The following is a 72,089-nucleotide window of genomic DNA, read 5'->3' as shown; positions in this document are numbered from 1 at the left end:
CACACACATCCATGCCCGCAGCAGCGCTGTTCCGGACTGAAGTCCCTAGAACCGCTCGGTCACATCGGTCGACGAAACGGGATTAGCGCATACGACTGTGCTTCGCATCGTGAAGGAACGCCTGGGCATGCGCAAAATTGCACCAGCATGAGTTTCGCATGACTTGACGGAAATGCAGAAACGGACGCGTTACGACCCTGCTCAGAAGCACTTGGAGAGCTACGAGCGTGAAGGAGAGGCTTTCGTACGCCGTATCGTAACACTGGATGAGACATGGGCCACATCGTAAGAGCCGAAACTGAAACACCAATCCAACGAATTGCGTCATTACGGGTCGCCGCGAAAGTCGAAAGTGCGTCAGAGCCCCACTATGGTGAAAGTTATGGTGATTCTCGTGTTCGACTGTGATGGTGTTATCCTAACGCGCTACGTTCCTCCATGGCAGACAGTCAATGCACACTGTGACCGTTTTTGGAGCATCACCTGCGACCAGCTTTGCGAAAGAAGCGGCGACACTTTCTGCGCAACCCACCCATCATTTTGCACGTCAATGCCCGGGCGCATACAGCGCAAGCTGTGGCTGCTCTGTTCGATCGATGGTACTGGGAAGTTCTGTACCATCCACCATACTCCCCGGACATAATTCCTTGTGACTTTGATTTGCTTCCGAAGATGAAGGAACGGCTTCGTGGCATTCGCTTCAGAACTGTTCATAGATTCGACCATCAACAGAACAGGCTCTGCTAACGGTATACTAAGCCTTCCACATCGCTGGCAATGGGTTCTACACAATGCTGGTGACTGAAGAACAGTAACAGGTGCAAACACGTAGCCCTTTTGCATCGGTTGTGAATAAATAGTTGCCACTATTTTAAGTTCCAACCCTCGTATATTAGAAAACCACGGGATACCTGAACTTGGATGACCGGATTGCAGTGTGAACCCTGGTTTTTCGAATGCAAGTTCATTGGGTGAGCCACTATGTCATTTCACACAGTTCGAGAATTCAGATGGGGACACATGAATATCACAACATCCTGATTGCATAATTATTTCGTTCAAGTGACAAAATTTGTCATCTCTTGAAACTTCCTGGAAAATTGAAACTGTGTATCGGCTCGGGGCTCAAATCAGGAACCTGGCTGATGGTGTACACCCGGATATTCATCCGAGTTGATATTTTCATTTGACGACCAGCCTTCTCGTGTTCTTCAGATACTGCGAGACATGCTGTTATGTGTACTCTCTGCCTAGACTGCACCCAGTTCATCTGTCGGTTTTTCACAAAAGCTTTCCCACAGTTGATTGATACGGGGTGCTTTTCTTAATTATTGCCTGCTGAAACGTGCATTTTGACGTAATGACTGGCTGACATCGAAATAAGTGTCCAAGGAATAGAAAAGCAACTGGAATCACTCAACAGAGGAAAGTCCACTGGACCTGACGGGATACCAATTCGATTCTACACAGAGTACGCGAAAGAACTTGCCCCCCTTCTAACAGCCGTGTACCGCAAGTCTCTAGAGGAACGGAGGGTTCCAAATGATTGGAAAAGAGCACAGGTAGTCCCAGTCTTCAAGAAGGGTCGTCGAGCAGATGCGCAAAACTATAGACCTATGTCTCTGACGTCGATCTGTTGTAGAATTTTAGAACATGTTTTTTGCTCGAGTATCATGTCGTTTTTGGAAACCCAGAATCTACTATGTAGGAATCAACATGGATTCCGGAAACAGCGATCGTGTGAGACCCAACTCGCTTTATTTGTTCATGAGACCCAGAAAATATTAGATACAGGCTCCCAGATAGATGCTATTTTTCTTGACTTCCGGAAGGCGTTCGATACAGTTCCGCACTGTCGCCTCATAAAGTAAGAGCCTACGGAATATCAGACCAGCTGTGTGGCTGGATTGAAGAGTTTTTAGCAAACAGAACACAGCATGTTGTTATCAATGGAGAGACGTCTACAGACGTTAAGGTAACCTCTGGCGTGCCACAGGGGAGTGTTATGGGACCATTGCTTTTCACAATATACATAAATGACCTAGTAGATAGTGTCGGAAGTTCCATGCGGCTTTTCGCGGATGATGCTGTAGTATACAGAGAAGTTGCAGCATTAGAAAATTGTAGCGAAATGCAGGAAGATCTGCAGCGGATAGGCACTTGGAGCAGGGAGTGGCAACTGTCCTTTAACATAGACAAATGTAATGTCGTGCGAATACATAGAAAGAAGGATCCTTTATTGTATGATTATATGATAGCGGAACAAACACTGGTAGCAGTTACTTCTGTAAAATATCTGGGAGTATGCGTGCGGAACGATTTGAAGTGGAATGATCATATAAAATTAATTGTTGGTAAGGCGGGTACCAGGTTGAGATTCATTGGGAGAGTGCTTCGAAAATGAAGTCCATCAACAAAGGAGGTGGCTTACAAAACACTCGTTCGACCTATACTTGAGTATTGCTCATCAGTGTGGGATCCGTACCAGATCGGGTTGACGGAGGAGATAGAGAAGATCCAAAGAAGAGCGGCGCGTTTCGTCACAGGGTTATTTGGTAACCGTGATAGCGTTACGGAGATGTTTAATAAACTCAAGTGGCAGACTCTGCAAGAGAGGCGCTCTACATCGCAGTGTAGCTTGCTCGCCAGGTTTCGAGAGGGTGCGTTTCTGGATGAGGTATCGAATATATTGCTTCCCCCTACTTATACCTCCCGAGGAGATCACGAATGTAAAATTAGAGTGATTAGAGCGCGCACGGAGGCTTTCAGACAGTCGTTCTTCCCGCGAACCATACGCGACTGGAACAGGAAAGGGAGGTAATGACAGTGGCACGTAAAGTGCCCTCCGCCACACACCGTTGGGTGGCTTGCGGAGTATAAATGTAGATGTAGATGTATAGTGGATTAATGAAAAATCTACTCACAAATTTGAAGTAGTTGTTCTACTTTTCGTGTAAGGAGCTTATACTCTTCGGTTTTTGATTGTAATGTGGTGACGATGCAATAAACTATACATGGTGGTCGGGTGGTCCATGAGCAAGTTACAAACTTTCAGGGATGTTGGCGAAGAGTAAATGTATCAGTTTGAGGTAAGGGACTGGAAATCGTTCTGATACGCCTGAGACGGGACCTCTTCCACTGCAAGTTCTTTGCTTTCCATATTTTGGGACAAGGTAGGATGGACCAAATCAAGAAAAAAATTGTTCTGTAAATATCGACCCTGTGAGCACTTGTTCATGTTTGCTAGTGAGAAACACATCTCTTCTACTGAACACGTACTCCTAGCTCTTGAGGTACGCATTTCAGAGTCCATTTTTAGTAAACTTTTTTTTGTTACTTTGATCTATACAGCCACCTCTGAAAGTGATTACCCTGCAGTTTTTGCAACAACAGTACGGTACGAGTATTCCACTGTCAACGGTATCAAAATGATTTTTGCTTATAACTTTCGACCCGATAATTTTCCAATGAGGGTCCCTCACATCAAACTGATATATTCACCCTTCTCCATCGTCTGTGAAAGTTTGTAACATCATCATGGAATCACCCTGTATAGTGTTGTTTCGTGCATGTCAGATACCTTAAAATATAATGTGTACAAAATACTGAAAAATGGCAGGATTATTCTGCTTTGGAGAAGGTGTTCAGAATACAAATCCCCGTAGTCTACACTCATGCTCATAAATTAAGGATAACTGCAGAATGTGGTGCCATTTTAAAGAGGGCAGGCACCAAGCAGCGTCCTTGTCTTAGTCCTTTGCTAACATTAAGTTTCTGTGATAGTAACTTCCCAATTTTAACACGACATTAATAATATATGCAAGAAAATGCCTCTTCCTTCACTGAGTGCATGCATTCATATTCAGTGTAGATGGCCTACAACAAGTTTCATCACTATTACTCGGTATTCTACGAAATCCTCTGGAATAAAAACTTCAAAGGAACTACTCAGATCTGTAACAAACTGCATCTACCAATCACTTCGTGATTGCTTGTCTGATCCTCTGCCACTAATTTCATGCTTGTGTGCATCTTACAAGTGAAGTTACTAACCTCGCAGTACGGCATCAAACAAATTGTCACCAGACACCAGGTAACACTTAATTTGTTATTTATGTGAACATCTGCACGTAATGAAGTGTACCAATGCAGCACTAGCAGCGTTATAAAGTGAATTAATTTTGGTATGTATCATAAAAATCTTTTATAAAATGAATAATCCTTCTTCCAAATATTCGTGTGCTATCGATAAATTAACTCTTATCAATGTACTTGTCTCTACAAACATACGGTGAGAATTAAGAGGCTGAATCCGGCTCAGAAATGGAGAATTTTATAGACGACTGTTCTATATTTAGCAGTGAGGTGGCTGTGAAGCAAAACATAGCAGTACAGGAAAAGAACTGCCGTGACGAAAGGATGAGTCACATAATTCTTCTCAGCAGAGCAATTTTATAGCACAGCCACACGACACGACTGACCAGTTATCTTTTTGCCGCGAATGTATTTGACTATTGAAAACATGCCTCAGCATAGTTATTTCGTTTGCAAATATACGAGAGTCATTCAATAATTAAAGAGACAAATTGGTATGGAGAAAAAAGCGTTTATTTTTACAAAACAATAGTTTTTTTACTACTTCTGCCCGGGGTGGCCGAGCGGTTCTAGGCGTTACAGTCTGGAACCGCGCGACCGCTACGGTCGCAGTTTCGAATCCTGCCTCGGGCATGGATGTATGTGATGTCCTTAGGTTAGTTAGGTTTAAGTAGTTCCAAGGGACTGTTGACCTCAGAAGTTAAGTCCCATAGTGCTCAAAGCCATTTGAACCATTCTTACTACTTTTCAACATAATCCCCTCGAACATTTATGCACTTATTCCAAGGAGCTACAAGCTTTTTTACTTCGGCTGCAAAGAACTCTTAATCTTGATGTTTTAACCAATTTCCCACAAACTTTTTCACGTCCTCGTTGTTCAGGAACCTCTTTCCACGTAATGCCTCCTTCAGTGCACCAGACAAACGGAAATCACTAGGTGCTAAATCAGGACTGTAAGGGTGATGAGACAGTACTTCCCAGCCCATTTTCTCGATGGTTTCATGGGTTAGGTGAGAAATATGAGGACGTGCGTTGTCTTGCTGGAGAATCGCACCTCTCCTCTGAGATCCACGACGTCTCTCGCCTTGTTTAAAAGTAAATCCCGATAGTATTGGCTGTTCATTGCACTTTGCTCATTGAGATAATCACAAAAGACTGGAGCTTTAGCATCCCGAAACACTGTTAACATGACTTTTCCTGCTGATGCTTGGGTTTTGAATTTTTTCTTGACAGGTGAGTTGGTGTGGTTCCACTCCAATCTTTTTGATTCTGGCTCAAGTTAAAATCTTGTCGAGGAAGTGCTCACCTTCTCTTTCATAACGTTCCTTTACCTCTGTGCACACTCTCAACCTTGTTTCCTTGTGAAGCCGCGTCAACTTCTTTGGAACCCATCTTGCACATGTTTTGCGGTACCTCAACTTGTTACAGATACTGTTATGAACTGTACCAGTACTAACTTGAACCTTATCAACTATCATTTCCACAGTAACACGGCGGTCGGCACGAATAATGTCATCAATTCGACTTTCAAGTGAGGGAGTTGAAATTGCAACCGGTCGGCTAGAACGGTGTTTGTCACTCACTGAGTAGCGACCATTTTTGAACTGCTCTACCCACTTGTAAAAATGTTCACGATTGATACAACATTCACCATAGACTTTAGACATTCTACAGTATATATTCACTGGTTTCTCGCCTTCGACAGAACGTTGTTCAACTAATGTGAACGTTTCAAGCGGACTCGCCATCTTGAAATGTATTTTTGAGATTATAAACAAAGCAATGTTGATACATCAGCTGATCAGGGGCACATCTCAGTGATGTCAACTTATAGCCATAAAAGTACCAATCTTGCACTACTAACAGTTTTTTCACCAGACCTGGAAGACTGGACGTGTTCAACCTATTTTAGGTTTCTTTACAAGGGTAGTCACTGACTGCCAATTTAGCGTTTACTGCACTTCGGACATTCACCGCCACGTTATACCAAATGTCGGGGGAGAATCCGCAAGGTCTATTTGAGGAACAGGACGCTTCCGCGAGAAGTCCACATCTTACTGCAGAAAGTTTATTTGCGCTTGCTGAATTACTGCATCCTGCTTTCGCGGTATCCTCCTTTGCCTGGCTTCTTTCGAACATTCTGAAAACGGCCGTAAACTTCTCGTTCATCTTAGACTTTCTTAAAAACGCTTGTATCTCGAGAGATTTTTTGGAAAACTGAATTGTTATTCAGTGCCGAAGACTGACTATTAGAGATATTGTGGCCGGACGGACGTCACCGGTCCACATTTTCACAGCATGTTTTCAAACCAGGAATTCTACACGGAGCATCACATGTTATACTAATACTTGTAGTTTTATGGAATAAAGTAATCAGGAGTAGCAAAAATAGATTACCCATAAACCTACCATTAAAATTTTGGACAACGGAGTAGACGAAGTGAAGGAATTCTACTACTACCAACTCGTGACGGACGATGCAAGAAGGACTGAAAAAGCAGATTAGAACAGACAAAGAGGGTATTCGTACCAAAGAAGGCTACTAGTGTCAAACGCGGGCCTTAATTTGAGGGATAAATTTCTGAAAATGTACGTTTGGAGCACAGCATTAAAGGAAATGGATCATGACCTACGGAAAACCGGGAAAGAATCGTAATGTACGATGATGTGGTACTATAGAAGGATTTTGAAAACTTGGTGCACTGATGAGAAATGAGGGGATTCTCCGCAAAATCGATGAGAAGGTGTTCATGTGGAAAACATGGACAAGAAGAAGGACAGGATGATAGGACTGTGTTAGACAGCAAGAAATAACTTCCATGGTAGTTTTGGGAGCTGTAGAGAGTAAACACCGTAGCAAAGGGCAAGACACAGATTGGGATATATCCAACAAGTAGTAGAGTAGGGTGAGTGCTACTCAGAGATTAAACGGTAGCACACGAGTGGAGTTCGTGGCGGGCCGCATGAAACCAGTCACAAGACAGATGACTTATAATAAATAAATAAATAAATCTTCGGAAAATGATCGAGAAGGGATCGTGTACTTCTTTGTGAAAAACCTCACGATCTCATCCCTCGTTCAAAATGGTTCAAATGGCTCTGAGCACTATGGGACTTAGTATCTGCGGTCATCAGTTCCCTAGAACTTAGAACTGCTTAAATCCTAACTAACCTAAGGACATCACAGACATATATGCCCGAGGTAGGATTCGAAGCCGGGACTATAGCGGTCGCGCAGTTCCGGACTGAAGCGCCTAGATGCCGGCCGCTGTGGCTGAGCGGTTCTAGGCGCTCAGTCCGGAGCCGCGCGGCCGCTACGGCCGCAGGTTCGAATCCTGCCTCGGGCGTGGATATGTGTGATGTCCTTAGGTTAGTTAGGATTTAAGTAGTTCTAGGGAACTGATGACCGCAGATATTAAGTCCCATAGTGCTCAGAGCCATTTGAACCATTTTGAAGCGCCCAGAACCGCTCGGCCAAAACTGCAGGAACGCCCCCGTTGCCCCTGCAGTGTAGCCGGCCGGGGTGGCCGAGCGGTTGTAGGTGCTACAGTCTGAAACCGCGCGACCTCTACGGTCGCACGTTCGAATCCTGCCTCGGGCATGGATGTGTCCTTAGGTTAGTTAGGTTTAAGTAGTTCTAAGTTCTAGGGGACTGATGACCTCAGATGTTAAGTCCCATAGTGCTCAGACCCATATTTTTTTTAACTATGAGACTAATACAGGGTACTCGACGTACGGCGCATATACTGTATCCTGTGTTGCGTGGAAACTAGTACTTCAGTAGGCAGTTCTCTAGGACTGATGAAGATAGTTTTGATGGTATGGTGTCTTGCTTGCTTGACTGCTCTTTCAGTTCTGAATTTTCCAATAGCTACACGAACTACACTGAAGCGCCAGAGAAACAGGTATAAGCATGCGAATTCAGATACAGAGGTATGTAAACAGGCAGAATACGGCGCTGCTGTCGGCAACGCTATATAAGACAACAAGTGTCTGGTGCTGTTGTTAGATCAATTACTGCCGCTAAATGGCAGGTTATAAACATTTATGTGAGTTTGAACGTGATATTATAGTCGGCGCACGAGCTATGGGACACAGCATCTCCGAGGTAGCAATGAATGGTGGATTTTCACGTGCGACTATTTCACGAGTGTACCGTATATATGAGGAATCCGGAAAAACATGAAATCTCCGACATAGCTGCGGCCGGAAAAACATCCTTCAAGAACGGGACTAAAGACGGCTGAAGAGAATCGTTCAACGCGACAGAAGTGCAACCCTTCCGAAAACTGCTGCAGATTTCAGTGCTGGGCCACCAAAAAGTGTCAGCGTGCGAACCATTCAACGAAACATCATCGATATTGGCTTTCGGAACCGAATGTCCACTGGTGTGTGCTTGATGACTGCACGACACAAATCCTTGCGCATCGCCTAGCCCGTCAACACCGACATTGGACTGTTGATGACCGGAAACGTGTTGCCGCGCGGGATTAGCCGAGCGGTCTTGGGCGCTTAAGTCATGGGCTGTGCGACTGGTCCCGGCGGAGGTTCGAGTCCTCCCTCGGGCATGGGTGTGTGTGTGTTTCTCCTTAGGATAGTTTAGGTTAAGTAGTGTGTAAGGTTAGGGACTGATGATCTTAGCAGTTAAGTCCCGTAAGATTTCACACACATTTGAACATTTTTTGGAAACGTGTTGCCCGATCGGACGAGTCTCGTTTCAGATTTTATCGTGTGGATGCACGTTTACGGGTATGAAGACAACCTCACGAATCCACGAACCTTGCATGTCAGCTGGGGACTGTTTAAGCTGGTGGATGTTCCGTAATGATGTGGGGCGTGTGCAGTTGGAGTGATGCGGGACCCTGATATGTCTAGATACGACTCTAACTGGTGGCACGTGCGTAAGCATCCACACGTTTACAACTGGTACAGAGTGTCTCAGGGAACACTCTTCTGAGTTTAAACACTTCCGCTGGCCACCAAACTCCCCAGACATGAACATCATTGAGCATATCTGCGATCGATTACGAAGTGGTGTTCAGGAGAGATTTGCACCCCGTCGTAACCTTACTAATGTATTGACAGCCCTGCAGGATTCGTGGTGTCAGTTCCTTCCAGCTCTACTTCAGACATTAGTCGAGTCCATGTCATGTCGTGATGCGGCACTTCTGCGTGCTCGCGGAGGCCCTACACGCCATTAGGCAGGTGTACCAGTTTCTTTGGGTCTTCAGTGTAGTATGCACTGTGCCCCTTGATAACCCTCCATCACAGTCGAAGCAAGGCTATTAAAAAGAGTCGAAGGAAAATACAAACTAAACTTTTCACACTACAAACGTCAAATAGCTGTAGGGATGACAGCTCTCCAAGCGGTTGCATTTCGCATTGTATGAACAGGAGACGAACGACTGCCGGCCGAAGTGGCCGTGCGGTTAAAGGCGCTGCAGTCTGGAACCGCAAGACCGCTACGGTCGCAGGTTCGAATCCTGCCTCGGGCATGGATGTTTGTGATGTCCTTAGGTTAGTTAGGTTTAACTAGTTCTAAGTTCTAGGGGACTAATGACCTCAGCAGTTGAGTCCCATAGTGCTCAGAGCCATTTAAACCATTTTGAACGAACGACTTTTATGGTCAAATCTACATTGAGGGCCTAGATTTGATCACATTTCTTTGACTAAAGGCAAGATTTGACAAAGTTCCGAATTTTGTTCTTGTTGTGGTCTTCAGTCCTGAGACTGGTTTCATGCAGCTCACCATGCTACTCTATTCTGTGTAAGCTTCTTCATCCCCCATTACCTCCTCCAACCCGCATCCTTCCGAATCTGCTTAGTGTATTCATATCTTGGTCTCCCTCTACAATTTTTACCCTCCACGCTTCCCTCCAGTACTAAACTGGTGATCCCTTGATGTCTCAGAATATGCCCAACCAACCGATCCCTTCTTCTAGTCAAGTTGTGCCATAGATTTCTCTTCTCACCAATTCTACTCAATACCTCCTCGTTACTTATGTGATCTACCCATCTAATCTTCAGCATTCTTCGCAGGCACCACATTTCGAAAGCTTCTATTCTCTTCTTGTCTAAACTATTTATCGTCCACGTTTCACTTCCATACATGCCTACACTCCATACAAATACTTTCAGAAACGACTTCCTGACACCTAAATCTATACTCGATGTTAACAAATTTCTCTTCTTCAGAAACACTTTCCTTGCCATTGCCAGTCTACATTTTATATCCTCTCTACTTCGACCAGCATCAGTTATTTTGCTTCCCAAATAGCAATACTCATTTACTACTGTAAGCGTCTAATTTCCTAATCTAATTCCCGCAGCATCACCCCATTTAATTCGACTACATTCCATTATCCTTGTTTTGCTTTTGTTGATGTTCATCTTACATCCTCCTTTCAAGACACTGTCCATTCCGTTCAGCTGCTCGTCCAGGTCCTTTGCTGTCTCTGACAGAATTACAATGTCATCGGCGAACCTCAAAGTTTTTATTTCTGCTCCATGGATTTTAATTCCTACTCCGAATTTTTCTTTTGTTTCCTTTACTGCTTGCTCAATATACAGATTGAATAACATCTAGGATAGGCTACAAGCCTGTCTCACTCCCTTCCCAACCACTGCTTCCCTTTCATGTCCCTCGACTGTTATAACTGCCATCTGCTTTCTATACAAATTGTAAATAGCTTTTCGCTCCCTGTATTTTACCCCTGCCACCTTTAGAATTTGGAAAAGAGTATGCCAGTCAACATTGTCAAAAACTTTTTCTAAGTCTACAAATGCTAGAAACGTACGTTTGCCTTTCCTTAATATTTCTTCCAATGTGAGTCGTAGAGTCAGTATTACCTCACGTGTTTCAATATTTCTACGGAATTCAAACTGATCTTCCCCGAGGTCGGCGTCTGCCAGTTTTTCCATTCGTCCGTAAAGAATTCGCGTTGGTATTTTGCAGCTTTGACTTATTAAACTGATAGTTCGGTAATTTACACATCTGTCAACACCTGCTTTCTTTGGGATTGCAATTATTATATTCTTCTTGAAGTCTGAGGGTATTTCGCCTGTCCCATACATCTTGCTCACCAGATGGTAGAGTTTTGTCAGGACTGACTCTCCCAAGGCCGTCAGTAGTTCTAATGAAATGTTGTCTACTCCCGGGGCCTTGTTTCGACTTAGGTCCTTCAGTGCCCTATCAAACTCTTCACGCAGTGTCGTATCTCCCATTTCATCTTCATCTACATCCTCCTCCATTTCCATAATATTGTCCTCAAGTACATTGCTCTTTTATAGACCCTCTATATACTCTTTCACCTTTCTGCTTTCCCTTCTTTGCTTAGAACTGGGTTTACATCTGAGCTCTTGATATTCATACAAGTGGTTCTCTTTTCTCCAAAGGTCTTTAATTTCCCTGTAGGCAGTATCTATTTTACCCCTAGTGAGATAAGCCTCTACATCCTTACATTTGTCCTCTAGCCACGCCTGCTTAGCCATTTTGCACTTCCTGTCGATCTCATTTTTGAGACGTTTGTATTCCTTTTTGCCTGCTCCATTTACTGCATTTTTATATATTCTCCTTTCGTCAATTAAATTCAATATTTCTTCTGTTACCCAAGGATTTCTACTGGCCCTCGTCTTTTTACCTACTTGATCCTGTGCTGCCTTCCCTTTTTCATTCCTCAAAGCTACCCATTATTCTTCTACTGTATTTCTTTCCCCCATTCCTGTCAATTGTTACCTTACGCTCTCCCTGAAACTCCGTACAAATGGTTCAAATGGCTCTGAGCACTATGCGACTTAACTTCTGAGGTCATCAGTCGCCTAGAACTTAGAACTAATTAAACCTAACTAACCTAAGGACATCACACACATCCATGCCCGAGGCAGGATTCGAACCTACGACCGTAGCGGTCGCTCGGTTCCAGACTGTAGCGCCTAGAACCGCACGGCCACTCCGGCCGGCGAAACTCCGGACAACCTCTGGTTTAGTCAGTTTATCCAGGTCCCATCTCCTTAAATTTCCACCTTTTTGCAGTTTCTTCAGTTTTAATGTACAGTTCATAACCAATAGATTGTGGTCAGAGTCCAGATCTGCCCCTGGAAATGTCTTACAATTTAAAACCTGGTTCCTGAATCTCTGTCTTACCATTATATAATCTATCTGATACCTTCTAGTATCTCCAGGCTTCTTCCATGTATACGACCTTCTTTCATGATTCTTGAACCAAGTGTTATTTCCGTATTACACTATCAAATTTCTTTGACGTAAATAATTGACGTATCAACTTTGAGAAATTTATTTATTTATTTATTTATTGTTCCGTGGAACCAAATTAAGGAGAAGTCTCCATGGTCGTGGAACGAGTCAATACATGAAATTATAACACGATAGTAGAAACAGATGAAATGATATACAAGAAAGGTATTCAGGCGACAATTCGTAAGGTTAAACAAAGGAAATCAACAATGTAACACTGGAAATTGCTTAATTTTTCAGCTCTTCCAGGAGCTCCTCGACAGAATAGAAGGAGTGAGCCATGGGGAAACTCTTCAGTTTAGACTTGGAAGCGTTTTGAGTTCTTGTGGTAGCTTATTGAAAATGGATGCAGCAGAATAGTGCACTCCTTTCCGCACAAGAGTCAAGGGAGTGCATTCCACATGCAGATTTGATTTCTGCCTAGTATTAACTGAGTGACAGCTGCTAACTCTTGGGAATAAGCTAATATTGCTAACAACAAACGACATTAAAGAAAATATATACTGTGAGGGCAATTTCAGAATTCCCAGACTATTGAATAGGGGTCGACATGAGGTTCTCGAACTTACACCACACATAGCTCGAACAGCCCGTTTTTGAGCCAAAAATACCCTTTTTGAATCAGAAGAATTATCCCAAAAAATAATACCATGTGACATAAGCGTATGAAAATATGCGAAGTAGACTACTTTTTGTGTTGAACTGTCACTTATTTCAGATACTGTTCTAATGGCAAATAAAACAGCATTTCGTTTCTGGACAAGATCCTGGACATGGGCTTTCCACAACAGCTCACTATCTATCCGAACGCCTAGGAACTTGAACTGTTCCGTCTCGCTTATAATATGCCCATTCTGTCAAAATATCAGTTCTTGTTGAATTGTGAGTGATAAACTGTGAAACCTGAGTCTTACTGTGATTTAGCATGAAATTATTTTCCTCAAGCCACGAACTTATTTCATGAACTACATTATACAGTATATGATACTGTGATTATGAAGCTAGTCGTGACAGCGGCGCGACTACGGCAGCCAGCGCAGTCGCCGGAGAGCGCTGGATAGCGGGCTGGCTCACCTGGGCTTAAGTCCGCCTCACACGGAGCAAGATTCGCTGCAAGTTTCCTTGCTGGCTCGCGCGACGGCTACCTTGCGGGCTCCGTCGTCTGCTAACGGGCTACGTTGCTGGGAACCTTGTAAGATTTCCAGGATAGGTCCGGTGCTATTTTTCTTGTAAGGTTCCCTGCGTGCCACCTGCGTTGGCCAATCATGAGACGTTTCGTTTGTGACGTCAGTCGCGGAAAGCTTGGGCGGGAAGCCTTTGTTGATAGTCGCTTTTCTGCTGTTGTGAGGTGCGGTAGCAAGTTCGTATAATTATTAAATAATGGCACCGCAGTGGTCCAAGGATGCGATTGAAGCATTGATATGCACGAGGGCAGTTCAATAAGTAATGCAACACATTTTTTTTCTGAAACAGGGGTTGTTTTATTCAGCATTGAAATACACCAGGTTATTCCCCAATCTTTTAGCTACACAACACTATTTTTCAACGTAATCTCCATTCAATGCTACGGCCTTACGCCACCTTGAAATGAGGGCCTGTATGCCTGCACGGTACCATTCCACTGGTCGATGTCGGAGCCACCGTCGTACTGCATCAATAACTTCTTCTTCATCCGCGTAGTGCCTCCCAAGGATTGCGTCCTTCATTGGGCCAAACATATGGAAATCCGACGGTGCGAGATCGGGGCTGTAGGGTGCATGAGGAAGAACAGTCCACTGAAGTTTTGTGAGCTCCTCTCGGGTGCGAAGACTTGTGTGAGGTCTTGCGTTGTCATGAAGAAGGAGAAGTTCGTTCTGATTTTTGTGCCTACGAACACGCTGAAGTCGTTTCTTCAATTTCTGAAGAGTAGCACAATACACTTCAGAGTTGATCGTTTGACCTTGGGGAAGGACATCGAACAGAATAACCCCTTCAGCGTCCCAGAAGACTGTAACCATGACTTTACCGGCTGAGGGTATGGCTTTAAACTTTTTCTTGGTAGGGGAGTGGGTGTGGCGCCACTCCATTGATTGCCGTTTTGTTTCAGGTTCGAAGTGATGAACCCATGTTTCATCGCCTGTAACAATCTTTGACAAGAAATTGTCACCCTCAGCCACATGACGAGCAAGCAATTCCGCACAGATGATTCTCCTTTGCTCTTTATGGTGTTCGGTTAGACAACGAGGGACCCAGCGGGAACAAAGCTTTGAATATCCCAACTGGTGAACAATTGTGACAGCACTACCAACAGAGATGTCAAGTTGAGCACTGAGTTGTTTGATGGTGGTCCGTCGATCATCTCGAACGAGTGTGTTCGCACGCTCCGCCATTGCAGGAGTCACAGCTGTGCACGGCCGGCCCGCACGCGGGAGATCAGACAGTCTTGCTTGACCTTGCGGCGATGATGACACACGCTTTGCCCAACGACTCACCGTGCTTTTTTCCACTGCCAGATCACCGTAGACATTCTGCAAGCGCCTATGAATATCTGAGATGCCCTGGTTTTCCGCCAAAAGAAACTCGATCACTGCCCGTTGTTTGCAACGCACATCCGTTACAGACGCCATTTTAACAGCTCCGTACAGCGCTGCCACCTGTCGGAAGGCAATGAAACTATACGAGACGAAGTGGGAATGTTTGAAAATATTCCACAAGAAATTTCCGGTTTTTCAACCAAAATTGGCCGAGAAAAAAAATGTGTTGCATTACTTATTGAACTGCCCTCGTACTTTTAGGGAAGAGCAGTGTCCGTACGTCATGAAAACAACTTTTTATGAAGCATGGAGAGCACACCTTTTCCAGCGTTTCTCCACTTAATACAGTTTTTCGTCAATTCTTTCTTTCTTCTTCTCTCATTAGCATGCATTTCTGCATCGTTTAGCACCAAAACAGCTAATAACGGCAGTTTGCTCTGAACATCTGTGCCTGAAGCAGCCATCTTCGTTCGATACAACATGCAGCCGATCACAACACAACTAGCTGCCGATCTTGCACCGTGGGAGAGCTTCGACATGGAAGATAGCCGGCTCCCTTCCCTGCAAGCCGGCGAGCATGCACGCCATCTCGCAAACTTGCGGCGAACCTTGCTCCGTGTGAGACGGCTTTACGTAAGGCAGCAGCTGCAGAGCACAGCAGAACCCGAGCTGCCGGACCCGTCGCGCCCCAGGCTGCTCGGCGCTGGAGCCACGCAGTCTGGCCCCGGCTGCCTACAGCTCACACGACAGGCGAACAGCTGGCTGTGCTGCTACAGCTCCCACTCACTTCCGTCTTTTTTTTATTTATTTAAGAGAAAGGGGGTGTGTCAGACAGGATGGTGATATACTGCCCGTCTCCTCGCCTTCGCATAAATCGTCTGCTTACCAGTCAGTCTCCCCCAGTGGTCGCTCTCTACCACTACACCTACATTCCACGTTGCGATGAATGGCAGAGGGTACTTTGTTTACCACTGTCGCTTCCCCCATTTCGTGGTCCAGTGGCGAATAGTTCCCGCGAAGGACGACGCCTGAAGAATTCTCCGTGTGGGCTCAAATCACTCTTAATTGTACCATCGTGGTCTTTTCGTGATTATATTTGTTACCTGTTCTAGAAACGTAGGCTCTCGGAGGTTTAGAATACTGCATCACACAAGCCACTAGTAGTCAAATTGCGTCGTTATGGAATATTGTCTCAGTTATGTGACTGGATTCGTGATTTCCTGTCAGAGAGGTCACAGTTCGTAGCAAATGACGGAAAGTCATCGAGTTAAACAGAATTCGTTTCTGGCGTTCCCCAAGATAGTGTTATAGGCCCATTGCTGTTCCTTATTTACGTGTACTAACGATGTAGGAGACAATATGAGCAGCCGTCTTAGGTTCTTTGCAGGTGATTTTGTCGTTTCTCGTCTGGTAAAGTCATCAGAAGATCAAAACAAACTGCAAAAGATTTAGAAAAGATACCTTGTAATATTGTTACTTTAATTTTGCTATGAAGAAAGCGGTACTGATGGACAATGAAACCGGGTTGAAAGCCGTGAGCTGTCTGGGGAAGTTAATCTAAGTAACTAAGTTACTAAGTAACTGTTTCTGCTGGTAACTAGTCTAGGTTTACCACATTACCAATCAGACTAACATTGATTATAATCTTTTACAGTCATACAACAACCGGTAATATATCTATATATAAAAAAAGGAGAATTTAAATAAAAAGAAAGAAATCAGTTTATATTTGCAAATTTATTTTAAGATTGATCATTGAAATTTCAGCATATTATACGTGAGTTATACTGAACTGGTGCCTTATTTACGATTGTGAAAATGAGAGATTGGAATCTTACGGAACACATAAAATATGGAGCCAAGATTGGGAGACTGGATACAACACTGCATTCATAAAACAACACACAAAGAACATTGAAACACATGCAAGAGAAAGTTAACCACAACCAACAGATTCAAATTTTCAGTCAAAGAAATTACGTTCGTAGCACAATCCTGTCCGTCATGTAATTACCACACACTGGTATACTAAATTCATATTAACTCTTTGTGAAATCTTCCCAAGAAGAATAGCTGAGGGGTACTTTGATGATTCCACCACATGCTTCACGTGGTCAACTTGGTTTACAGAAAGCATATAACTCCACAGTAATTTTGATAATAAAATAAATTCGATCGAAAAGCAATTGACAAAAGAAAAACCTTGAACTGGTTACTAACGTCTTACTATTAACCTGACGGGTCAAACAGTTATATAAGCACGTGGTACTGGTCTCGCAAAGTACACCCCACGTGGGTTGAACATAAAGAAAAGCATAAAGAAAAATTGCTATATTGAAAAATATTCTCAAGACGAGACATTATAATAACACAAGCATTCGCATTTAAGATTGATCTTAGTTAGAGTTACTGACCAACACGTGGTTCCACTTTACTCATAAAGTAGTGACAAAGCAACTACCGGAAAATAATATGAACTTCACACGAGAATTACACTACGCTGCAATTTAAGATAACCTTAGATATTTTAGAGCTAACCCGAAATAAAGGTGATTAAATTTTCAGTTAGGCTGAAGTTAAGAAATCCATTGTCCTATGGACTTAGCAGACACGCGCTTAGCCGGAGATCTTACCACTACAGACGCTCGCCACCGCCAGACTGCAACTGCCTACTACTGGACTGCAACTGCCTACCACCCAGCGTGCTTCCTGAGAGTGGATCAGAAAGACAAACGGAAGGGGCCAGAGGGGCAGCTTCCTATACCAACATGACAAGGGACGGACCGGACCATACTAAGAATAGAAACCTCTCTGCTTTTAGGAACCGTAGCTACCTGTTCCGACGTTGGTCCTACTGTTCTCTAGCAGACAGCCTTGTCTGCTACCCTCAAGCATGCAACTACAAACACATTTGATCATTCATCCTCTCACACAGAAGGGAAGAGGGATGACAGTATCTTATCATATACAGTATATAAAAGAAAGCGGATGTATGTTCCGTATGAGACTGTGTGACATGAATTACATATAAACTGTGTTTTAAAGTGTAGTAGTGTGACAGATCGTTCTTGTTTACGTGTAAAAGTAACACGTTCCACTACTCAGTCTCCTCCCAGATAGTCAGAAACGCCACAGTAAATTTAGAAGAGGAATTTATTCCATAAGAGACAACAAATTTGAGAAATTAAACATGAAAGGAATCCAACAGAGACCTTTCAACCTGTATGGTGCGAAAATTGGCAGTTGACCCCAAATAACGAAAAGTGGAAGGTGATCCGCATGAGTGCCGAAAGGAATCCTTTAAATTTCGGTTACACAGCAAATTAGTCAAGTCTAAAGGCCGTAAATTCAATTAAATACCTAGGTATTATAGTTAGGAACAACGTTAACTGGAAAGAACACATGGAAAACGTTGTGGGGAAGGCAAACCAAAGACTGTATTCTATTGGTTGAATGCTTACAGTATGTAACAGATCTGCTAGAGAGTCTGCCTACCCTACGCTTGTCCGTCCTCTTTTGGATTACAACTGGCATCTTTTACAGATACGCTATGTCATCAAAAATATCCGGACACCCCCATAAACATACGTTTTCATTATAAGTTGGATTGTGCTGCCATCTGCTGCCAGGTACTCCATATCAGCGACCTCATTACACACCGTGAGAGAGCAGAATGGGTGCTCACGGACTTGGAACGTCGTCAGGTGATTGGGTGTCACTTCGGTCATACGTCGATACGCGAGATTTCTACACTCCTAAACATTCCTAGGTCCACTGTTTCCGATGTGATAGTGAAGTGGAAACGTAAAGGGACACGTACAGCACAAAAGCGTACAGGCCGACCTCGTCTGTTGACTGATAGAGACTGCCGATAGTTGGCTGGCTCTGAGCACTATGGGACTCAACTGCTGAGGTCATTAGTCCCCTAGAACTTAGAACTAGTTAAACCTAACTAACCTAAGGACATCACAAACATCCATGCCCGAGGCAGGATTCGAACCTGCGACCGTAGCGGTCTTGCGGTTCCAGACTGCAGCGCCTTTAACCGCACGGCCACTTCGACCGGCTTGCCGATAGTTGAAGAGGGTCGTAATGTGTAATAGGCAAACATCCATCGACCATCACACAGGAATTCCAAACTGCAACAGGATCCACTGCAAGTACTATGACAGTCAGGTGGGAGGTGAGAAAACTTGAATTTCATGGTCGAGCAGCTGCTCATAAGCCACATACGACGCCGGTAAATGCAAAACGACGCTTCGCTTGGTGTAAGGAGCATAAACATTTGACGATTGAACTGTGGAAAAACTTTGTGTGGAGTGACGAATCATGGTATACAATGTCGCGATCCGATGGCAGGGTGTGGGTGTGGCGAATGCCTGGTGAACGTCATCTGCCAGCGTGTGTAGTGCCAACAGTAAAATTCGGAGGTGGTGGTGGTATGGTGTGGTCATGTTTTTCATGGAAGGGACTTGCACCCCTTATTGTTTTGCATGGCTCTATCACAGCACAGGCCTACATTGATGTTTTAAGCATCTTATTGCTTCCCACTGTTGAAGAGAATTCGGGGATGGCAATTGCATCTTTCAATACGATCGAGCACCTGTTCATAATGCACGGGCTGTGGCGGAGTGGTTACACGACAACAACATCCCTGTAATGAACTGGCCTGCACGGAGTCCTGACCTGAATCCTATAGAACAGTTTTGGGATGTTTTGGAGCGCCGACTTCGTGCCAGGCCTCACCGACCGAAACTGATACCTCTCCTCAGTGCAGGAGAATGGGCTGCTATTCCCCAAGAAACCTTCCAGCACCTGATTGAACGTATGCCTGCGAGAGTGTAAGCTGTCATCAAGGCTAAGGGTGGGCGAATACCATATTGAATTCCAGCATTACCGATGTAGAGCGCCACGAACTTTTAAGTCATTTTTAGCCAGGTGTCCGGATACTTTCGATCATGTAGTGTAGGATTAACCGAGTACATCGATTAAGTTCAACGAACAGCAGCAATTTTTGTATTATCGCGAAATAGGAGAGAGAGTGTCACTGAAATGATACAGGATTTGGGGTGGACACCATTAAGGCGTTTCTAGTTTCGGCGGAATCGTCTGACGAAATTTCAATCACCAGCGAACCTCCAGACGCGAAAATATTTTGTTGGCGCTGACCTAGATGGGGAGAAACAATCACCATAATAATGGAAAGGTATAGGAGTTCGTTATCTCCGCACACTGTTCGAGACTGGAATAATAGAGAATTATTGTGAAGGTTGCTCAATGAACCCTCTGGCAGGCACTTAAGTTTGATTTTCAGAGTATCCATGTACGCACCGTGATGGAGAATGCCTCTCTCCATGGAGCTGGTTGACCATATCTGTGACAATTTCGCCCTTACAAAATGAATCTGTTACGAAATATGCCGCTCCTCTTTGGATTTATCTAATTTTTTTTTCATTTCACTGTGTTACGGGTCACAGACTGACGAGCAATACCCAGTTCAAGTAATGGTCGAATGAGAGTTTTGTGGTTTTCTTGGTGGTTTACACATCCTGATGATTCTTCCAATGAATCTCAGTCTGGCATCTGACATACCTGCGATTAGTTTCTCGTGGAGGGTCTTCTGTAAATCCTGGATATTTTATGGAAGCGACTGCTTCCAGTGATTCTTCTATAATGGAGTAATTATGCAATAATAGGTCTTTCTGCCTGTGTACATGCAACATGTCATGTTTGTTATGGTGTCAACTGCCACTCCATATTCAAATAGTCGATCATCTGGCAGGTCTTCCTGCACTTCACTACAATTTTCTAGCGTTGCAGCATCTCTATATACAACAGCATCATCTACGAAAAGTTTCATCGAACTTCTGATGATGTCTATGGCATTTACATCTATTATGAAAAGTAATGCCCTTGTAATACTCTCTTGGGGTACGCCCGAAGTCTGAACACTTCTCTCTATTGAGAATGACAAGCGGTGTTCTGTTTGTTATAAACTCTTCAACCCAATCTCACAGTTGGTCTGATATTCCGTACACACGTTAAAGCATGTGCCACAAGCAGTTAGAAAAGACGACCCAGAATTACAATGATTTCCAAGTTTATTTTAGTCGAGATGAGACAGCCTTCCTTCGTTGAAGTCAGTTTGGAAACAGCGACAAACAAAATAAACCTTCTTGTTTTAACACAGACAGTAACTAGGCCTGATGTCTTTGCATGTCAGATTGCTAAACAAAGTCCTGAAGGGACCTGTCAAAGTCAGAGTTCAACGACAAATTTCTAAGTTCGGCAAATACACTCATGCTCATAAATTAAGGATAATTGCAGACGACGTGGCACTACACAGAACTGTCGGTAATAGCGTAGGCACATAGTAAAAACACACGACATAGATCTGTACATCCGCGGTCTTGGTGATAAGTTGAGAAAACCATCCCGAAACACATGTGCTACAAAACGCCACTGTTTCCTGCGCATGTACCCAGACATCGGTACGGGATATGATCACCTTGCACATGTACACAGGCCGCACAACGGGTTGGCATACTCTGGATCAGGTGGTCGAGCAGTTGCTGGGGTATAGCCTCCCATTCTTGCAATGGTGCCTGTTGGAGCTCCTGAAGTGTCGTAGGCGTTTGAAGACGTGCAGCGATACGTCGACCGAGAGCATCCCAGACGTGCTCGATGGGATTTAGGTCTGGAGAACAGGCAGGCCACTCCATTCACCTGAGATCTTCTGTTTCAAGGAACTCCTCCACTATGACAGCTAGGCGTGACGCTGCGTTGTCATCTATCGGGAAGGAGGTGGGACCCAGTCAACCACTGAAAAGGCGGAAATACTGGTGCAAAATGACGTCCCGATACACCTGACCTGTTACAGTTCCTCTGCCAAAGACATGCAGGGGTGTACGTGCACCACTCATAATCCCACCCCACCCTAGATGAAAACCCGGCGAGAATCACTGTTCAGACTATACCTGGACCCGTCCGTGAACATAACCTGGGACCAGTGTTCCAATGACCATGTACTGTGCTATTGACACCAGTCTTTACGGGCTCTCCTGTGACCAGGAGTCAGTGGAATGCACCTTGCAGGTCTCCGGGCGAATAAACCATGTCTGTTCACTTGTCTGTAGACTGTGTGTCTGGAGACAACTGTTCCATTGGCTGCGGTAAGGTCTCGAGCAAGGCTACCTGCAGTACTCCCTGGCCATCTGTGGCACTGATGGTGACATCTTCTTGTGGTGTTGTACACTGTGGACGTCCAGTACTGTAGCGCCTGGACACGTTTCCTGTCTGCTGGAATTGTTGCCATAATCTTGAGATCACGCTTTGTGGCACACGGAGGGCCCGTGCTACGACCTGCTGTGTTTGAGCAGCCTCCAGTCGCCCTAGTATTCTACCCCTCATAACGTCATCAGTATGTGTTCTTTGAGCCATTTTTAACGCATATTCACCATTGACACGTATGATAACGTGTGCACACTTACTCGCTGCACAATACTCTGACATTCACCAACACATCTCTACGTATGTGGACTGCTGCCAGCGCCACCGTGCGAGGACCGCAGGTCAAATGCATCGCATGGTCACACCCCGAGGTGATTTAAATCCGCAAACCGCCCACCAGTGCATTGTTTCACCCTGTATCAGCATTATCCTCAATTTATGAGCATGAGTGTATGATTATAAGGACAAACACAGAATTATTACAAGGCCACTGGTCAATCACCATATTGGGGCCACATCTTCTTCTCGAACGGCCATGTCGGAGGTTCCGGTGGTCTAAGACTAGCATGATCAGGGTGATGGCATAACGATGATTCTGAAGTGAGCTCCTGATGGATGGAATGCCACTGCAAATCGACACCTGGCCCAGGAAACCCACTCGGAGTGAACTGCTTGCTCAGGGCTCTAGTACTGGTCCTAAGTACAGCGCTTGGGGCAGGGATACAGCGTGTTCTACATCCTGGCACGTGGCCAGCGTAAGAAAAAGGTCTGTAGGGCCTCTGACGGCTTGTTGGCTACCATCTGGTGGCCATTTTGAGCGTTGCAGTCTTTGTAGGTCGTCTGTTAGGAAGTCGGCTGTCCACGTAACTCGGATGTATTGTGTGTTGCTGCCAAAGTAGTCATAAACTCCCGATACAGCACTCTTATTTTATTCATTTGGAGGCAGTTATCTAATTCCTTACGGATGTCAAGGGACACGACACCTATCCGAGCACCAATATCTACCGCCATCTCAGTCTTGGCATGAATAGAGTAAGCTGGGTCTCATTCAGTCGTCGTCTTCAGAACCCACGTTTTGACTTCTGCAGAGATTTTCGGTCTTTGTTGTTTGTATTATTTGTCATTTTTTGGTTATCTTACCACCGAGTGGAAGAGTGGCTGTTTACCGTTTTTAGATTTCTACAGCATGATCAGAAAGTTTTTTCACATGAAAATAAATGTGTGCATGAATAGAAGTTGCTGCATTGATTTGATCAGCAATCATAAGATACCACTGCAGTTATTATCGACAACAAACGAGCACGCCGATGTATCAGCCAGAGGTCACGTAATGTCTATGGTATTGGGAAGTTCATTGCTTGGTAAACGTGTCGTTATCCCAAGAGCAACGACTTTTCACTATTCAACAGTATTATGCTAATTTTTCATCTACACGTTTTGTAGACGCTGTTACTGAGAAATATCGAGATACGGCAGTGCCGACCAGTTCAACAAGAACAGGATTAATCGGCCGTTTCCAGAAATGTGGATCAGTTGTAGCGGGCAAGAAGGGAAACAGGACAGCGGCCACTTTGACGAACGGTCACTTTGACGAACGCTAAATGGGCTGAGGTGATCAATGTGATGCTTCGTTCGCCTTCAGAAAAATTGAGGAGACTATCTGTCAAGTCTCAGATCTCGTATAGTAATGACGAGAAAGGAATGCAGAAGCTGAAATTTCATGCAATTCGTGTTCGTAGAGTGCAGGGATTAAAGGTGTCGGATAAGGAAAAGTGTGTAGCGTACCGTACGTGGTTTCTATCCTATGTTCACATGGAATCGCAGAACTGATTCGTGTTTTCATCACTGACAGGGTGTGGTTCCACCTTAGTGGATACGAGAATACTCAGAACACAAGAATTGGGTCAATTGAAAATCCACACGTATTTCATGAAAACAGGTTGCACTATCACGCAACTGGTGGTGGTGGTGGTTAGTGTTTAACGTCCCGTCGACAACGAGGTCATTAGAGACGGAGCGCAAGCTCGGGTGAGGGAAGGATTGGGAAGGAAATCGGCCGTGCCCTTTCAAAGGAACCATCCCGGCATTTGCCTGACACGATTTAGGGAAATCACGGAAAACCTAAATCAGGATGGCCGGAGACGGGATTGAACCGTCGTCCTCCCGAATGCGAGTCCAGTATGCTAACCACTGCGCCACCTCGCTCGGTCACGCAACTGGAGTGCGGTAGGCCGTACCTCGCCGTTGAATAGTGGACGCTGAACCGTGTTGTGTAACAAGACATCAGTAAGTGGTTTATTTCGCTTCTTCGGGTTGATGTGCGTGAGTTGTCGATCATCCTGTAATTCGACGTAAGAAGGATGGTTTTCTAGGCCGTTGTAATCACCGTGAGCCCTGCAACATATCATTCCCCGTCGCGCTCTATGGGCGTTTTCTCCTGGATATTCTCAAGGGTTTTCAGTTTTATGTAGGAATTGTACACGTGGTTGTCACTCATGGTGATAGGTATATGAACAATACTGTTACGTCCGCAACCTGTACGAGTGGGCAAATACTGTGTTTTTGTATGCGAAATACGTCATAGTACATCATATACTCATTTTCAAACATTTGAATCTCTCTTAGATGACTGGGCACTAAGACATTAAGAGGGAATAAATCGATCGTAAAAACGACTGGGAAATTAATGGGTGCGGAGGACGATGAAGACGAACAGACTTTCCATAACAACGGCGCTTGCGCTTCCTTGGCGATGGCAACAAAGTGAGACAAACTTCAATTAGTCGGTTATCACCACAGAAGACAAAAATGAGCGATTGCTTTATCTAAACCTCTTCCCATATTACGATACGACTCTCAGTAAAGCAAACAGTTATGTTGAACAGTAGTGGGAGGTGGTACTTGTACGTGTAACAAATACCATCGTTACAGCTATTTATGTCTTCGTGGTTTTTTTTTTTCTCTCGCCACAACGGATGTTATTTCTCGATGACCCTAGCAGAAAATACGAAGTCAAGACCACAGGAAGAAACGAGAGAGTCTGTCATTTGCTTTATTTATCATGCAATCTGAACAGAGGCGGCATAATTTATCATCGATTGGCTGTAAAAGCAGTGAATTATTAATGGCGACATCGGTAACTACCGCGAAATGAACAGCGTGTTATCCTTGGTGACATCAAGGTCGAGTAGTCAAGCCATTGCGACTGTGTCCGTCGCACTATGCACAGACCCTCAGAATGTAATTTATGAGCGTCTTCCACTTATATTCAGCTAATCACGATTGTACTTGCCGTTTGACGTGCATTTACACACAATCCTGATTGCCGGCATCGATACACACGGCGCTATTTTAAGCTCTTACGTCTGCAGCCTGCGCTCTCGCTGGTGTATATCATTTCATTCCAGTATAATTGCCGGGTAGACGTAATGCAACATGTTCCACGAATGTAATGTGGAAACGGATAACATACACAGTTAACAGAAATGACACTGAAAACGTAAAGAAGTTCTGGGCTTTACGTAGTAATGATCTACGAAGAATTGAAATTTGTTCAATTACGAACTTCGCTGAGAGTCGTATTAGCAACTTTTCTTTATTCCGGAAGGAAACTGTTGACGAAGTGAGCGTCGTATGATCATTTTCGTACTGGATTTCTACTTTTTAATTACATGTAACTGCCCCGGAGCAGTTCAGCTGCACGGAAAAGGAGAAAAACTGTAATTTTAGCTTTTCACCTTGACATATGCAATTGTTGCCATTTTTGTGATCAACTGAGTCGTGGTCGAAATCAACATCATTGTTTCTACATTTTTAATTTCCATCGACGGAAATGTATGAAACGAAGTTCACATATGGAAGGAAGTGCTCGGTTCTTGCTAAGAACAAAAAAAGTAGAATACAAGGCATGGAAAATAATGGGTGTGCACTCCAGAATTTGGAATGAAATCATAAGTGAGAACGCACTGTGTTCCTTTAACAAACTGCATTAGTATTTAGCAAACTAGGCTGTGGGGTTGGATGACATCATCATTTACAGCTCAAACATGTAGCAGAATGTGACAAGACATTAAATAACTTCAACTTATTGAGTCAGTGAGGTGACAGTGACGAATTATTGTAGGAAAATCTTACCAAAATTCTTCGAATTACTTCTTATAAATGGTAGAAGCTTTTACTTGAAATTGAAAATTATTTACAGCTGTTAATTTAACAAATGTAACAACAACAAAATTCAGAATCGGTTGCATCAACAAATAATAAGTTTAACTTGTAAAAAATAACTGAATGAAGTGGCTTAATAAATATATCCGCGATTAAAGTTAACAACATTACAGAGGATACAACAGTGATAGAGCGTTTAAGGAAATTTGTTAGCTGGCCAAGGGTCCGTACGAAACCACGCCGACTTTGCAGTCACGTGGGAGGCCAACATAGCTGCCCGAAAACAACGGCTGGGTCCGCGCTGCAAGACAAGTTAACAACCTTACGGACGAGACACAGCAACACCGAAATGTACGAAAAACCAAAACTAAAATTAGGTCATACAGTTACAGGAAGATAACACACAAAGCAATACATTGTTAGAAGGAGGTCCAGAGAGAGGCCTAATAATAAAATAGCCAGGCTCAATTGACCAGACATCCTGCAGATGACTTGCTCAATTCGTGAATAACTTTCTCTTGAATTTTTCTGAAATTCAAGTCATTTGTCTGTCTGTAGATGTATATCATATCTCTCCATTCCATTCTAATCCAGATAATTCCTTCGTGGTGCGTTTTTTTTTTATTTTTTATTTATTTATCTGGAACTATGTTCCATTCCACCCACCCATGACTTCAAAGAGCAATGGAGATCAGAATGGGCGTCCTTTCAGAACCACAACTACGCGATGTACACAGATCCAGTAAGACCACTTCCACGCATCTGGCTCGGAAACGACGGGACCGCCTGAACAGAATCAGAACAGGATACGATACAACGAAAGCTATGCTCTTTAGGTAGACAATGACTGAAAACCCCCAATCACCTCGAAGGGAACGATATATTGATACGTAATCAGCATGGTTTCAGAAAACATCGTTCTTGTGCAACGCAGCTAGCTCTTTATTCGCACGAAGTAATGGCCGCTATCGACAGGGGATCTCAATTTGATTCCGTATTTCTAGATTTCCGGAAAGCTTTTCACACCGTTCCTCACAAGCGACTTCTAATCAAGCTGCTGGCCAATGGGGTATCGTCTCAGTTGTGCGACTGGAATCGTTATTTCCTGTCAGGAAGGTCGCAGTTCGTAGTAATAGACGGCAAATCATCGAGGAGGAGGAGGATATTAGTGTTTAACGTCCCGTCGACAACGAGGTCATTAGAGACGGAGCGCAAGCTCGGGTGAGGGAAGGATGGGGAAGGAAATCGGCCGTGCCCTTTCAAAGGAACCATCCCGGCATTTGCCTGAAGCGATTTAGGGAAATCACGGAAAACCTAAATCAGGATGTCCGGAGACGGGATTGAACCGTCGTCCTCCCGAATGCGAGTCCAGTGTGCTAACCACTGCGCCACCTCGCTCGGGTAAAACTGAAGTGATATCAGGTGTTCCCCAGGGAAGCGTCCTGGGACCTCTGCTGTTCCTGATCTATATAAATAACCTGGGTGACAATCTGAGCAGTTCTCTTAGGTTGTTCGCAGATGATGCTGTAATTTACCGTCTAGTAAGGTCATCCGAAGACCAGTATCAGTTGCAAAGCGATTTAGAAAAGATTGCTGTGTGGTGTGGCAGGTGGCAGTTGACGCTAAGTAACGAAAAGTGTGAGGTGATCCACATGAGTTCCAAAAGAAATCGATATATAGTACAATTCTCAAGGCTGTCAATTCAACTAAGTACCTGGGTGTTAAAATTACGAACAACTTCAGTTGGAAAGACCACATAGATAATATTGTGGGGAAGGCGAGCCAAAGGTTGCGTTTCATTGGCAAGGCACTTAGAAGATGCAACAAGTCCACTAAAGAGACAGCTTACACTACACTCGTTCGTCCTCTGTTAGAATATTGCTGCGCCGTGTGGGATCCTTACCAGGTGGGATTGACGGAGGACATCGAAAGGGTGCAAAAAAGGGCAGCTCGTTTTGTATTATCACGTAACAGGGGAGAGAGTGTGGCAGATATGATACGCGAGTTGGGATGGAAGTCATTAAAGCAAACACGGTTTTCGTCGCGGCGTGATCTATTTACGAAATTTCAGTCACCAACTTTCTCTTCCGAATGCGAAAATATTTTGTTGAGCCCAAACTACATAGGTAGGAATGATCATCAAAATAAAATAAGAGAAATGAGAGCTCGAACAGAAAGGTTTAGGTGTTCGTTTTTCCCGCGCGCTGTTCGGGAGTGGAATGGTAGAGAGATAGTATGATTGTCGTTCGACGAACCCTCTGCCAAGCACTTAAATGTGAATTGCAGAGTAGTCATGTAGATGTAGATGCAGATCCGACTATGAAGCTCCAGAAGAAACAGTACAGCACTTAGTGATGTAGTGCCCATACGGAAAATCCCAAGGTACGTGGGACGATCTGCTAGCGCCTACGGCTGAAGCGACTGAAACTCAATGGACATCACACAGAAGCAGACATACTGAAAAATGATTTGCTATCTAAAAACTACCTTGGGAGAGCCAGTCCTGGTGAGCAAGATGTATGACACAGACGAAACACCCTCAGACTTCAAGAAGCATATAATAATTCCAATCCCAAAGAAAGCAGGTGTTGACAGATGTGGAAATTAGCGAACTATCAGTTTAATAAGTCACAGCTGCAAAATACTAACAAGAAGTCTTTACAGACGAATGGACAAACTGGTAGAAGCCGACCTCGGGGAAGATCAGTTTGGATTCCGTAGAAATGTTGGAACACGTGAGGCAATACTGACCTTACGACTAATCTTAGAAGAAAGATTAAGGAAAGGCAAACCTACGTTTCTAGCATTTGTAGATTTAGAGAAAGCTTTTGACAATGTTGACTGGAATACTCTCTTTCAAATTCTAAAGGTGGCAGGGGTAAAATACAGGGAGCGAAAGGCTATTTACAATTTGTACAGAAACCAGATGGCAGTTATAACAGTGGAGGGGCATGAAAGGGAAGCAGTGGTTGGGAAGGGAGTGAGACAGGATTGCAGCCTCTCCCCGATGTTATTCAATCTGTATATTGAGCAAGCAGTAAAGGAAACGAAAGAAGAATTCGGAGTAGGTATTAAAATCCATGGAGAAGAAATAATAATTTTGAGGTTCGCCGATGACATTGTAATTCTGTCAGAGACAGGAAAGGACTTGGAAGAGCAGTTGAACGGAATGGACAGTGTCTTGAAAGCAGGGTATAAGATGAACATCAACAAAAGCAAAACGAGGATAATGGAATATAGTAGAGTTAACTCCGGTGATGCTGAGGGAATTAGATTAGGAAATGAGACACTTAAAGTAGTAAAGGAGTTTTGCTATTTGGGGAGCAAAATAACTCATGATGGTCGAAGTAAATAGGATATAAAATGTAGACTGGCAGTGGCAAGGAAAGCGTTTCTGAAGAAGAGAAATTTGTTAACATCGAGTATAGATTTAAGTGTCAGGAAGTCGTTTCTGAAAGTATTTGTATGGAGTGTAGCCATGTATGGAAGTGAAACATGGACGATAAATAGTTTGGACAAGAAGAGAATAGAAGCTTTCGAACTGTGGTGCTACAGAAGAATGCTGAAGATTAGATGGGTAGATCACATAACTAATGAGGTGGTATTGAATAGAATTGGGGAGGAGGTTTGGCATAACTTGACAAGAAGAAGGGACCGGTTGGTAGGACATGTTCTGAGGCAACAAGGGATCACAAATTTAGCATTGGAGGGCAGCGTGGAGGATAAAAATAGTAGAGGGAGACCAAGAGATGAATACACTAATCAGATTCAGAAAGATGTAGGTTGCAGTAAGTACTGGGAGATGAAGAAGCTTGCACAGGATAGAGTAGCATGGAGAGCTGCATCAAACCAGTCTCAGGACTGAAGACCACAACAACAACATCTAAAAACTAGATTCTAATTAACGCTTATATATCATAATCACCGTTAAACACTCAGCATACGTTACATTTTATTTACTTTGCTATTTGTATATAAATTTTTTATCTGAAAGTAAGAAATTGATTACTCCATATTTAACACCAGTTTGAGTTATTTAATGCTGAGAAACAGTGACGTGTGGTTAGTTTCACGCAGACGCTGACACTGCTGTTTCGCGTGAAAGCGCGCTTTATTTTAAGGGGAAGTACAGCGGCAGCTGGGCGTGTAATTGCAAGTGAATTGCCGCGGAGAGCATTATTTACTTTCCCTCCGGCGAGCACATCGGCACGCGTGTGCAGCGCCGCTTCGGCAGGCCTCGCAGAACATACACACACCCTGGCGGTGCTGGAATGGCTACTTTGGTTTGGGGAGATCCGTCCTCCGCGCAACACGGGCCGGGCATTATCCGCCATTACGCCGGAGTTGCCAGCGTTCCGCGTCGGCCAAACTGCCACTTTCTGCCGCCGGGGCAGCATCCGGTATCACCGCTAATAGAACACCGGCCTCCATTACGCACACCTCACGCGTCGGAGGCTGCCAGCGCGAGCTGAGCTGTGGCACCGCCTCCAGCTAGGCAGATCCTGCCCCACACGCCTCCTGCAAAACCGTATTTAGCTTCTGTCTACAAACCAGTGGGGTTTTTGAAAACATTTTTTCTGTGCACACAACTCACCTACACTTTCCCATGCTGTGTGCAAGACAAGGAAGATAGACATCTACATTTTAGTGTCATTCGGGAAAAACCGGAATTTATTACGAGAATGGAATACTTACTTATTTTTCAAAATAAATGCCTCAAGTTCTAATGAGTGTGAGTGTCGTGTGACGAGGGCCTCCCGTCGGGTAGACCGCTCGCCGGGTGCAAGTCTTCCGATTCGACGCCACTTCGGCGAATTGCGCATCGATGGGTATGAAATGATGATGATTAGGACAACACAACACCCAGTCCCTGAGCGGAGAAAATCTCCGACCCAGCCGGGAATCGAACCCGGGCCCTTAGGATTGACAGTCTATCGCGCTGACCACGCAGCTACTTTGTAATAAGAAAGGGAAATCGACCAGTTAAAACCTTTTCCGTATTTTAGTATTGAATAACCGGAATTTTTCGGTATTTGGCTAGTCTCGGTTACAAGAGGTCTTTTTGGTTTTTCGCTTTTAATCGGTTACAAAAACTTAAATATCGATTAGCAGCAGTGCTAAAATTTTTCGTTTTTTAATAAACCTATTTTAAAAAACGAGTAATTTTGACTCCTAAAATTTGCATTGCTTTGAAATATGCCGTTTTTATAGAAAATGGGAAAAGCGTTCAGTGCTGTTTCAGCAACAATGCTGACAGAAACGAGCAATAAACAAATGGTGTAAGATTTGGTCTGCACTACTGAGACAGTAATGTTCCCATGGCCATGTAGCCTATTACATGGTACGCGCTCACATACAGTGTTCAAATGTTCAAATGTGTGTGAAATCTTATGGTACTTAACTGCTAAGGCCATCAGTCCCTAAGCTTACACACTACTTAACCTAAATTATCCTAAGGACAAACACACACACTCATGCCCGAGGGAGGAATCTAATCTCCGCCAGGACGAGCCGCGCAGTCCGTGACTGCAGCGCCTTAGACCGCTCGGCATACAGTGTGCAAAACTTCACCCTTCTGGTTTATATGGTTGTTTCTCGCTGGCGTCGGCGGACATTCGTTGTATTGCAGTTTAGTACCAACCCTACTTTGGAAAGATTCTGCGAAGCAGTGAAGTAGAATGCTTCATTTGCTTTAAGAGATTAAACATTTGTCGGCCATTTCTATGAAATAACAAAAGAGGAAGGAAATTCCTTTTTTCAGCGCGTCTGCCCCTATTAAATTACAGAGACAATTAATAAATAAATTAAAATCTTAACAATTCTTATATATTTTACAAAAAAATGGAAAGTATATGACTTGCTGCCTTCGTCTACGTAATATGTCCTCATCTGCTTTTAGCCACTGAAAACGAAAAGTTAATACGAAAACCAGAGTTCTTCAACATCTGTTTTCACGCTTTAGCACTGATTGTTTCTAATGCCCAAATAGTGGTATAATCCCCTATTATAATATGATGTCTGTGCAGAGTTTCAAAAAATTAAAATCAATAGAAGATTATTGGTGATTATTTTGTAGTATTCAACCAAGAAGCGCTTTTCGAGAAAAACAGCGAAGGATGGACGGACTAAGTTTTATCTGCCTGTTTAATTTAATGTTTTGATTTTGTGTATCTTGAAAGTGAGAGAATCAAAATGTTTCAATCTCTGCTAGATTTTTACGCTTATTAGAGGAAATAATAGGAATAAAAAACGGGAACTTCAATATAATCGAAAATCGGTTGTTTCAGCAATAACAGCCATCCCTAAGTTCTATGCACTTAGGTTAGCGCTGGAGAAGTTCCTCAATTCCACGTGCAAAGAGTTCTTGAGGGCATGTATATAAACAGTTATGCTCTGATGGCAGTACTTCCTCATCATGAGCGAACCTTCAAACACTAAAATCTTCTTGTAATGGCTTAAAAATGTGCTAATCTGAAGGTGCAAGATCCGGGGAGTACATGGGGTTGGGCAAGCACACGAACCTCAGGTCTTCCTGGACACGTCCATGCGCCTTTCTTTCATTTCTGATGTCAAATGTATAGGAACCACCACTTGAACTTCATGAACAATATGGTGGATCTATCCGACACTAATGTTCATCGTTGCTGCAATATCACTCATCGTCATGCGCCTGTTTTCCTGTATCAACTCTCGCAATGTCTTTCTCCGTCACTGGACAGACAGCGCATCCTGCGCTTGGCGAATGTTCATTGTGCAATTCACTGAACCATAACCATCACCATTTGCGAGTTCAGTGGTGGCCCACGGGAGGGCAGGGTGGATGGAGGTCTGTTGCGTTTTCTGATGAAAGCTGTCCCTACCTCGGTGCCGGTGATGGCTGTGTGGTGGCTAGAAGGAAGCCAGCTGAGGACCTGAGCCCAACCTGTCTACGTGCTAGAACCACACACGGACCTGGAATTATGGTCTGGGATGCGACTTCGCACTGCAGCAGGAGACTCTTGTGGTTCTCCCGCGGACTCTGACTGCAAATTTGTACGTCACTCTGATGATTCAACCTGTTGTGCTGCCATTCATGAGCAGCAATCTAGGGGGTGTTTTCTAACAGGATAACGCTTGCTCACATACCGCTGTTGTAACCCAACTTGCTGTACAAAGCCTCGAATATTGCCTTCTCCTGCTCGATCATCGCCGGCCGAAGTGGCCGTGCGGTTAAAGGCGCTGCAGTCTGGAACCGCAGGACCGTTACGGTCGCAGGTTCGAATCCTGCCTCGGGCATGGATGTTTGTCATGTCCTTAGGTTAGTTAGGTTTAACTAGTTCTAAGTTCTAGGGGACTAATGACCTCAGCAGTTGAGTCCCATAGTGCTCAGAGCCATTTGAACCATTTTTGCTCGATCATCAGATCTATCTCCAATTTAGCACATACGGACCATCATCGGACGTCAGCTCCAGCATCATCCACAACCAGCATTAACCGTCCCTGTGTTGACCGACCAAGTGCAAGAGGTTCAAATGGCTCTGAGCACTATGGGACTTAACTGCTGTGGTCATCATTCCCTTAGAACTACTTAAACCTAACTAACCTAAGGACACCACACACATCAATGCAGGAGGCAGGATTCGAACCTGCGACCGTAGGTGTCGCGCGGTTCCGTACTGTAGCGCCTAGAACCGCACGGCCACAACGGCCGGCAACTGCAAGAGGCATGGAACTCCATCCCACAAACTGACATCTGACACCTATACGACACTCTGAATACACGTTTGAATGCTTGCTTTCAATATCCTGGCAGTCACACCGGTTATTAATGTAGCAGCATTTCACATTTTTAAATGTGTTAACTAGACAAATGTATTCCCGAAATTTCGTTACTCTACATTAATTATTTTTTGTTGCTGAGAAGGTTTTTCCTGTCAGTGTATTTACGAGCTGTAGACACTACCTTCAGAAAATGTAACAATGGAAGGGTTGGAATGTCCTTGACAGATTTTATGTTTTTTACTCAAGTGACTTCCAGTGATGTGAATCCACTGACAAGGGGAGGCCACCAATTGTGCAATTCAGATTCGATTCATACTGCGCATAATAAAAGCTCATGGCCAGAGGTGTAATGTGGCATAGCACCAAGATGCACTTCTCAGCCGTTGTCGAGAAAATCGACAGTTAAAAGAAACCGTTGCGGTGAAATACTCTCTACGATTAATAATTTTCTACAGCGTCGTGGCGCAGCGGTAAGCGCGCTCGGCTTCGTAATCCGAAGGTCGCCGGATCGAATCTCGCGCCATGCAATTTTTTTATTATTTTTTTTTGTAATTCAACTATATATATACTATTAGTGAATTTCTTATGCATGTTGGTGAAGGCGGATCGCTCTCCAATTGTACCGCCTCCATTTTTCCGTTTTTTTAACAGGGTGTACCAAAGCTCTCCCGTCCGCACTGATTTTCGACGATGTTATAAGTTGCGCTAGGGACCGCATCTACCTTCTTTCGAAGTTAGCAGGCAACTACGCTGTTATGCGGCGGCTCGTTTCGGCCCATTCAACGTCTGTCCTTCAAGTGTAACGAGCGAGTAACAGAGTTTATATTTCATACCTGCCACAGCAAATTTGTGTTCGTGGGGTCTCTATTCTAATTCGAACGTTTGACTTACGCTATACGTATTCGTTTCGGAATATCGTTTCTACGTCTTCCGTGAACTATACGTGGTTAACGTTATGAAGACAATTAATAACATTTGTGAAATACAACTTTGTATGCGGAAAACATAATGATGTTCGAAGTCGCCAGTTTTTCCACGACAAACGACTTTCAACAACTTATTATATGCATAATTGTTGCAACTGATTGCCGGGAATTGTATATATATATATATTTGAATTACAAAAAGCAAATACTAAAAAAAAAGGTTGCATGGCGCGAGAATCGATCTGGCGACCTTCGGATTACGAACCCGAGCGCTTACCGCTGCGCCACGACGCTGTAGAAAATTATTAATCGTAGAGAGTATTTCACCGCAACGGTTTCTTTTAACTGTCGATTTTCTCGACAACGGCTGAGAAGTGCATCTTGGTGCTTTGCCACGTTACACCTCTGGCCATGAGCTTTTATTATGCGCAGTATGAATCGAATCTGAATTTCACAATTGGCGGGTTCCCCTTGTGAGCTCTCCCGATGGACCGATCCTGCTGTTACTTCTTCCCTGCTGACGACACAACCCTCCTAGGTTTACACTGCCGGCTCCGCCTCTCCTGAGACCTACGCATTACACAGGGATCGTCCGCTGCCTTTGATCAGATAGTGCGGATGTAGACTCAAGATGAGAACTGCTTCTCTGGTACCGTGACCAGAGCAGGCCTCGAGTGTCGGTGTGGAGGCCACGTGGGTGGTTGTCGGAGACACCTGCCGCGGTGCCGCCCCCGCAGAGCGGCCGCGCCTGTCGCAACCGCCTCCCCGGTTCGCCGGCCGGCCGCCGTGGGCGCACCAGCTCGCCGGTTGCTAATATTTCGAATTACATTCCTCCGCGGCGCGCCGGACTCGCCAATCGAGCGCGCCTTAAGGTGAAAGCGAAAGCGGGCCGCGCGCGCCCCGCCGCGCAGCGCCACGGCAGTCCGCTGTGTTTAGCCGGCCAGTTTCTCTCTCTCTCCTCAGCCCACAGCCGCGAAACTTCGGCCCCCGTTTCATTCACCGCTTCGAGCTCGGCGACGCCTGCCGGCCGCACGGCGCGACGTTCATCCTGCACCCGTGCGACTACGGAAATTGGGCCAAGCGGAAGTTTCATTGACAACACCCGGTAAACCAGCTACCAAGGGATTACAGCCGCGCTGACATTTCATTTTTCATAATAGCTGAAATGCGAAGAAGAACAAGCTAGAAGCATTTGAAAAGTAGTACGGGGTGTAACAAAAAGAATCATCTGATTTGGCACATCCATATTTCTGAAACTAAACATATACAATGAACTTGTTTTTTGATGAATGGGAAACTCAAAAAGCTTTTTTCGTACCTTTTCATACGTGTTCAATATGCTCCCCTTGAGATGTACGGCATACATCAATGCGGTATTCAGATTGTTCCCACTCTGCAGGGAGCATGTCTTGAGTTACAGCTTCCAGACCTCCCTTTATGCGATGCCTCAGTTCATTCATTGTTGTTGGTATCGGAGGCACATAAACCGCCACAAAAAAATAATCACATTGCGTCCGGTCAGTAATGTACGGCTGAAACTATGGCGGATGCGTTCGACCTCTGTATCAGACACTCGGGGACGTCCCGGAGATTTGCCTTTACACAAACAACCTGTATCTCGGAATTGTTCATACCATCGTCTAATGCTCTGTGCTGTAGGAGGATCCACACCGTAACTAGAACGAAAGTCACGCTGAACAGTTGTTACCGACCCGCACTGCGCAAAACGTTCAACACCAAACGCTTTCTGTTGTTCCGACAACTAGAAGTGAAGTGCGCGCACACTGCTGCTACCTATCGGGAACCATGTAAAACTCGAGAGTTTCTCTCACATATCTCAAATAACATAATAGTTATGATTTTTTTTAAATCGAATGATTCTTTTTACACTCTGTAATATAGAAAAACGTTAAATTTTATGTGGACAGATGAAATACACCATGAAGAATTGCTAAAACATAGAATAGGGAAGAAGATAAATTTAAGAAACGATCTTAACAGAGGAAGGGACACATTAAGGGGAGACGGAAGGCAATTTTTATCCCTATTCTGCCAGTGCTATTTTACCCTTTGAATAGTTACACTATGAGTGATAAAACAATATATATATATATATATATATATATATATATATATATATATATATATATATATGCCCCAATTTATAAGTAAAATAATCATAATACCTCTTATGGTTTTGAAGAAAAAAAATTAATCTTTCACTAGTAAAAATTAACTTTATTTTGTGCATTTATTATTATAAAACAGTTTCTGATTGTTTGGTGGTTCTCAATTTACTTGTAATAACTTATTACCATCTGCAGTACGAACTAACCAAATTTCATGTTTCTAACCCCATTACGTCCTGAAAGTAAGAAAATGTAGTTTTGAGAAAAATCCATTTAAAGTTTAGTATTGCAATTCTAGTATAGTTATTGATGAGAATTACTTACCACTAATATTTTCCTGCACGATACCGAGCATCATCTGAATCATACCGATCTTCTTTTCTTCTCTTGGTCCCTCTTCTTTTCTGTCTGGCTTCTTTTGTGCAATTTAAATTAGTAATATCTGCTTTGCGGATTCTCTCTTTATCTATTTGCACCAAGGATTTTGCAGTATTTCCATTAGATTTTATGTCCAATAATTCCAAAACTTCCAGTTTTCTAAGTACACCATCATTGAAACATAAAATAGCATCATAAACACCAAATTTGAGGATTGTAAGCTGAACAAATACAGTTTTCGGTAACCGGCTCCAAACGACAGAATTCGCACATTCATTTAAATTTTGGGTTTTCCCATGAAGACATTTCTTCAACGCTGTATCTTTACAAAGGTCTCTAAATATGAGTTTAATTTCATTTCATTTAATTAAATGCTTTGCATTATCTCTGCATGGCGCAAAAAAGGAAGTGTGGCATTTAAATGCCAGATTGCACAGAGCGTCAGGAAAACCATCATATCTCACGAAAAAATTGTCTTGTTTAAATTAAACAAAAACTGTTTCACGCAGGAACGACCAGGCATTTCAGATATGCTAAAATCTAGATATCGAATTTTTCAAGTCCACTGGCCTTCCGTCTCCCCTTAATGGGGTATGTGTGACAGGATCCAAGCGCTGGAATAATCTGCAGGAAAAAATGATAGGGACCAGTGGTGGCTCGTGCAACATTTTACAGTTGTGCTACAATGTGATAGCCTATAGCCTTTTAACTTAAAATGGCAGTAATGGCAACTAAAGTTTATGTATATAAATTGAACTGTTTAACTATATGTAGACTTTATGATATTAATCCCTAGCGTTGCGTGGATTAAAATAAAATGGCAGCAGCAGGAATCAAACCGAACCGATTAAATTGCAGTGAGCGCGCTTATGCACTTTTTTTTACCTGCGACGTCCGACCCCCCGCCCCCCTCCCCCGACTACGACGGATGTGGCGGCAAAAGGATTGTATCAAGGTAACTGACAATAATGGATTCCTCTTTTATTTATTCTATAGTACATTTTTTTTAAATACGCAGGGTAAACATCAATGAAACCGACAAACTGCAGGGACGGATTCCTGAATGTATACAGGGTGTTACAAAAAGGTACGGCTAAACTTTCAGGAAACGTTCCTCACACACAAATAAAGAAAAGATGTTATGTGGACATGTGTCCGGAAACGCTTAATTTCTATGTTAGAGCTCATTTTACTTTCGTCCACCTACGCTCAATGGAGCAAGTTATCATAATTTCATACGGGATACTCTACCTGTGCTGATAGAACATGTGCCTTTACAAGTGCGACACAACATTTGGTTCATGCACGATGGAGCTCCTGCACATTTCAGTCGAAGTGTTCGTACGCTTCTCAACAACAGATTCGGTGACCGATGGATTGGTGTAGGCGGACCAGTTCCATGGCCTCCTCGCTCTCCTGACCTCAACCCTCTTGACTTTCATTTATGGGGGCATTTGAAAGCTCTTGTCTACGCAACCCCCGGTACCAAATGTAGAGACTCTTAGTGCTCGTATTGTGGACGGCTGTGATACAATACGCCATTCTCCAGGGCTGCATCAGCGCATCACGGATTCCATGCGACGGAGGGTGGATGCATGTATCCTCGCTAACGGAGGACATGTTGAACATTTCCTGTAACAAAGTGTTTGAAGTCACGCTGGTACGTTCTGTTGCTGTGTGTTTCCATTCCATGATTAATGTGATTTGGAGAGAAGTAATAAAATGAGCTCTAACATGGAAAGTAAGCCTTTCCGGACACGTGTCCACATAACATATTTTCTTTCTTTGTGTGTGCTACGGTCGCAGGTTCGAATCCTGCCTCGGGCATGGATGTGTCTGATGTCCTTAGGTTAGTCAGGTTCAAGTAGTTCTAAGTTCTAAGTTCTAGGGGACTGATGACCTTAGATGTTAAGTCCCATAGTGCTCAGAGCCATTTTTTTTTCTTTGTGTGTAAGGAATGTTTCCTGAAAGTTTGGACGTACCTTTTTGTAACGCCCTGTATAGAGGGAAACAGGCCCTTTGAACATTGTGTACCGAAATGCATCGTTGCTACGGTACTTGGCGCTGACAAATTAACGTTCCTGTGTGTTGCAGGCTGTGTGATTGACGCAGCGTACTCTGCAGCTGAATGGTCCGGTATTCATATTTGGGCCGGCCGAAGTGGCTGTGCGGTTAAAGGCGCTGCAGTCTGGAACCGCAAGACCGCTACGGTCGCAGGTTCGAATCCTGCCTCGGGCATGGATGTTTGTGATGTCCTTAGGTTAGTTAGGTTTAACTAGTTCTAAGTTCTAGGGGACTGGTGACCTGAGCAGTTGAGTCCCATAGTGCTCAGAGCCATATTCATATTGGGGATAGGCCGAGATGGTGTTTGTGTACGGCCAAGTAGACGGAAACGGTCGAAACGTAGCTCGGCTGTACCATGAGAACTACCATCACAGACACCAACCATATCACACAACATTTCAAACCCTTTTTTGGCGTTTGTGTGATCATGGGTCCTTTCAGACAGATGAACGGGCAGGGAGGCGGTGGACTCTGCTTACACCAGATTTAAGGGCCGAGCTCCACAGAATATTGAGACGAACTCTAGTACAAGTTCCAGGTTAGTGGCTCGCCAACATAGTGCAAGCCAAAGAACGATTATGTGTATCTTTGTGTGACAACCGCTGCTATCCCTATCACCTGCAACGAGGCCACTTTGAACGTCTGTTGTGACGTGGATGTGGTGCGGCACTGTACTATGCTCCGAGACGATTTGTTGTTGTCGCACGTACACCGTCCGTTTCCAGACAGATTTTTCCTTAATTTCCTGTCAGGAATCCGCCCCTCCAGTTCACCGGTTTTGTTAATGTTCACTATGTATATATTCGAGACGAGACTGGTTCGGCGTATCACGCCCTTCTTAAGAGGGAGGTGGGGGAGGGGGCTGAGCCGTATTGGACGTAGCTTAAAAATGGTTCAAATGGCTCTAAGCACTATGGGACTTAACATCTGAGGTCATCAGCCCCTAGACTTAGAACTACTAAAACCTAACTAACCTAAGGACATCACACACATCCATGTCCGAGGCAGGATTCGAACCTGCGACCGTAGCAGCCGCTTGGTTCCGGACTGAAGGACGTAGAACCGCTCGGCCACAGCGGCAGGCTCAAAATTGTTCCTGTATCCATTCCGCTCGGTAGGATAACTATATGGGGTGATAAACTTGATCTCATGCTGTATTAATCATCTTGGTTGACGTAATGCCATTAGTTCGATAAGCATCTGAAAGTGTACCAAAGAAAATTACGTCTTCACGTTCGTGCTACGGAAATCCATATGCATTGCAGATCATTCGTTGAATTAATAGCGTCTACCTTTCGAAAGGAAATGTCACTCGCACTGTGCTCGGTCTATGGCATTTATTTGACAGCTTGGTATGCACTGTGCGGTTTGACATTTTCACAGTCGTGTCCTTGTGTTATTTCTGTCCTAGTACAATTTGCTCGCTCATACTGCAGCAGCCTGACAGCACCCGTGTTCACCTTTCTAGTCACTAATAAAAAAAAATCATCGTCGCCAACTACAAACGACAACACAGAATTCGTCATCAGACTTGTGTGAGACTAGCAACTGCGCGAATTGTATTGTTCCCTATGCTTGCTTTCGACTCGGTGGAATCTGTACACCCCTCATTTTCTATCTCCCACGATAATTCTTTTGTATTCAGAGTGGTATCCGAGAATAACTCATCCATTGTCGTGACATTTTTGCACACTCATGTTCCATTGTATACAGACCTTGAAGGATGTGATCGCGTAGATGACCACTAGTTCACTATCTGTATTTATAAAAGACAGAAATTCAAGTGCTGACAGTAAATGTGCGCGTTTGTTCTTTGCCTCTCTTTAAGGTAATGTGTGTTGAATTTTCGCTTTAGATCTACATCTACTCCTGTATTCCTCAGACTACCGTATCGTTTTGTAGCGGATAGTATCTGGCCCCATATTATTTCCTCGCCCGGCCTCCCCCAGCTCTCTCCTGTCCCATTCGCGAAAGGTTCGTGGGGCTAACGACTGTCGACATATATGGAAATAAAATATTGCTCTACTCTTCTTGGAATTTATACTCTAGAATTTTCAACCGTAACCCTCTCCGTGATTCACAACACCTCTGCTCTAGCTTCTGCCAGTGGAGTTTGTTGACCATCTCCGTACCAATCTCGCGTTTATTAGCCCTTTTGAATCCCAACAATATGAAAACCAATATAATTTTGGAATTTCTCACGAAAGTAATTTTCCTTGTCACACTAACCAACCAGTACAAGAAGAAATTGGCAGAAAGTGAACCCTCAATTTCCGCAAGAGAAATCGAGAAAAGAAAAAATCGATTGTTGTAAGGAGGTTTCGAACCGCTGGGATCAACCATTCCTCATTTCGTGTGATAAATATTTAAAATCAAATTCGTATTTTCCTAGACACAGTCCCACATTTCGAAACGTCCATGAACTCATAATACCTCAAAGCAAATCATAGTCTTAAATAATCAGCAAAAACGGGCCTTAGAGATTTAGCAAAACTACGGACTGCCCCAGTAGTTTCGTTTTGAAACCACTCATAAAAGCAGTAGTATCAACTCAAACTGACGTGACAATAGCTTTAGATATACTTACTTTCACTTTCAATGATCGCTATAACAACAAACCGCATGTCTCAAGCACCTACAGTCACGTAGCACAACCTCCGCGCCGACTGTTGTTGTGAACGCTGTTAACTGACTTCGACAATGCACTACATTCGTAGAAGCATCTCAGTGGGCTACTAGATGGTTTAATTCTAATGGCGCTGGTACTTCAAATAATAATAATAATGATAATAATAATAATAATAATAAAATGGTGGTTACAGGCAGAAACAATTCGCAAGGCAAAGGGCTAATTTATCAAGTACTGCTCTTCATTAGATCTCTTATCTTTTGTGTTAACCTAGCCTGCAAATGTTCCTTGACTGAAGAGCAATACTCAAGAATCGCTCGAGCAAGTGTTTTGTAGCCCGTTTGATACGTAATCTCCTTCTCCAACAATTTGTTTTGTGCGGCCATTCAATTTTAGGTCGCTCCAGACGGTTAGTCCTAGGTGTTTTACGGTTCTTACTGTGTCCAGTGGTTTATTGCCAGTTGGGTAACCGATCAGTAATTGGTCTCGTCGTCTGTTTATGGCCCACACTTTGCATGTACACTCTTAAGCCAAAAAAAGGACACAACAAGAAGGAATTGTCCCAATGGGACTAAAGTCGGTAGACGTGATGTACGAAAAAAAAAAAATGATTACGGTTTCAGAGAAATTGGATGATTTATTCAAGAGAAACAGCTTCACGAATTAAGAAAGCCGATAGCGCATTGGCCCACCTTTGGCCTTTATGCAAGCCGTTATTCGGCTTGGCGTTAATTGATATAGTTGTATGTCCTCCTGAGCGATATGGTGCCAAATTCTGTCCAACTGGCGCGTTAGATCGTCAAAAACCCGGAATGGTTGGATCGCCCTGCCCTTGACGCTCCAAACATTCTCAATTGGTGTGAGATCGGCTGACTTTCCTGGCGAAGGTAGGGTTTGACAGGCACGACGACAAGCAGTAGAAAGTTTCAAAAAATGGTTCAAATGCCTCCGAGCACTATGGGAGTTAACTGCTAAGGCTATCAGTCCCCTAGAACTTAGAACTACTTAAACCTAACTAACCTAAGGACGTCACACACATCCGTACCCGAGGCAGGATTCGAACCTGCGACCGTAGCGGCAGCGCGGTTCCAGACTGTAGCGCCTAGAACCGCTCGGTCACTATGGCCGGCAGTAGAAAGTCTCGCCGTGTGCGATCGGGCATTGTCTTCCTGAAACGTACGCCCAGGATGACTTGTCATGAAGAACAAGAATATCTTCGATGTACCGCTGTGCTGTGAAGGTGCTGCGGATGACGACCAAGGCGTTCTGCTATGAAAAAAAAAGGCAACCCAGATCATCACTCTTGGTTGCCGAGCCGTATGGCGGGCAACAACCAGGTTGGTATCCCACTGCTGTCCAGGGAGTCTCTAGACACGTCTTGGGCCTGGAATCTCTTTGACTGGAGTAGCATTGTCTTCAGTGATGAGTCCTACTTCGAACTGAGCCGCGATGACCAGGGAAGACCTGTCTGTACATGTACATAACATCTACCGATTTCCTACCCATTCCGATAATTCGTTCGTGGTACGTTTTTTATTATTTATTTATTTTTCAAGTGTGTACGTTGTGTATTTACTGTTATTCATTGAATAAGTCATCGATGCTTCGCAGCTCTTTCTGCGTATCCCTACAGCCTCCTTGGGTCACAACCTTCTCACAGACAACAGCGCCGTCTGCAAAGAGCCCAGTGGAGCTTGCGGCGCTATTGACTGGAATCTAGGTCAGTCATACAGGGCGAGGCATTTAAACTGTGTTTGGAAGTACCTGGAAAACTACGAATCACATTGAAAACAGTTGTGACAGAGGTTGTTCGTCTCGAAGTGGGAAATCCAATGACACTAAAGTGCGGGGCGGAAAGCGGTGAGCCATGTTTGAAATATTAAGTAGTAAACCCCACTTTTTTATTCGGTGTTCGGATGCTCTGGAAAAAAATTCGTACCTTTTGTATTTACCATTGTTTTCGCTGTGAAGAAATACACATCAGATTAGGGTCCAGGCTTTGAAAGTCATCCCACGCAGCTCTTGATTCAACGATAAGTGATGTGGATGGTATTTGTGTTCATGCAGTACGTGCAGAACACTTTTTTGCGACATTCCTGAACTTCTAGCAATTTGCCGAGAGCTAATCTATTTTTTGCTATAGTAAAAGATTTCTCATAAATATTTTGTATAATTGCCTTTGCCGGCCGCTGCGGTCGAGTGGGTTCTAGGCGCTTCAGTCCGGAACCGCGCTGCTGCTGCGGTCGCAGGCTCGAATCCTGCCCCGGGCATGGATGTGTGTGATGTCCTTAGAACTACTTAAACCTAACTAACCTAAGTATAGGGGACTGATGACCTCAGATGTTAAGTCCCATAGTGCTTAGAGCCATTTGAACTATATAGTTGCCTTTATAACCTCTTAGGATCCTAATCCGTTGTATATTCCTCGAGAAATTATCATTTTTCGACGGGTTTTAATGCACTTTCGTTTTTGTCGATTACAGCGCCAACTATCACTCAACGAAAAAAGTGTTAGATACAAAAGTTACGTATTTTTCCCCGAGAATCCGAATGCTCAATACTACAATATAGGACTTGTATACTACAAGTCCTTTTTGTTTACATTACACTGTGCTGCATAATTAATAATTTAAAACGAGATGACTTTTCAGCGCCACATTAGCCAAACTTTTTTGAAACAAACTTTGTATAACTTCGAAACAAAATAGGGTTTCAGTGATTTTTTTATATCGGCCTTTTTTTTTAAGTGATCACCTTAACAATTAGGTAGCACACAATATTCATACAAGCTAAAATATCGTCCCTCAAGGTCCAATAAACTGATGGCGTCCCAGGTTGTAGGTAAAATGTTTCCACTCTGCTAATTATAGCGTGGCGCTACGCGTGTGGAGCGATATTGCCTTAATCTCGCCATTACGCCATCAATCAACGTCCACTCAGGCGCCCCGTGGGTCGTTCCCATGGATGAAGTCTCCATCTGCCGTAATTCACACTCGCGATCCCAGAGGTCGTGACTGTAATTCAAACCTGTTCGAAATCCAGATGAAAGTGGCGACATTCACTCAAATAGCTCTTTACATCACTTCGCGACATTTTTTTTTCTCTCCAAAGAAATTACGAAATAAGACGTTTGCCGCATACGGCTGGATGGACTAAGGGTGCCAAACGACTGGATAAAAGCGCAAGTCATGCTCGTATTCAGGACGATGTACTTCTTTAAGGACCTACACAGCCGGCTTCAAGCTGCAGTAAAATTATAGAACATCTCTGATGCCCATTCATTACCAAGTTTTTGGAGATCGAAAATCTTCTGTACAAAAATCAGCATGGATTGCGTAAGCAGAATTTTCCGAAACAAAGCTCGCTCTGTTCGTCTATGAAATTCAGAGCGCCGCAGGTAGAGGTGCCGAGGCTCCTTTAATTCCACAGGGCTTTAGGCACAGTTCCGAGCTGTCGTTTACAGTTTACGAGCTGACTGACAAGGGGAGGCCACGACGTTTGGAAAGCGGATTTACTGTAAACTTCGTACACTCGTAGTACTCCATGAGGACAACAAAATGTGTAAGCAGTAGCGCGAACTTCTCAAGCGTTACTGAGAAAATCGCAAGATAATTTCGGTCGTCGAATATATATCTGTGCGTAGCCATTTTAACCATGAAGCGACTGCAGCCCAGTGGTGACGGCATGGTAACTCAGCGTGTTCAGTCTGAGGGTTAGCTGCCCTCTGTAATAAAAAAAAACTGAGTTAATGGATCAACGACGAACTGAAACAGGTGTCTTGCGACGTCCGCCTCGAGCAAATACAACGAACAAAAACGAACAAAATGAGATTAAAAAAAAGCGTGTTTAGTCAGAGCGTTAGCTTCCCTTTCTGTGCGAACAGATGAAGGAACATACTGAACGGGTGTCATCGGACGTCCGCCCTGAACAAATTCAGCGAACAATGTAAAACAAATTTTTTTTAAAGACGCTATTAAAATACACTCGATACTGCATAACCAATTATCAGCGCCGATTTTTAAGGAAATACTGCGTTATGCATGGTTTGCTTCCAAACTATCGTCTGAAAGAGAGGTTTTTGAAAATGTTAACAAGGTTTGTTTTTACACAGAAAACATCAAAATACCTTGCGTATGCTGAAACAGCATTTATTCACCGGAGCTGGTGCCGTTTAACTTCATGTTTTCCATGTTTTTACGAAAAATACCATCCTGCAACTTGTACTCGAAATGTCGAAAGCGACGATTAATTGTACATCTTTCGAAAGCCGTCTGTGCCGGTCAAAACTTGGAGGTAACTAGTTGTTTCGGGCTCCTTCCAAGGATAAGGATTTCTCAAATCACGGACAAGCATACATTTTCAGTATAACTTTATGCATTTGGTCGTTTACTAGTCGATAGTTATGAATATTACAATATTTGTGATGATAAAAATTAGTAGGCTGCCAAATAACATTGCAAATTTAATAAAATTTCATCGTATTACACATACTTTCCCCATTATATCAGTTGTAATATAAATAACAAAAAAATGGTTCAAATGGCTCTGAGCACTATGGGACTCAACTGCTGTGGTCATCAGTCCCCTAGAACTTAGAACTACTTAAACCTAACTAACCTAAGGACATCACACACAGCCATGCCCGAGGCAGGATTCGAACCTGCGACCGTAGCAGTCGCACGGTTCCGGACTGCGCGTCTAGAACCGCGAGACCACCGCGGCCGGCTATAAATAACAAAGAAAATGACAGTGTTGAAAATAAAAAAACTGACGAACGCAACTCGATCCAGCGATCCAGCGGCTAGAACGCCAAACACTTAAAAAAAAAAAAAAAAAAAAAAAACATTTTTTTTCTATCTTGTTCGTTGAATTTGTTCAGGGCGGACGTCCAATGACACCCATTCAGTTTGTCGATGATCCGTTCGCTCAGTTCTTTTATTATAAAGGGTAACTGACGCTCTGAACGAACACAGCTTTTTTTTTTAATCTCATTTTGTTCGTTTTCGTTCGTTGTATCTGCTCGGCGCGGACGTCGAAAGACACCCGTTTCAGTTCGTTGTTGCTGCATTAACGCAGTTCCTTTATTACAGAGGGCAGCTAACCCTGTGACCGAACACGCTGATCTACCCTGCCGGCACCACTCGGCTGTAGCCGCTTCATGGTTAAAATGGCCACGCACAGATAAATATATTCGACGGCCGAAATTATCTTGCGATTTTCTCAATAACTCTTGAGAAGTACGCGCTACTGCTTACACATTTTGTTGTCGTCATGGAGCACTACGATTGTACGAAGTTTGCGGTAAATCCGCGTTCCAAACGTCGTGGCCTCCCCTTGTGAGCATCGGACCGGACACGTGAGTGGATTCTCGATTTCCTGACTTACAGAAGTTAACACGTGGTTCTGAATGGGACGGAACGGACAGATGTGAAGGAAATTTCTGGAGCACTCTTAAGGGCTGTTACTCTTTGCAATATACAGGGCGTCCCAAAAACGTTGTGAAAAAATTCGAGGGGTTGTAGAGGGTGTCTTGAGGAACAAGTCGAGGACAGGAACCCGCCTCTGGTAACGTCATTCAACGACGCTACAGAGCGGCGATGTTATAGGCGGCACTAGGCCACCCTTTCGATAGTAAATGTGACTTTTCAGTTCAGTGACTGCAAGTAATTGCCACGTAGCCAGTGAAGAAGACATTCTTTTTTTTTATTTTTTTTTGCCGTTTGGGACGTGCCCATGCAGTCCTGGACTGTCATATGTGAGGATATGAATGCAAGAACAAACCAAAACACAGTCCCAGAGCGGCGAAAATCTCCGACCCGACTGGAAATCCAGTGGAAAAGATGGGGCTAGCTGCTGCTGGAAAGGTCTGCAGATGGAAACCCGTGTCCGAAACCGCCATCCACCAAGGCTACAGAGCATCACATTCATAGGAACCAAGTCCGGTCTACGCAGCAGCCAGCTCCACCTTCTCCACCGGCAATCGTGGCAATCAGTCGCGATCACTGAATATCGAACACATTGTCGTCTGTAAGCGTCTAAAGTCACCTTTGCTGCTGAAGGTGTAGCCTAGTGGTAGGCGCAGCGGCTATAATTTCAACGCTCTGTAACGTTGTTGGATGAGATTTCCCGATACAGGTTCCTATCCTCAGTTTGTTCCTCGAGACACACCTACAACCCCTCGAAGTTGATCCTAACATTTTACGGTCACCCTGTACACAGGTTGAGAAATTTAAAACTGTTTTTGGAACTACGTGGATGACAACAAATCGAATTAAAAATGTTTTAATGAAAGTTGTTCTTCGCAAAGAGCAACATACGACACCAAAGTCGCCCCCCCCTCCCCACCCCGAGGGGGTGGGAGGGCGGTGTTAACTTTGAAATCTTAAATAGGAACCTGCATAGTTTATTTCAAAACCTCTGCAACAGACCTTTTAGAGGTGATAGATCACATCACGGGAAACAACTTTTGTTGAACATGGAATGTTCACTGTCACTTCCTACCGACGCTAGGTGCCCTCTAGTGTTCGCCAGCCATGGGAGCACGAGATTCACCGAACTAGCAGGGTCTACTAACCTGGTGTGCAGCGTACTAACGACCCTAGTAAACTGATGGAGTGACTCTCAACAAGAAAACCATAAGAATGAGTGTCTCTGAGCGGAGAAAGGTATTTTTTGAAGCGGATCAGGAACTTAAGTTGTGCTCCGCCTTTGATGCGGAACAGATGACCGAATGATAGGCAACACACATTGCATACAAACGCCACAGAGTGCCTACACTCTGCAACCTCTATGGGCATAACCAATTATAAAGGACGCATAGCTTCACAGGGATGTGTCAGTGAACATTTTGTCTCTAACAGGAGTTGTTCCCCATGAAGTGATCTATCATCTCTAGACGTTTGTCACAAAGATTTGAGACCCATTATTTTCAGTTGCTTGAAAATTTAGTAATATTTATTAAAATGCTTTACTAATTTTTATAGCTGCTCAGTTAAATAGAGTAAAATTGTTTCACAGCATTAGATGCGGTCTACCACATGGCACTGTCTAATTAAAAATACGAAAATTCAATAGTGCATTCTTACAACGTTTTCAAGGTTATGATAATATGAAGTATTACACAACTTCCTTGTGTACTTGTGTGTCTCGGTGGCTCTTTGGTGTAATGTGGTTTGTGGGATTAAAGGGACCAGACTGCAACGGTCATCGGTCTTGGTGTAATGTAATGTAGCACCATGAGTAGGATTAAAAATAATAATGTCTTTATTAATATCAACACTAATCATGTATACATATCCCGCAAACTGACTCGTTCCACACCATTTCGATAAAAGTATCGATCAAATGATCTATTGAACTGTAACTAAGTAACTGCAGCCAGAATACAGAACCAAAAGTCATGGGTTCGATTTCTGGACAATCCTAGCTGTTTTGTGTATCACTTCTTTCGCCAGTGAAAAATACCGAGATACTTCGTAATTCAGAGATCACGATAAACTTCATGCCCCCCTTAGTTAAGCATATCCAGAAATATATTACTGAAAATAAGCCCTCCTTGCAGGAGATTGTAACAGTGCAACAATCGCAAAGAAGATGAAAGTTTTTGGGTGGGTGGGAGAAGTGGGATTCTGCATACATTGTCTTGCAAGGGGGCCCTTGGAAACGAGGACAAGGCCACACAGCCTTCCCACATCTGCACGTCAGTATTAAGGCTTGAAAGGGAAGGCAGCTAGCCTACGCGATGAGTGAGGGGCAGGGTTTCCTCATTAGCTACTCCACACTTCTGAACTTGTCGTCTTTGAGAATGTCTCCTCTCGATACCTGAGTGGGCCATTTAATATGACACCCATATGCCACAGAGCTAGTTTTACACGGAGAAAAAGTGTCACCCAATCAAATACAGTAGCTGTATCATTATTAGTCCCGTAATGCCAGACACAGTGGTGCAGCTGCTGCTTTGTATAGACTCCCGTGTCTGCTGTATCTTACCCCACAAAACCGAGCGACGTCGTGCAGTGGTTATACTGGACTCGCTTTCGGCAGGACAGAGGTTCAGATTTCCGTCCAGTCATCCAGATTTAGGTTTATTGGAGTTTCTGTATTTCACTTAAGATAAACGTCGGACTGGTTCTTTTTCCCGGTGTTACGTCTCCTTTCATGGGAAATAAAAGACGACGGATAACTTGCGACAGACGTTTCTCCTTCATGATGCAGTACCGAAATTTCGTGAGGTAGTCCCACAAAAAATCGAGACGTCCAGACAATTATTATTGACCATGAAGCTATCAGTCTTGGCCATAAAATTCAGCTGGAAACATCATTCACGAGTTAGTTGCCTATACTGATTAGGATAGGAAGCGAAATATTCGGTCTGATAGTAAACGACTGCTGTTATACCTACAGTGTACAACGATGATTTGTTCAACTATGTTGGTGATAAATCCCTAGAAATTACTTTCTGCTTTAAAGTATCCTGTATAAAACCATATAGTAAGTTAATTTAAATATCAGACGTATAATCGTAATCAAACATAATCAGACGATGTTGAAATGAAGCTTAAAAGTTTAGGAACTTCTGTGGCTTATTACTAGGAAAATTAGAACATAACTCTTTTAATATCGTGTCAGGAGTATAAATTACTGAACTGCCGGTTTAATAAATAGTGGTTGCAAAATACTAACACGAATACTGTATATAATAATGGAAAAACTGATAGAAGACGACCTCGTGGAAGATCGTTCTGGATTACGGAGAATGTGGGCGCACGCGAGGCAATACTGGCCCCACGACCTCTTTCGAAAGATAGGTTAAAGAAAGAACAGCCTGCGTTTGTAATATTTGTAGACTTAGAGAAAGCGTTTGACAATGATGGCTGAAATACTCTCTTTTTAACTTCTCACAGTAGCAGAGGGAAAATCTAGGGAACGAAAGGCTATTTACAACTTGTACAGAAAACAGACGGCAGTTGGAAGAGTCGAGGGGCATAAGAGAGAGGGTTCTAGCCTATCCCCAATGTTATTCTACAATGAGAAAGCAGTAAAGGAAATGAAAGAAAAATTTGGAGAATGCAATAAAAGTGTTCCTGAGGAAGAGGAATTTATAATATAGATTTAAGAGACAAAGTCTTTTCTGGAAGTATTCTTGTGGAGTGTAGCCATGTATGGAAGTGAAACATAGACGATAAACAGTTTAGACAAGAGCAGAATAACAGTTTCTGAAATGTGGTGTTACAGAACAATTAGATTAGATCGGTAGATAACGTAACTAATGAGAAGATACTGAATATAGTTGGGGAGGAAAGAAATTTTTGCAATTTCTGACTAGAAGAAAGGATCGGCGGGTGGGACACTTTCTGAGACATCAGGAGATCACCTGTTTGCTACTGATTCAGAAGGATGTAGGTTGCAGTTCTTACTCGGAGATGAAGAGGCTTGCACAGGACAGAGTAGCAAGGAGAGCTCCATCAAACCAGTCTTCGGACTGAACACCACAACAAGAACAACATTTTCGAAAAGAAACATACCCAAGCTGTTCATAGTTACAGTTCTTAGTTTATAGTTTTACGGTTGCGAGAAGTGGACTTTGACTTCTGACCGAATAACACAAATTGAATTGTCTGAAATGAGGTTTATCCGCCATGCAGCTGGAAACTCGCTCCTACAACATGAAATGAGTATTGACATCAGGTGGGACCTGGACGTGGAGTAAGATAAAAAGGTTAGTAAAATTGAGGGAACACATTCAATGCATACGAGGCAACAGAATAACTAAAACTGCTTTGCAGGATAATGCCAGAGAGAAACAAAACATTCTCAGTCCTTCAAAAAGATGACGTGAGTAGTTCTGGGGTGGAATACGCCACTTCGTTTGATCCTTGACGTCGATGGTGGTGGTGGTGGTGGTGGTGGTGGTGATGATGATGATGATGATGATGATGATGATGATGATGATGTTGTTGTTGTTGTTGTTGTTGTTGTGGTCTTCGGTCCTGAGACTGGTTTGATGGAGCTCTCCATGCCATTCTCTTCTGTGCATGCAGCTTCATCTCCCAGTACATACTGCAGGCTACATCCTTATGAATCTGCTTAGGGTATTCATCTCTTGGTCTACCTCTACGATTTTTACCATCCACGCTGTCCTCCAATACTAAATTGGCGATCCCTTGATGCCTCAGAACATGTCCTACTAACCGATCCTTTCTTCTAGTCAAGTTGTGCCACAAATTTCTCTTCTCTCCAATTCTATTCAATACCTCCTCATTAGTTATGTGATCTACTCATCTAATCTTCAGCATTCTTCTGTAACACCACATTTCGAATGCTTCTATCCTCTTCTTGTCCAAACTATTTATCGTCCATGTTTCACTTCCATACATCGATACACTCCATACAAATAGTTTCAGAAACGACTTCCTGCACTTAAATCGATACAAGATGTTAACAAATTTCTCTTCTTCAGAAACGCTTTCCTTGCCATTGCCAGTCTACATTTTATATCCTCTCTACTTCTACCATCATCATTTATTTTGCTCCCCAAATAGCAAAACTCCTTTACCACTTTAAGTGTCTCATTTCCTAATCTAGTTCCCTCAGCATCACCCGAATTAATTCGACTACATTCCATTGCCCTCGTTTTTCTTTTGTTGATGTTCATCTTATATGCTCCTTTCAAGACACTGTCCATTCCGTTCAACTGCTCTTCCAAGTCCTTTGCTGTCTCTGACAGAATTACAATGTCATCGGCGAACCTCAAAATTTTTATTTCTTCTCCATGGATTTTAATACCTACTCCGAATTTTTCTTTTGTTTCCTTTACTGCTTGCTCAATATACAGATTGAATGACATCGGGGAGAGGCTACAACCCTGTCTCACTCCTTTCCCAACCACTGCTTCCCTTTCATGCCCCTCGACTCTTATAACTGCCATCTGGTTCCTGTACAAATAGTAAATAGCCTTTCGCTCCCTGTATTTTACCCGTGCCACATTTAGAATTTGAAAGAGAGTATTCCAGTCAACATTGTCAAAAGCTTTCTCTAAATCTACAAATGCTACAAACGTAGGTTTGTCTTTCCTTAATGTTTCTTCTAAGATAAGTGGAAATGTTAGTATTGCCTCACGTGTTCCAATACTTCTACGGAATCCAAACTGATTTTCCCCAAGGTCGGCTTCTACCAGTTTGTCCATTTGTCTGTAAAGAATTCGTGTTAGTATTTTGCAGCTGTGACTTATTAAACCGATAGTTCGGTAATTTTCACATCTGTCAACACCTGCTTTCTTTGGGATTGGAATTATTATATTCTTCGTGAAGTCTGAGGGTATTTCGCCTGTCTCATACATCTTGCTCACCAGATGGTAGAGTTTTGTCAGGACTGGCTGTCCTAAGGGCGTCAGTAGCTCTAATGGAATGTTGTCCACTCCCGAAGCCTTGTTTCGACTCAGGTCTTTCAGTGCTCTGTCAAACTCTTCACGCAGTATCGTATCTCCCATTTCATCTTCATCTATATCCTCTTCCATTTCCATAATATTGTCCTCAAGTACTTCGCCCTTGTATAGACCCTCTATATACTCCTTCCACCTTTCTGCTTTCCCTTGTTTGCTTAGAAATGGGTTTCTATCTGAGCTCTTGATATTCATACAAGTGGCCCTCTTTTCTCCAAAGGTCTCTTTAATTTTCCTGTAGGCAGTATCTATCTTACCCCTAGTGAGATAAGCCTCTACGTCCTTACATTTGTCCTCTCGCCATCCCTGCTTAGCCATTTTGCACTTCCTGTCGATCTCATTTTTGAGACGTATGTATTCCTTTTTGCCTGCTTCATTTACTGCATTTTTATATTTTCTCCTTTCATTAATTAAATTCAATATTTCTTCCTTTTCCCAAGGATTTCTACTAGCCCTCGTCTTTTTACCTACTTGATCCTCTGCTGCCTTCGCTACTTTATCCCTCAGAGCTACCCATTCTTCTTCTGCTAGATGATGACGATAAAACCGTCTCTGTGTGCATATCAATGTACCGTACTCTGTTGTTTACCTGTGACCATCTTTTTGGAGTTCCCCTCGCGCGTTTGTGCCAAGGACCAATGGGTGGCATAATGAACTTGGCGGTAATGAGTAACCGGCGCAGTATTAATAGCCCAAGGTCAGCGAACCTCTTCCTGAGAGCCCCAAGGACACGCCGGCCAGCACAGCGCTCCACGGCCGTCCGGTCCCCAGGCCACGGTTCGGCGTCAGATAATTGTCATCAGCCGCCGTTTCGCTCACATAACTTACCGAGGATTCGAGGTTTGATCCGTCTCAAAGCACACTGACCACAGTATTTCGTCGTTCGCCGCTTGAGGTGGAGAGGTGGTAAGACACTCGACACGTATTCGGTAGGACGACAACTCGACTCCCCTTCCGTCCACTCACAATTAGGTTTTGTATGATTTTCGTAAATCGCTTAACTCAAATTCCGGGATGGTTCCGTTGAAAGGGCATTTCCTTCGCCGTCCTTTCCCGTTTCGAACTAGTACTACGTCCCGACCACGACGCCAACGGAACGCTAAACCCTAATCTCCCTCCCTTCCTCCATCATACAATACGACAGCGATATTACACCATGTATTTCTCTTTTTTAATAGGTCGTACCTAGAAGATTCACCTGCGAAATCGCTAGCGTTAACTAATAGCAGAAAATCTGTAACCTAGAGAGCGTGGGGACGTCAAACGGGCCAACTTGGAGCAGGAGAGGCACCACAGGACATTTTAATTTCTACTGTCTACACTTTTACAAATAAATTCATAAGACTGTGAGAGCGTGACCAGGAAGGTTCAAATGGCTCTGAGGACTATGGGACTTAACTGCTGAGGTGATCAGTCCCCTAGAACGTAGAACTACGTAAACCTAACGAACCTAAGGACATCACACACACCCATGCCCGAGGCAGGATTCGAACCAGCGACCGTAGCGGTCGCGCGGTTCCAGACTGTAGCGCCTAGAACTTCTCTGCCACCCCGGACGGCTACCAGGAAGGATTCAGGATTCACACTGGTAGGAGTGGAAATTCAAAAACATAACAAAATAATTAATTTTTTTTACGTGTGAAGTTTCACCATTTTTTCACTTACTACAGACTGCATTTGTTGCTGTAGATACACTTTTCTTCATAAGTAATTAAAGACTCTTCAATGAATTTTGCACAGCCTACAAACCATACTTACAAGTTTATGAAACTCTAGAATTTATTTAATTTATGAAAAAATGAATGAGCTGTTACATTATAAACTTCATGTTTAGAAATAACTCAAATTTTGTAGTTAATTATCTCAATTTATTACCACGGTTTTTAATAGATTTGGAAAATTCTAGAGCTTCATACACCTGTAAGTAGGGTTTGTATGATGTGGAAAATTCATCGAAGAATTTCTCTTACTTATGAAGAAAAGTGTACCTATAGCAACAAATACAGCCAACAGAAGTGAAAAAAATTATGAAATTTCACATATAAAAATTTTATTTGGTTATATTTTTGAGCTTCCAATGCTACGAGTGTGAATCCTGAACCCTTCCGGATGATTATGACAAAGTTTTATGAATTTATTTGTAAAAGTATAGACAGTGGAATTTAAAATGTCCCGTGGTGCCTCTCCTGCTCCAAGTCGGCCCTTTTGACGTCCTACCTCCCTTACGCAAATTCCGGTATGGTTCCGTTGATTTTCGTAAATTGCTTAATGCAAATTCTGGGATGGTTCCTTTGAAAGGGCATTTCTTTCCCCGCCCTTTCCCAATTCGAACTTGTATTCCGTCCCGACCTCGTCGTCGACGGGACAATAAATCCTGATCTTCCGCCCTTCCTCCATCATAAAATACGACAAACGTCGACATTACATTACATATTTCTCTTTTTGTAATAGATCGTACCTAGAAGATTACTTCACCTGGAAAATCGCTGGCGTTAATTAATAGCAGAAAATCTGTAACTGCAGCGGGGGATTAGCCGAGCGGTAAAAGGTGCTGCAGTCATGGACTGTGCGGCTGATCCTGGCGGAGGTTCGAGTCCTCCCTCGGGCGTGTGTGTGTGTGTGTGTGTGTGTGTGTGTGTGTGTGTGTGTGTGTGTGCGCGCGCGCGCGCGTGTGTATGTTTGTCCTTAGGATAATTTAGGTTAAGTAGTGTGTAAGCTTAGGGAATGATGACCTTAGCAGTTAAGTGCCATAAGATTTCACACACACACACACACACACACACACACACAAAATCTGTAACTCAGCAAAGATAAAAGGTCTCGGAATTAAATCAAGAGAAGTATCAGACACATGCATTTCAATACCAGAAGACTCATATAAACAAATCCATAGCGCTAATTCCCAGGAAATATTTGGTTCAAAACATTTAAACAGATTTCCAGAATACATTATCCATGCAATATCTGCAGGAAGAGCAGCTTAATCAAGCGCAATTGTCCACTGTCACGTAGTACTACTGTAGTAGTATTGTGAGTCTACTCGTAAACAAGTAAGCCATTATTAATACAACTTCCCTGTTTTCTAACAACATTTCAGTATTGCATACTTTATGTATTGTGTCTAAACGTTTGTTACAGTAACGTGTAAACATTTGAAGCAAATCGGAAAGGTACGTTTTGAGCTTTATGGAGACAATGCTTTCAAGAACACGCCCGTATTAGAATTCAACATTGTATCAATATTTCAAAGCAATCAGTCAAGAGCTTTCGGAGATTAGCGATTCTCGACAAACCAACATTTACATTTTCATAACGTTTCCCTTTGTATTACACACAAACATAGCGTTTCAGTAGGTATATAGACACACGTAAGTACTCGATGGCAATTTTGTATCAAAATTTCAAAGCTGTCTGTGAAGAACTTTCGGTGACTTGAGATTTTTAAGAAACAAACATCTTCGTTTGTACTTACATAGAAACTGTTAATGTTCCTAATCGAAAATCTCCGGAAGTTTGTGACTGAATGCTTTGAAATTTTGATAAAACGTTGCATTTGGATACGCTTGTGTCTTTTATATACCTATTTTTAAATATATATAATATATAATTGATAAAAATTTAATTTAAACGTTTTTACAATATATATACAGGGTGAGTCACCTAACGTTACCGCTGGATATATTCCGTAAACCACATCAAATACTGACGAACCGATTCCACAGACCGAACGTGAGGAGAGGGGCTAGTGTAATTGTTTAACACAAACCATACAAAAATGCACGGAAGTATGTTTTTTAACACAAACCTACGTTTTTTTAATGGAACCACGTTAGTTTTGTAAGCACATCTGAACATATAAACAAATACGTAATCAGTGCCGTTTGTTGCATTGTAAAATGTTAATTACATCCGGAGATATTGTAACCTAAAGTTGACGCTTGAAACCTCCGACGTTCAGTTGCGTGTTGTAAAAAACACGGGCCACGGTTGGCGAGCAGCATCTGCAGGGACATTTTTACGATGACGACCGTGTTTACGAGTGTGGCTGCAGTGCACTGTTGTGGTTAGGTCTAGCTGTCGCAGTGTCCGCATGTAGCGCTTGCTGCTATTGTTATCCTGCATTCGTCTCCGCACGCAGACCAACAGTAGTACACCGTGTTACCAGACGTCTGTGATAGTGTAGTGTTGTAGGAACTGTGACCATGGTGTATTCGAACTCTGAAAAGGCGGAGATGATACTCATCTATGGCGAGTGTCGACGAAATGCAGCTGAAGCCTGCAGGGTGTATGCAGAACGGCACCCGAACAGAGAGCATCCAACGTGCCGCACATTGCAAAACATCTACCGCCAATTGTATGCAACAGGTATGGTCGTAGCACGCAAACGGGCCCGTCACAGGAGAAGCGGGTGCAGTTGGTGTGTTAGCTGCTGTTGCCATGAACCCACACATGAGTACACGGGACATTGCGAGAGCCGGTGGACTGAGTCAAAGTAGTGCCATGCGCATACTGCATCGTCACCGCTTTCACCCGTTTCATGTGCCACTGTTGTTGTGGTCTTCAGTCCTGAGACTGGTTTGATGCAGCTCTCCATGCTACTCTATCCTGTGCAAGCTTCTTCATCTCCCAGTACCTACTGCAAACTACATCCTTCATCTCTTGGTCTCCCTCTACGATTTTTACCCTCGCTGCCCTCCAATACTAAATTCACTTGATGCCTCAGAACATGTCCTACCAACCGATCCCGTCTTCTGGTCAAGTTGTGCCACAAACTCCTCTTCTCCCCAATCCTATTCAGTACTTCCTCATTAATTATGTGATCTACCCATCTAATCTTCAGCATTCTTCTGTAGCACCACATTTCGAAAGCTTCTATTCTGTTCTTGTCCAAACTATTTATCGTCCATGTTTCACTTCCATACATGGCTACACTCCATACAAATACTTTCAGAAATGACTTCCTGACACTTAAATCTATACTAGATGTTAACAAATTTCTCTTCTTCAGAAACGCTTTCCTTGCCATTGCCAGTCTACATTTTATATCCTCTCTACTTCGACCATCATCAGTTATTTTGCTCCCCAAATAGAGAAACTCCTTTACTACTTTAAGTGTCTCATTTCCTAATCTAATTCCCGCAGCATCACCCGACTTAATTCCATTACATTCCATTATCCTCGTTTTGCTTTTGTTGATGTTCATCTCATATCCACCTTTCAAGACACTGTCCATTCCGTTCAACTGCTCTTCCAAGTCCTTTGCTGTCTCTGACAGAATTACAATGTCATCAGCGAACCTCAAAGTTTTTATTTCTTCTCCATGGATTTTAATACCTACTCCGAATTTTTCTTTTGTCTCATTTACTGCTTGCTCAATATACAGATTGAATAACACCGGGGAGAGGCTACATCCCTGTCTCACTCCTTTCCCAACCACTGCTTCCCTTTCATGTCCCTCGACTCTTATAACTGCCCTCTGGTTTCTGTACAAATTGTAAATAGCCTTTCGCTCCCTGTATTTTACCCCTGCCACCTTTAGAATTTGAAAGAGAGTATTCCAGTCAACATTGTCAAAAGCTTTCTCTAAGTCTACAAATGCTAGAAACGTAGGTTTGCCTTTCCTTAATCTTTCTTCTAAGATAAGTCGTAAGGTCAGTATTGCCTCACGTGTTCCAGTGTTTCTACGGAATCCAAACTGATCTTCCCCGAGGTTGGCTTCTATTAGTTTTTCCATTCGTCTGTAAAGAATTCGTGTTAGTATTTTGCAGCTGTGACTTATTAAACTGATGGTTCAGTAATTTTCCACATCTGTCAACACCTGCTTCCTTTGGGATTGGAATTATTATATTATTCTTGAAGTCTGAGGGTATTTCGCCTGTTTCATACATCTTGCTCACCATATGGTAGAGTTTTGTCAGGACTGGCTCTCCCAAGGCCGTTAGTAGTTCCAATGGAATGTTGTCTACTCCGGGTGCCTTGTTTCGACGCAGGTCTTTCAGTGCTCTATCAAACTCTTCACGCAGTATCGTATCTCCCATTTCATCTTCATCTACATTCTCTTCCATTTCCATAATATTGTCCTCAAGTCCATCGCCCTTGTATAGACCCTCTATATACTCCTTCCACTTTTCTGCTTTCCCTTCCTTGCTTAGAACTGGGTTTCCATCTGAGCTCTTGATATTCATACAAGTCGTTCTCGTATCTCCAAAGGTCTCTTTAATTTTCCTGTAGGCAGTATCTATCTTACCCCTAGTGAGATAAGTCTCTACATCCTTACATTTGTCCTCTAGCCATCCCTGCTTAGCCATTTTGCACTTCCTGTCGATCTCATTTTTGAGACGTTTGTATTCCTTTTTGCCTGCTTCATTTACTGCATTTTTATATTTTCTCCTTTCATCAATTAAATTCAATATTTCTCTTGTTACCCAAGGATTTCTACTAGACCTCGTCTCTTTACCTACTTGATCCTCTGCTGCCTTCACTACTTCATCCCTCAAAGCTACCCATTCTTCTTCTACTGTATTTCTTTCCCCCATTCCTGTCAATTGTTCCCTTATGCTCTCCCTGAAACTCTGTACAACCTCTGGTTCTTTCAGTTTATCCAGGTCCCATCTCCTTAAATTCCCACCTTTTTGCAGTTTCTTCAGTTTTAATCTACAGGTCATAACCAATAGATTGTGGTCAGAGTCCACATCTGCCCCTGGAAATGTCTTACAATTTAAAACCTGGTTCCTAAATCTCTGTCTTACCATTATATAATCTATCTGATACCTTTTAGTATCTCCAGGGTTCTTCCATGTATACAACCTTCTTTCATTATTCTTAAACCAAGTGTTAGCTATGATTAAGTTATGCTCTGTGCAAAATTCTACCAGGCGGCTTCCTCTTTCATTTCTTAGCCCCAATCCATATTCACCTACTATGTTTCCTTCTCTCCCCTTTCCTACACTCGAATTCCAGTCACCCATGACTATTAAATTTTCGTCTCCCTTCACTATCTGAATAATTTCTTTTATTTCATCATACATTTCTTCCATCATCTGCAGAGCTAGTTGGCATATAAACTTGTACTACTGTAGTAGATGTGGGCTTCGTATCTATCTTGGCCACAATAATGCGTTCACTATGCTGTTTGTAGTAGCTTACCCGCATTCCTATTTTCCTATTCATTATTAAACCTACTCCTGCATTACCCCTATTTGATTTTGTGTTTATAACCCTGTAGTCACCTGACCAGAAGTCTTGTTCCTCCTGCCACCGAACTTCACTAATTCCCACTATATCTAACTTTAACCTATCTATTTCCCTTTTTAAATTGTCTAACCTACCTGCCCGATTAAGGGATCTGACATTCCACGCTCCGACCCGTAGAATGCCAGTTTTCATTCTCCTGATAACGACATCCTCTTGAGTAGTCCCCGCCCGGAGATCCGAATGGGGGACTATTTTACCTCCGGAATATTTTACCCAAGAGGACGCCATCATCATTTAATCATACAGTAAAGCTGCATGTCCTCGGGAAAAATTACGGCTGTAGTTTCCCCTTGCTTTCAGCCGTTCATGTGCCACTACATCAGCAATTACATGGTGATGACTTTAATCATCGAGTGCAATTCTGTTAATGGGCATTAACAGAGAATGCGTTGCAGTTCTACCTGTTTACCGATGAAGCGGGTTTCACAAACCACGGGGCAGTGAATCTACGAAACATGCATTACTGGTCCGTGGACAATTCTCGCTGGCTCAGACAGCTAGAGCGACAGCGACCGTGGACTGTAAATGTATGGTCCGGAATCATTGGCGACCACCTCATTGGTCCTCATTTCATTGCAGGGGCACAAACAGCTGCAACATACATCGCGTTTCTACAGAATGATGTGCCAACGTTGCTCGAAAATGTCCCACTGGAAACACGTCGACGTATGTGGTATCAGCATGATGGTGCACCTGCACATTCCGCAATTAACACTAGACTGACCCTTGACAGGATGTTCGACGGGCGTTTCATAGGACGTGGAGGACGCATAAATTGGCCAGCCCTTTCTCCTGATCTTACACCTGTGGACTTCTTTCTGTGGGGTACGTTAAAGGAGAATGTGTACCGTGATGTGCCTACAACCCCAGAGGATATGAAACGACGTATTGTGGCAGCCTGCGGCGACATTACACCAGATGTACTGCGGCGTGTACGACATTCATTACGCCAGAGATTGCAATTGTGTGAAGCAAATGATAGCCACCACATTGAACATCTATTGGCATGACATGTCGGGACACACTATTCCACTCCGTAATTGAAAACGGAAACCACGTGTGTACGTGTACCTCACCCTTCATGGTAATGTACATGTGCGTCAGTGAAAAAGACCAATAAAAAGGTGTTAGCATGTGGACGTAATGTGCTGTTCCAGTCTCATCTGTACCTAAGGTCCATCACCGTTCCCTTTGGATCCCTACGTAATTCGGTGCTCTCCGATACACACGATCGAACAGCGGAGGAGTGGTACTCAAGCTCAACTTTAGGTTACAATATCTCCGGATGTAATTAACATTTTACAATGCAACAAACGGCACTGATTACGTATTTGTTTATATGTTCAGATGTGCTAACAAAACTAACGGGGCTCCATTTAAAAAAACGTAGGTCAGTATTTGATGTGTTTTACGAAATATATCCAGCGGTAACGTTAGGTGACTCACCCTGTATGTATATAACACGCCTGTATTAGAATGCTGTGTTTTTGTAGTGATAAGTACAGCGTTATTCAAAAAGAAGGAATATGTTTCGAAAATTTATTTCTGACAAACTCCAAACGGTGGAAGCACAGTTCTAATTTTGTTGCAGAGAGGAATATTCAGTGTTAAATAATGACACGGTCGTGCACTCATTGTAAGCGCCATATCTTACACGACAAACATCATAACCGTAGCTCAATTTCTTGCCGCACACGAATTAACCTGTGTCTAGTAATGGAATTCAAAGCTTCAACAACTCGATGTGCAGATCTCCGAGAGTAGTAGGCGCAGCTGAGACAAAAGACAAAACAAGATCTTTATTTCCATTCCCCTCCCTTCCCTCCCTCCCCCCCCCCCCCCCCCCCCCCTCGCAGACACAATCACTGAGGCCTGGGAGGCCAACCGATGATGAAATCGATCTTTCGCTCCTCCTCTTCCTGGTGCCGTTCGCGAAACGCCAGACGTGATGTAGGGCGCTATCTTACTTGTATATGAAGTGTATTGCTTTGAAGTTAGCGAAGCAGCCAGTTTTGTGTCATGTGTAGATACAATATTTCTGTGACACTAATCACATTAAAAATAAATGGTCATAAACTATGTTTAAGGAAGTGGCACAGAAGCTGTTAACCTTCGACCAGCATTTTTCGTACTGAATGAGTGCCATAGGATTTTCACTTGGCCAAAGTCTACCCTTAAGGCGATTAGCTGTACCAGAAAGATGAAAAGCGGATTCATCCTTTTATCAATCGTTTGATGAAATTATCCATCTCCTTTAGACTTGTGCCTTTTGGTCTGATCGTCAATTTGCAGTGGTTGCAGTAACTGCAGTTTTTATGACTTCTGATGCAGACTGTGCTTTAGAACTCGCTATACCGTCGGTTGAACGATTCTAAGTTCGTTACCTACTCGTGTTACGGGTTTCCTAGGCCTCCTTTTGCAGGTTGCTCAGCTATGTCAGACGTTCCCATCCGATGTTCGTATGTGACCCGTACTCCTCCGTTTTGCAGATGCGGCCGTCTTCTACAAATTTTCAATACCGCTCATAAATTTGCTTATGATGAAGCGGCCCTTCGTGGACTTTACGTTGCTCATTTATAGCGGACTCCAGTTTTTCTAACTGCAGCACGGAAGACGATCGTCATTATCCTACAAACGAGTAACGGAACCACTGCTGCTGTGAATTTAACTTCTACGCTGACTTTCAACTCGCTCAGTTCAGGAATGTTGTAACAGTGCTTTTTTTTAAAAAAAAAATCTTTTGTTGTCTGTGAGAGACGAATTCTTGAAATCTCGAACAACTCTGTATTCTCCGTAGTATTTTAGTTTGTCAGTTAGTTACTTACATATCCCATGAATCATATGAACGATTCTTTTATCGAAATAATCTGGGGAGAGTCAGTTTACAGGATATGTGTACATGGTTTGTGTTAACAGTAACGAACACATTTTTAGTACTACTCCATACTCCAACTCTTTACTGAGCACAATTTTGATAAACATTTTTGGAATACAGTGATCAATTAATTGTTATATTTAGATTAAAGTTCAGTCTTGATCACGTTATGTCTGTTTTAATGAGTAACCGGTTTCGGTTTTTTCTATAAAACCATCATCAGACCCATTGGCTCCCTTGGGTTGGTAGGTGGAGCTCTCCTTGCTGCTGTGCACAGCGGTAAGGAGAGCTCCACCTACCAACCCAAGGGAGCCAATGGGTCTGATGATGGTTTTATAGAAAAAACCGAAACCGGTTACTCATTAAAACAGACATAACGTGATCAAGACTGAACTTTAATCTAAATATATCTTTACTGAGCCACTGACGGCTTTAACAATGGGTAATAATGGTCATTTTTCCCTGTAGTGATGTAGGTATGGACATCACTGTTCTTCTGAAATTCTGTTGGGTTATTTATGGCAAAGTTCATTATTGAATATACGTATTATGACGGATGTATGTATTTTGACGGCGATTAAAATGCCTTAATTCGTTTGTTTCCAAAATTAGCAATTATACGACGAGCAAAAGTAGCTGAACTTAAATGTTTGAGAAGCTTGAAACACGTATGTTGTGCGGCAGCGATGCTGAGGCATTGTAGAATCTCTGACCAGAGCAGTTGCGCTCAAAGCGCAGTGCAGTACAGTAGTCGGTCGCGAGCAGTTGCGAATGGTAGTCGGTTGCTAGCAGTAGCGGAGAGCAGTCGGCGGGCGTCGGCATCGCAATGGTCGAGATTCAGGACGAGGTATAATTTATTTAAATAAATAATCATGCAGCTTTGCGCTCATCAGATAATGTAACGAACACTCATTGTAATTTAACTTTCAAAAATCGCCCCCAATAATAATTTTGATTTAAAAGCAATTTTAGAGACAATCATTCAAATTTCCTTCCATTTCCTTTTAACAAAGATTTTCAAAAGGTACTTCCAATGCTTTTCTTGCAAGCGCCAGAGAACAATAAGAGCAGAATTTTGACATGCAGTTTCACTAAGGTAAGAAATTTATTCTCGTTTCGCACAGGGCAAACACCGACTTTTCGGTTGAATTGAGTTTAGGTTATCATTACAGTTTCATTATCATGGGATTAGCGTTCATTATTTAATGGGAACTTGTACTTGAGTCAGATAGCGAGCTTTCATTTAATTGTCTTTGCCATTAATATTCTTGTGGGGAGTTTACACTTAGCTGTGGCATCATTACTAATAATTATAGTCTTTTTAAAATTTCTGTGGGGAGGTTACACTTGGCGACACCCGGTCCAGGATCGTATTTCGTTGAGAGTCTTTTGAAAAACAGTCAGATATCTGCTCTTATTTCTTAGATATAATTAGGATTTGGCGCAACGCTTTTACTAATCTTGTGACTTTCTTTCTACAGGTCAACGGCAATTCGTTGCTCTGTTGTATTTGTGTGTTGATTTTTGCATTGTGTTTATTTGCTTTGTGATTTATTGTGACTATTGTAAAAATGCCGCGAAAGACTATTAATAGTACGTCGCGAGGTGTAGTGAACGAATTTACCGACTTAAACAACGTGACCGATAGTACTAGTGACACGCAGTGTAATGATGACAATCCTGCGTTCACTGACAATCAATGCGTTCCAACCACTAATGATGACTTTTGTCTAAATGATGAACAAACGAACTCGGTTATGTCCTCTGTTAATTTGACGACAATCGATGACGAGGGACGCTCTGTTGTAATGAGCGCTGCCCAGCTTAACACACCCGGTTTGGAAAATTCAAATAACGTACAGACAAATTTCTCTAATGAAAATGAGCAGGATACACAAAGTACGCCGGATTTATTTAATTCCGAAATAGTGTCTGACAGTGTACATCCGACTGACAAACCTTTTTGTACATCTCAGAATAACCAAATGGTTACAGAAAGCGGGACAATTCCAGGTCCACCATTAAACAGCACGGAGAATAGGGTAGGTAATAATGGATTGGAACAATTTATGGCAAGATTGCTACAACAACACAGTCAAAATCTTATACAACACTATAAAGAAGAGTCCAAACAACAGAGTGAAAATCTTAAACAACACTTAAATGAAAAATTAGATAACAATTCCAGACAGTTAAATGAAAAATTAGATAACAATTCCAGACAGTTAAATGAAAAATTAGATAACAATTCCAGACAGTTAAGTGAACAAATTAGAGCCGTTGCCGCGCAGTGCCATGACACTAAGGAACAGTTACGCGAAGAAATTGAGGCTTGTTCACGAAAAAGTAGCGAAGAAATTAGGTCTGTTGCTCAAGAATTAAGGGAAATGCAAACAGCCACAACAGAAACACTCAGAGACGAAATTAGCGGAGTCGCTAAACAATGCTCTGAAAAAGCTACACAATTACGCGACGAGTTTAAAGCAATGACGGTAGAACTTTCGCGCACAATGGATGAAAAAATAGACGCAAAATTCGAACAACAGAACACTCAGATTAACGACCGTCTTAGTCTTCATATAGAAAACAGTGATACGCGTTTCCGCAAATTTATTGAGGATCAAAATCAAGTAAAACGTCAGGTAATGGAAACAATCACTGCTCAGAGACAGGAAGACAAGCGTAAAATGTTTGCGAAGGCAAAAACGTATGTAGACAACAATATTGCTCCAGTGTCCGACAAAATTAATACCATCGAACAGTCAAACACAGAATTACGTGACGAAATTTCTGATCTGAAATCGAAAACAGACACATACATAACAGATTTTCAAACAGTGACTGACAGACTCGAACAATTAGAACTAACACAGGATTCCGATGTTACAAAACTGAACGAAACTACACGTAAATTGCAAAAACAGATTAAGGCCACTGACACTAAAACCGATGATCAGGTTAAAATACTGACTGAAAAATGTGATGAATTGGCCAGTCGTATTGACATCATTGAAAATACTAATGACAGTAAATCAGACGATACTACACCGGTTTCATTTAATCAAACACCGGAATTTCAAAATTTACAGCAGACGATTAATGAGATCGATTCATCTAACAACACTTTACGTAGAAAATTGTCTAGTTTACAACAGGAAGTAACAGAGATGAAAAATATTTCGGTTAATAACGCATCACAGCAGACGCCACTTTGCGAACATTTATCAGATTCGCGCAACGCATGTAATTTGGGTAATCTACAAAGAGGGCACGACTACGATTCCGAACAATCACAGTTCAACAGGTTCTCTTACAACCATGAACCTGTTCCGTCACACAGAGACGATAATTTCGATTACAAACATTTTCTGTCAGTGAGAAAGTTTAAAGTGTTTAAAAACGACAGAACACAGATTCACCCGCTAGATTGGATCCAACAATTTAGCTTTGCTTTTCCACCGACTTGGCCTGTAACGCACAAACTGGAATTTATTTGCAGCTTTTTGGAAGGCGAACCGGCAACTCGTATGAGGCCGATCGCGAGGCAGTGTTACTCAGTAGAAGAATTTCAGAATGCTTTTCTATCAGCATATTGGTCGAAGACGACACAGCGCGGAATTAAAGATCAGTTAATTAGTCTACCGAACTATGAGAACTCAAATTTTCCGAGTGTGACGCAATTCTTTGAGCACATGGTGCAACAAAACCAGTATTTAAGTGAACCCTATAGTGAATCCGCACTCATTCAACTATGTATCTCTAAATTACCACGCTCATTAAGAGTGTCACTTTTAACCGGTCAGCAAAAAGAAAACATTTCGGCATTCAGGGATCTATTGCAGCTTCTAGAAGTGCAGCAATCTGATTATTCTTTTGTAAACAAAAATTTTTCGTATAACAACCAAGGCCAACAGACGTACAGTAATTATGATCAGGGACGTAATTTCAATAGGAAAAATAACAGAGGCTTTAGGAACGACAACTACCAGAACTTTAACAGCAGGCAAAATTCTGATTATCAATATCGCCAAAATTATGGGCAACAGGAATCACATTTTGGTAACAATAGACGTTTTCCGCCACAACAACATGAAAGTCAGCCGGTTAGCGTACCTAACCAACAATGGAATGCACAAGGTCAACCAGGCTTTAATGTTTCGCCGCGTGCACGTGTAGTCCCTGATACAACAAATAGTAACGCACGGCAGCAAGGAAATAACTACGTACAGAGAAGACAGTATTTCAATTCCTATCGCAATGCACCGTATAGGAATGAGTATCACGACAGACGTAAAAACGATGAGCACAATTATCAGCGTACATATAATAACAGCCGGTCCTACCAGCAACAAAATGATCAGCAACAACATATTCTAGTAAATGAACCCGATAGTAGGTATCATCCAGAGCGTAATGCGTCTGGAAGAAGTAATAGAACTGTTCAAATTGTAGAAATGCCACAACATCATCCAGAAAATAATAACACGTCAGATAGAATCTGACTAGATACCGTACAGGACGCATCTTCCAATAACACAAGCACTAGTTTTGACACACAAAGTGTTGTTCACGAGAATGTAATTACGTTTGACGACATCAGAGACACTCTTTTGCAGGAAAAACCAGTTGTTCAAAAAATCATTTCACATCCTGTCATCGAAATTAAAATAGGTTCATCAAAATTTTCAGCAGTAATTGATTCCGGATCACCTATGTCAGTAATAAATGAGGAAACTTTTAACGAATGTAACAAAGAGAACACTTATCCCACATTACCATTAGGCAAAACAAAAGTGAAAGGAGCGGTATCGAGTAAAGGAGTGGATGTTAAATTACAGACGCATTTATCATTTTGTATTGGAGGTCATACTTTTCATTCAAATTTTTGGATTGTTCCCTTGTTGACAACAGACGTTATTTTAGGCATGAACTTTCTGGTACAACACGACGCAGTGGTCGATTTTCAAAATTCTTATTTAATGTTGAAGGACGACAATGTACAATTAGCTTTAGAGTTTCAGCATTCTTTATCTGCGGAAGAACAAACAATTAACCGCACAGAGGTCATTTCCGCAACACGTAACATAGACTGTAATTCCGCATTGTTCACAGACACGTACGTACACAACTATCATACTCCAGACGAAGCTGACTACGACGTAATGCAGATGATTTCAGATAAAGTTAAACAAAGCAGTGCAAATACAGATGACGAACGAACGCAATTACATAAAATTCTTTTACAGCAAGCTCCAGTTTTCGACAACATTCCTGGTACTATGTCCGGTTTTATGTATGAATTTCAGGTGAAACAGCACGACACATTTAAAGCAAAGCATTATCCCATTCCATATATTCACAGAGAACAGGTTAAAAAAGAATTGCAGGATATGCTCGATCAAGGAATTATTGAACCAGCAGTTAGTCCGTACATAAACCCGCTGCATATTGTTAAGAAGAAAGATGGCTCACTTCGCCTTGTACTTGATTCACGTCACATTAATGACATTATTATTAATGAAACCGATCGACCACAGACACTGGAAGAACTACTACAGAAATTTCATGGTACAGCTATTTATTCTACATTAGATTTGAAATCGGGATTTTGGCAAATTCAACTTCATCCAAATTGCAGAAAATACACAGCTTTTCTCTGTTTTGGCGACTGTTATCAATTTTGTAAATTACCGTTCGGCTTAACTATTTCTTCTGCTGCTTTTATTCGCGGTTTGAACACAATACTTCCGACAGAACTGAAAGACAGAATTACGACGTACGTAGACGACATTCTTATCGCAGAAGCTAACTGGTCTGAACACAATCTGATTCTTGAACAACTGTTGCAAACTTTTCATGCACAAGGACTTACAGTGAATCTCAGTAAATCACATTTTGGTAAAACTTCTATAAAATTTCTTGGACACGTAATTTCAGCAGAAGGCATTGCGCCTGATCCAGAAAAACTTCAAGCTCTACGTGACATTACTGTTCCCACAACGAAGAAACAATTACGCAGCTTTTTGGGGTTAATTAACTTTTTTCGCAAATTTATTCATCATTCTGCTTTAGACACGCCTAGATTATGCCAATTAACAGGTAAAAACACTATTTGGTCTTGGGATAAGCAAGCACATTCTGAATTCGTGAACCTGAAACATGCTTTGTTGAATGCTCCACTTTTATCGCACCCAGATCTTACTCGAAATTTTTATATTGCCACCGACAGTTCCAACACAGCTTTAGGCGTACACATTTTTCAGGAAATTGAAGAAGATGGCTCTACAGTAATTAAAAACATCGCATTTGCAAGCCGCATTTTGTCACCTGCTGAACGAAATTATTCCGTTACTGAATTAGAAACGTTATGTGTTGTATGGGCTTTTACGAGATTTCGGCACTTTCTTTATGGCAGACACACGACTGTTTACACAGATCACAGAGCTATTCAATTTTTACTTTCAGCTAAATTCACTCACGACAGACTAAGCAGATGGAAGCTATATTTACAGGAATTTAATTTTACGATAGTTCACATTCCCGGCACACAAAACGTTATAGCAGACGCACTTTCGCGTTCTCTCAGCAACAATCAGCAAGACGTAGCAACCAACTTTTGCAAAGCAAATTTCAGCGTCATGTACATTCAGCAAGTTGCATTTGAAAATTTTATTTCATCGTCATTACAGGACATAGCACGAGAGCAAAGCAAAGACAATGTGTGGAAAGAAATTAAACACCTTTGGGAAGATAAGAATAATGTTACGATTAGGAACCACTACACTGTACGCAATGACATTCTGTTTCGCCGCTCTCATCCAGACAGCAACAATTGGTTACTATGCATTCCTGACGAACTGGTTAACAAATTAATATGGTACACTCATTTAAGTTATGCACATTACGGAGCCAGAAAATGTTTTCTTATACTGAGACAGAACTGTTATTTTACAAATATGGAAAAACGTATACGACGAGTTTTAGCGTCATGCAAAATTTGCCAGAAAGCTAAGTCTGACACAACTTCACACATTCCTCCATTATATCCCATTATACCTGTTAAATTAAGACATATGGCCGCAGTAGACATTTTTGGTCCAATTCCGAGAACTAATAGAGGTTTTTGCTACATCTTTGTCGCTGTTGAACTCACTTCAAAATTTGTTACCTTCACTCCGTTACGCAAAGCTACTGCTAAAACTGTTTCGAAAGCATTTGTAAAACATTTTCTATTTCATGTAGGGCATGTGATGAAAGTAATTTCTGACAATGGATCACAATTTCGTTCTGTCATATGGACACGCATGTTACGAGCTAGAAACATTTCTCCGATTTATATATCCAAGTACCACGCCTCTTCGAACCCTTGTGAACGACTAATGAAAGAAATTGGTAAACTGTGTAGAATATACTGCCACAAAAGACATGTTAATTGGGACACACACATACACTCATTCCAAGATGTAATTAATTCCATTCCAAATGAATCCACTATGCTATCTCCGTCTGTAATACTGAAAAACGTTGAACCACCAAACAAAATCAAAGAATTAGTAACATTTCCTACATCTCGTCGATTACGACACCACGAAATAATTGACATGGCGCTGAACAACATCAAACGTGCCGCAGAGCGCCGGAGAAGACAGCAAAAACAGGTTTGTAGACGCCGAGACTTTCACGTTGGACAGAAGATATTAGTACGTACACACTATTTATCCAGCAAATTAAAAGGTAAGTGCAGTAAATTTGAACTTCTATACGCAGGTCCGTATCGGATTCGCAGCATTCCTCACCCCAATGTTGTACACGTCGAAACTTTGAGAACCAGAAAATCGAAAGGCAATCACCATATCTCCAATGTTAAACCGTTTATTACATGAACATACTTTATGATTTATCACACTGTAATACATTTTCAGATATTTATGTGAACAATTATTGATGATTATCGTATTTTTTCTTGGCAAGTGCCCGGCAAGGTAAGGTTAGCAGGTCGCTCTTCTTGTCGTTACGCACTAGACCGTGCATTTTTTCAGATGAACTTACGCATTTTATGAATAATTATGTAATCCTCTGTAATGACGCATTAATTTTATCAAATTCTCTCTCCATTGAAGTCTTCAATTAACAAGCTGAGCACAACGAATATCACAATTTGTCTTTCTTATGTATGTACGATTGTTTTCATGTTTTGTTTGTATGCACTGTGAACTAGTTAAGGAATAACACACACCATTTGACTTTGACATTTTGCCTTGTGATATCTCAACATCGTGACTGTTTTACATTTTCCTTTTTTGCTGCTGCATTACGATATTCTCTGTACACTTTTAGCCTTTAAACACTGTCTGTGCTTTGAGATATTACGTTTTCT

The sequence above is a fragment of the Schistocerca nitens genome, chromosome 1, assembly GCF_023898315.1.
Source record: "Schistocerca nitens isolate TAMUIC-IGC-003100 chromosome 1, iqSchNite1.1, whole genome shotgun sequence".
Taxonomy (NCBI): domain Eukaryota; kingdom Metazoa; phylum Arthropoda; class Insecta; order Orthoptera; family Acrididae; genus Schistocerca; species Schistocerca nitens.
This window is presented reverse-complemented; position numbering follows the sequence as displayed.